The sequence below is a fragment of the Aotus nancymaae genome, unplaced genomic scaffold (genome assembly GCF_030222135.1).
Source record: "Aotus nancymaae isolate 86718 unplaced genomic scaffold, 86718_ANA_hifiasm-v0.15.2.pri h1tg000057l, whole genome shotgun sequence".
NCBI lineage: Eukaryota > Metazoa > Chordata > Mammalia > Primates > Aotidae > Aotus > Aotus nancymaae.
The window spans coordinates 19,368,001-19,438,844 of NW_026988471.1; the positions used below are offsets into that span (position 1 = coordinate 19,368,001).

At 52.2% G+C, this 70,844-nt stretch overlaps 1 protein-coding gene and 1 pseudogene across 1 annotated transcript; both read right to left on the minus strand.

Moving 5' to 3' along the window:
* Positions 1-13,495: 13,495 nt before the first annotated feature.
* LOC105717927 (small ribosomal subunit protein eS25-like) lies at positions 13,496-17,649 on the minus strand (annotated as a pseudogene).
* Positions 17,650-29,185: 11,536 nt separating this feature from the next.
* HS1BP3 (HCLS1 binding protein 3) lies at positions 29,186-60,350 on the minus strand. Its single transcript, XM_064363756.1, has 9 exons — positions 60,300-60,350; positions 59,912-60,016; positions 56,726-56,853; positions 56,363-56,528; positions 52,259-52,466; positions 49,803-50,019; positions 36,222-36,382; positions 34,680-34,815; positions 29,186-29,768 (listed from the first exon to the last, which is right to left on the minus strand). The coding sequence occupies exons 1-9, from the start codon at positions 60,348-60,350 to the stop codon at positions 29,504-29,506; spliced, it is 1,437 nt and encodes a 478-aa protein (XP_064219826.1). The 3' UTR covers positions 29,186-29,503.
* Positions 60,351-70,844: the final 10,494 nt, after the last annotated feature.

The window sequence follows — 70,844 nt, forward strand, 5'->3', positions numbered from 1 at the left end:
CCGGGGGTTAGGATGTGAACATGGCATTTTTGGGAGCAACAGTTCAACCCATGATACCATCTCCCTAAGGAAAATCCCAGGTCATTACTCTGTGCTTCAAGGCCCTTCAGGATCTGGCCTCACCCCTGACCTCCAACCTCCCGCTGTCCACCCCACCAGCCCGACCTCCAGCCCCATCCCCCACTGTCCTCCAGCACACCATGCTGTTCCTGCTTCGGGGCCTTGGCAGGTGCTGGCCTTTCCCACAAGATCCACATGAGTCCTCCATCACCATCGTCAGGTTTAGCTGATCATTTGCTATGACCAGGCCCTCCCTGGCCACGTTGCGTAAACTTGCAACCCTCCCGGAATACTCCCTCTTCCTCGCCTGCCTTCTCTCTTCCCTACCACTCATCACCATCACACGCGCCTGCTTCTCATTTATGTCGCTCATTGACTCCCCTCCCCTAGGCCGCAGGCATGCTGTGTCAGTTGTGTTCACCGCTGTGTCCCAGCGGCTAGAACGCTTGACACTAGTCAGCCTTGGCTGAATAAATGAATGAATGAATGAGCAGGAGTTTGCTCAGGCTGAGTGCTGAGCTGCCAGAAGCCTTTGCAGACACCCCCAGAACATGTGGTCCCACCTCTGAGCTCCTGGTGCACCTCGATTCTCACAAGGCCCCCACACTTTAGCCTCTGGTGATTCTTTTTCAAGCCTGACATGTTGGCTCAGCAAACATTCCCTGAGCCCACATCATGAGTCATCCGAGGCCCTTGACCCTTCCTCCCACATCCTTCCCCCATTGCGCCTGCTCTCGCCCTGTGTGCACAGGGAATTGTGTATGAAGGTCAGGCCTCCCCTGCTGCCCCTGCTGGTCTCTGGGGCTGCCACAGGGATGGAAGACTGGGTCCTTCTGATGCACCCAAGCCTGGGATATGGACCCCCAGGGCAGGCATCGAAGGAATGTACAAGGGCTGCCCCAGGGCCTGCAACACTAGCTGTGAGGGGTCCCCCAAAACATTCCTGATGGAAACCACCAGAGCCTCCATTTCAGAAGAGGGACGCTGGCTTCTTGCCATATCGCTGCTGCTGACAGGTTCTGGCTCTGTGACTTGCAGAAGATCCCTTCTGCTGCTGCTCCCCAATTTTGTCATCTCTAAACCTGGGCATCGATCCCGTCGGGCATGGCTACAATAGGTTGCATCTTACACATTCCAGCTCAGATGGCTCTGGCTGTGGCACTGGGTTGAGAAGGATTCTGAGGTTCAACCCAGGTTTAACAGCAAAGAAGGGCAGCGATCCATTAGTGACATGGGTGCAGGGGAGCCCAAGGGCCCAGGTGTGCTAAGGCTGGGGTAGGTGCTTTGTGAGTGGGCATTGGGCATCACATCCACGTGAGTCTATGGACGCCTGATGCCAGAAAGAAGATCCTAGGGGAGGTGAATGGGTCTGACATAAGTGGCTGGTGGCATCACAAAGCCGTTCTGAGTTTACTTTGGTGCGTCTGAGGCAGCTGGTATGGCCTGCCTGCTGGGAAGGCTTCAGTGACCCAGCGGAGAGATGGCTCCTTCCCTCAGGTGGGCTTGAAGTCACAGGGACGTTAGGCGAGAGCCCTGCTCTGCGTTTTGTCTCTCAGGTGGCCATTGCGCTTGGTGGCAGAGGCTGACCTCTGGCTCAGGATTTACAGCAACAAGGCTGGGCTCTGACTGAACCTAGCCAGGTGCCCTCTGAGACTCGCGGGAAGTGAGGTCCCGTCTCAGTCCTTTCCGGCTGCTACAACACAATACCATGAATGGGGCAGCTTAGAAATGGCAGGCATGTACTTCTCATAGTTCTGGAGGCTGAAAGTCCCAGATCAAGGTGTCAGCAGCTTCTGTGTCTGGGAGGGCCGGCTCTCCGGTTCCTAGATGGGGCTGTCTTGCTGCATCTTCATGTAATGTAAGGGGCAAGGGAGTTTTCTCAGGCCTCTTTGATAAGGGCATTAATTCCAATCAGGAGGGCTCTGCCCCATGCCCTAAGCTCTTCCAAAGCCCCACCTCCCATACCCTCACCTTGCTAGTAAGGATTTCAACATACGTGTTGTCGGGGGTACAGAAACCCTCAGACTGTAGCATCTTCTTGGGACAGACACGGAGCCCGGCGCACCACTTCCCTGAACAGGAGAGACATTCTTGTAGCCCACACAGCTGGATCAGGGAGTGAAAGCCTCAGCAGCCTTGGGAGAAGTCGCCCTAATGTGATATGGGCCTCAGTTTCCCAGCTGTGGGTGGAGATCACAGCAGCTATCTCCTTTTCAGGCTGGACAGATGGCTGTGTCCTGCAGAAACGCCATGGCCCTGGGGCAGAGCTGTGTCTACTCACCGGAAGGGTTTTTTTTTTTTTTTCTAATTTGCATAAAGGTGTCCTGGGGGCTACTAGCAGCCCTGGGATTCCAGGTCATGCATAGAAAACTCCTCGCCAGGCACTCAGCAGGAGCAGAACCCTATCATCACCATCCTCACAGTGGCTCCTGCTCTAACAGAGGCACAGAGGCACAGAAAGAGGGAGACGTTCCCCTGAGGCAGTAGGAGGGCTTCCTGGAGGAGGGAGGGTTTTGCTGGGCCTTGTTGGTCCTGGAGCAACCAATGATTCTGGCCACAACCCATGCATGCCTGCCTGCCTGGCTCCCTGCCTCCAACCCCACAAAGGGACTGCAGCCTGCTCCGTGCTGTGGCCCTTCCTCGACATGGCTGGTTTCTTCCCTAGGTCTATATTTGGTTCCTGCTGATCTTCTGTGACATAATGCAAATGAGACCACAGACAACCAGCTTCAAAGCCAAGGAAGCCACTGGCTGGACTTGCCTCCACAATCCCCTGCTGGGCAGGGAAGTGGGCAGAGGTGATGGTCATGTCCATCCATCATGGCCCATCAGGGGAGGAGGCCTCTTAAGGCCCCTGACACCTCTAAGTGGCCAAAAAAGGTCACGGTCAGGAGGCAGAGCCTGAGGCTAACCGACAGGAGCTTCCCACATGGCTGATGACAGTTTCCCAGGTTCTTTCTTAATCACTCGGACCTTAGTTCAAAGCTGTCCCTGTGTGGGGCCTGGAATTTAAGGCAGAGTGGTACAGGGCTTGCCTTCTGCCCTGAGGCCTTTCCACCAAACCTAGGGCTCCTTAGGGCACAGTAGCTTGAAAAGTGCTGACCCACAGGATGTGACTCAAACTGCTAAAGCTCTCACGAGTCTCCCCTCCTTCCTCCTGACGCAGCTCCCATCCCACCTCTGGCCATACCAGACCCCTCCTGCTCCTGCCTTGGCCCTTTTGTATTTTGATACTAGCTGCTTCGCCAAAACTGTTAGCTACCTTTCAACACCCTAGCTAGGATGCCTCCTCCTCCAGGAAGCTTATTGCTACCATCTGGATATTTGTGCTCCTCCAAGATTCTATTCATCTTCTCAAACCCAAACCCCAAGGCGCTGGTATCAGGAGGTGAGGCCTTAGAGCAGGGATTAGGTCATGAGGGTAAAGCTGCCATGAATAGGATTAGTGACCTTATAAAAGAGGCTCCAGGGAGCCGCCTTGCCACTTTCACCAAGTGAGCACCTGTGAGAAGAGAGCAGTCTGTGAACCAGGCAGCAGGCCCTCACCGGACACCAAATCAACTGATGCCTTGACCTTGGACTTAGCCTCCAGAACTGTGAGCGATCCATTTCTGTTGTTTATAAGTCACCCAGTCTAGAGCAGCTTTTAGCAGCCGGAAAGGACTAAGACAATTACTTTGACCTCTTCCCCCGACCCACATTCATGGGCAGAGTGGTCCCTTCTTTCCCTGTCTGTACTCTGTCCTCCTCCCCGTCAGCCTCCTCCACAGCCTTCCTCCTGCTGTGTCAGAAGCACCCATTTCCCTGTTTGCCCCACTCAGCTCCTTCAGGGCCTGGTGTTTTTCCCCCTCTGCGTTTCCTGGGCTGCATCCCCATAGGTTCCCCATCAGAACCGTTCATTACAGACTGGAGGCAGCCAGCAGGTGCCACGGCTCCCTGGACTCTGTGGGATTTGGGCAACTTGAATGTGTTTAGGATCCAGCCATGGCTCCCATTGAGGCCACATATAAGGGCTGAGCTGGAGTCATCTCTAATTCCCTTTAAAAGGGAGGTCCAGGGAAGACACAGGCCCCCACCCTAGGGCCCCAGGGTCCCCTCGGTCTTTACGACATGGCCTCAGAACACGGGGTTTACAGGCCATGAGCAGCACGAGGCCCTTGGCCACAGCCCCGGCCATCCCCGCGTTGACCCCCTCCCTGAGCCCAGCAGGAAGCAGGACCTCTGTTCCAGGACTTTGGAGCAAAAGGTCACTTCCTGGGCCAGGGTAACCACGGCAACACCATTCCCCTGGCAGCCCTGGACTAGCAAAGTGTCCTCATAAGCTCTGATTGTCTAAATTTATCATTTCAGGCTAAGGAAGGTCTTGTACTGGTTTTAGAGCCTTGGACAGAGCTCCTGGCGACTTGGGCCCTTCTGGTTCTGCTGCTGACCTGCTGGGGGCTTCAGCAAGCCTTCACCTTCCGCCTTGGTGTTCTCAGATGTAAGAAAAGGAAGTTGATTTCCATGGGAGGTGATCAAACAGTGCTGTAGAAACCTCAGCGATTCCACAGAGCATGACAGTATCTCTGCCAAGTAAAATTCTTCACATGGAGAAACCCACCCTCTTACTGATTTTATATGCCATGCATGTCGAAGTTCTGGGGAAGATTTTTTTGCTTGAGGAAAAAAAAAGATTTTTGCTGATTAAAGAAAAACAACCCTGAAAACTGCTGGATATGATGCCTACGCATTTATTATGGAAATCTAAACAGTGTGCACTGAAATCGTAGATGGTTCTCGTAGAACAGGACTAAGAGGATTCAAGGGAAGACTCGCGTCCTGTTTCCCAGCCCGTAAACTCTTGCTGTTGTTTTCATGATTCTTATGATCCTTCCTGGGCTACGACAAGAGGGCCTGGCAGGGGAGCTGGCTGCCTCCTTCTTGGGGACTCCCTGCCCCAATGCCTAGAGCCAGGCTCAGCCCCGGTGAGGAGGGACAGCCCTCCATGGCTAGGTCAGGCAGTTAAAAGTCGGGAGTCAGGTCCCCCACTTCAGTGATCCCCAACCTTTTTGGCACTAGGGAAGACAAAAATTGGAAGACAATTTTTCCACGAACTGGAGATAGAGGGATGGTTTCAGGATGATTCAAGACATTACATTTACGGTGCACTTTATTTCTCTCATTATTACATTGTAATACATAATGAAATAATTACCTAACTCACCATCATGTAGAATCAGTGGGAGCCCTGAGCTTGTTTGCCTGCAGCTAGACGGTCCCACCTTCGGGGGATGGGAGACAGTGACAGATCATCAGGCATTAGATTCTCATAAGGAGCACATGACCAAGATCTCTTGCATGAGCAAGGGATCGCATGCAAAACAGGGCTGGCACCTGGCACTCCTATGAGAATCTAATGCTGCCGCTGATCTGAGAGGCGGTGAAGCAGGGGCAGTAGCGTAGGCAATGGAGGGTGGCTATAAACACAGATGAAGCTTTACTCGCCTACTGATCACCTCCTGCTGCGTGGCCCTGTTCCTAACAGGCCATGGACCAGTACTGATCAGTGGCCCAGGGGTTGGGGACCCCACCCTTCTTGGTATGCCAGGAAAGCCTCTTTCCTCCCCATGACCTGGCATCAATGTCAGAATTTCTACCATGTGAGATTTATTCCTTTGAATATATAATTGTGCTCTTTATATTCTTCTTGTAAACATCCCCCTTTCTTCACCAGGGAGTACTGAGATGGTGAGCTGAGCTTCTTCCTGGCAAGGGGTCCCGGGAGGGAAGGGACAGATGCTAGGGAGGGCGGTCGGGAGTGGTGAGAATGGGGTGAGGTGGGTGGAAACCAGAGACAAGCACAGGAGCCCGCAGCCTCACCACTGCCCCTGGGGGCCTGAGGCCTGCTGGAGAGACTGTTAAACCCTGGTGGAAACATGTCTATTCGTCTTTTCAGACTCCCTGCATCCAATCCAGGCCAGTAGCTCGGTGTGTTGGGATTCTGGAACAGGAATTGGGCAAGAAGATAGAGGAGCTGTCCTGGCCCCAGGGTAAGGACACAGCAGTACCCACAGATCTCACTCTTCCTCCTCCCGCCCCCCACCCTGGAACAGGGAAGTACATCCCATGTTGGCAATCCTGGCAGCCACAGGCAGCTAACGGGTGCCCGCTGTCCCAGCAAGCTGCCTGGGCTCATGCCCAGTTAGGGACATGGCCTATGTCGCCCCAACTGTCCAGGTCACCCAAGTCAGGCAAATGAGCTTTAGGTACTTTAAAACCAGATTTGGATACACACCAAACCAGGATGCTATCTCTGGAGAGAGGCTGGGATTGTGGACAGAGGTCAAAGGGGTGTTGAGCCTTATCTGCCATATTCCATTTTATTTTCAAGGATAATGTATTCATGGACTTCTTGTATAATTAAAAAACCACACACACAACCTTTGTCTTTTGTTGTTTTTTTTTAAGATCTGACTTTTAAAGCTTACAGTAAAAATAACAATTGTTTTACAAGAGACTCCAAACATGTTCTTCTTTGGAGTTGGCAGGTGGGAAGGGAATGCCTGATTAGCGCTGTGCTCCTGATGTGCTGGCATCAGGTCTGGCTCCTTGTGCCTCAGTTTCCCCATCTGTACCAGAGGGAGACAGGCCTGATAATCTCCAAGGTTCTTTCAGCCCTGCCATCAAGTGACAAGAAGCTCCACTCTGTGAAGTCACAGGCAGTCTGTCTGCCTGGGTTCCTTGCAAGCCTTAGTTACAGCAATGGGAGCTGATTCCAGATGCCAGCCCTCAGGGGCCTAAGAGTTGTCCCAGGGGGACCCTTGGGGGCTCTTTGGCCAAGTCAGCTAAGCTTCTTTCCTGGGGAGAGTAATGCCAGGCCTCAGAAAGCTTCAACAGCCCAGCCTCTGTGCAGTCGGACCAAATGCAGGCTTGCAGCCTGTTAGTCCCTTTTCTTGGCACGCTTGAAAATGAACAACCATGATCTACGGTTGTCATTAAGACAGAGATGTTCTGGTTAGGGACACTGGCCCAGTGACCCTGCCCCTGGCACTAATCACTATGACAACAGCTCAATAGGGTCCCAAGGGCCTAAGAATCCTGCTTCCACTGAGGGCGAGGTTGGCTGAGGTCAGACAAAGAGGGATTAATAGAGCCCTGTTCTCATTAAACCACAAAGCTCCATTATCACAAGTTGCAGCAGCCCTAGCAGGAGATGTATCATGCTTTCAAGTCACAGAGAACCCAGCAAACCAAAGAGAATGGTTCCAGCATCAGCCACGAAGTCACCATGGGGCCCAGAATCAGAGGAGGAGCAGAAAAATCTGAAATAACCCAAATGTTCAACAGACGGTTGTGTAACACACAGAACAGCCAGCCATAAAATAGCACTGACTGTGGACATTCAGATGGTGATGTTGATCGTATTTTCTACATTAAAATCCTCATGACATGTGGAAGCAAGTCCACAAAAACTGTAAATCAGCAACATTTTTGTTAAAAAAATCATATACATATGTATAGACAGTGAAAACACAGAAGAAAAAGCTTTCAAAATGTGAGTAGCTATTTTTGAAAAGTGAGATTGTATGTAAGTCTTTTTCTTTGGGTTTATCTGTATTTTCATAATAAATATATATTTCTCTTGTATTTCAAAAATCTTTTATTCTTTTAAAAATCAGTGCAGAGAATTTGAGGGTGGGGTGGTCATTCTTTCCCTCTGGAGTGAGACTTCAGTTAATGAATCCTACGAGAGGGCACTGTTTTGGAGAGCGAAATTTTCTTTTTAACTAATATTTTATTAATTTAAGTACTAATATTTAAATATTTGTTTTACATTAACTAGTGTATAAGAAAATGATTCTAAACAGTACTGCATATTTTCATGCCTCCTTGCAACTGAGTACAATAAAAATAGTTAATCCTTAGCTTTATCATTGTGAAAGGTGCAGATTCTACCATATCGCATAATACGCTGATCTTTAGGGTGATTGGCTAAGCAGAAGGCTTTGTATTTGCACTAATCAGTTTCAGATTATTCCCCTTACTGAGTATCTAGATTTTCTTTTTATAACTTTTCAATTTCATCCATACTAATAAACCATCAGTATCAATATTCTATCTGTAGCAACTCGTTGCCATTTTAATTTGGTGCTTCTAATCAGCTGTCATCTTGGAAAAACACACATGCTTGTTAGAAGTGTGAGTAAACTAAGAGAACACAGATCTGACTGAGGGTTTGAGGGTTTGATATGGTTTGCTGTGACCCCCACCCAAATCTCATCTTGAACTGTAGTTCCCATACTTCCCACATGTTGTGGGTAGGACCCAGTGGGAGGCAATTGAATCATGGGGGCCGTTCTTTCCTGTACCGTTCTCGTGGTAGTAAGTCTCATGAGATCTGATGATTTTATAAATGGAAATTCTGCACAAGCTCACTCTTGCCTGCTGCCATGTAAGACGTCCCTTTGCTCTTCTTTTGTCTTCCGCCATTACTATGAGGCCTCCCCAGGTCTGTGGAACTGGGAGTCCATTAAACCTCTTTCCTTTATAAATGACCCAGTCTCAGGTGTGTCTTAATTAGCAGCATGAGAACAGATTAATATACGGTTTCAAAGTGAAGGCACTGGCAAGCAGGGGTCCGGGGTGGGGAAGTGTCCAAAACCAAGGGCTTCTGTGCTCGGTGGCTCACGCCTGCAATCCCAGTAATTTGGGAGGCTGAGGCGGGTGGATCATGAGGTCAGGAGATTGATACTAGCCTAGCTAACACAGTGAAACCCCGTCTCTACTAAAAATACAAAAAAAGTTAGCCGAGCGTGGTGGCACATGCCTGTAGCCCCGCTACTCGGGAGGCTGAGGCAGGAGAATCACTTGAACCAGGGAGGCAGAGGTTGCAGTGAGCCGAGCTTGCACCACTGTGCTCCAGCCTGGGCAACAGAGTGAGACTCTGTCTCAAAATAAATAAATGAATAAATAAATACTAAATAAGCTATCTTGTAAGTTATGTTGAAGAGTTTGGATTTTATCAGAGAAGCTGGGAGTTACTGAAGAATTTCAAGAAGGGAAGCGAGGTGTTCGTATTTGTGATTTTTGAAATATTACTACAGCAAGGACAATTGCGTGTGTGGGAAAATTGTTAGCAGGAAGACAGACAGATGTGGCTTTGGAAATACAAAAAAAAGGAAATTGGGCTGTGAGAAGATAGGTTATCAGGGACGTCATCCATGTGCTTGAATTTATCACTACAAGAGAGCAAGACCTGCTTTCTTCCAACTGATAAATTCAAACACATTCTCCCTTTAGGAGGGGCCATGGGGGGGGAATTTATTTCTGGCCTCCATGCCAGGAAGAGCAACGCCTCCTCTAAACTATAGATGTGTTTTTATGTCATAAGCCTGCAAATCTCATATTAATAAATAACTGTATTTTCCTCTTTGCCTTGGTCACTAGGAAGCTCTGTGTATGTAATTCTAGGCACTGACTTTACCTTCGGATTCATCTCAAGATGCATACTTTTATTTTGCTCAGAGTTCTTTATTTATGGCATCTTTTTGTCTTATTCAAATTTTCAAAAGTGGCATCAAATTATTTTTGGAATAAAGTGGAGTATAATAAAGAAGTTTTTTAAGTGTGAGCTTGAAAAAAACCCAAACATCAACAGCTCTTTAACAGATTCTCAAGTCCTCATGACCGCTCATTTTGTGTACAGTTTGTGAAATCTGTTGGCTGTTTTGGTGGTCACATTTGTCTATGTTAAATATTGTTTTTAAAAACTGGGAAGTCGATGACACCAAAAGGACAAGCCCATGAGGAAAAACTAGATAAACTGGAGTTCATCAAAATTTAAAACTTTTGTGCTTCAAAGGACACTATCAAGAAAGTGAAAAGACAGCCCGCAGAATGGGAGAAAATATTTGTAAATTATATACCTGATCAGGTTTATCAACAATACTTAAGAAGCTCTTAAAATTCAATAATAAAAAGACAACACAATAGAAAAAGGAGCAAAAGACCTAAATAGACATTTCTCCAAAAAAGATACACAAATGGCTGATAAGCATCAAAAAAGATGCTCAACATCATTAGTCATCAGAGTCAAATCAAAACCACCATGAGCTGTCACTTCACATTCATAAGGATGGCCACCACCAAAAACACAGATATTAACAGTCATTAGGGAGGAGGTGGAGAAATGGAATCTTCATACAATGCCGATGGGAATATCAAATGGTATAATTACTTTGGAAAACTGTCTGGAAGTTCTTCACAAAGTTAAACACAGAATCACCATATAATCCAGTAACTCTACTCTTAGGTATATATCCAAGAGAAAGAGCAACACAGGTTCACACCAAAACTTGTGCATAAATGTTCATAGCAACATTATTCATGATGGCCGAAAGGGGGAAAAAAGCCAAAAGCTTCTTAACTAATGAATGGATAAACAAAATGTGGTAAAGCTATGCTACTAATTGTTATTCAGCCCTAGAAAGGAGTGACCAGGTCTACTGATAACATGCTGCAACATGGATGAACCCTGAAAACAGTATGCTGGGTGAGAGAAGTCAGAATTACCAAAATCCACATAGTATATTATTCCATTTATGTGAAATGTCCAGAATGGGCAAATAGAGAGAGAAAGTAGATTAGTTATTGCTTAAGGTGGGGGGATAGAGAGATTCGGGTGTAATAGCTCAGGTGTATAGGGTTTCTTTTAGAGGTGATGAAAATATAAAATTGATTGTGGTAGCATTTGTACAACTCTGTAAATATAATAAAACTATTGAACTGTACATCTTAAGTGAGTGAATTATATGGTACATGAATTATATCTCCATGAAGCTTTTCTTTTTTCTTTATTTTTTTTTTAGACAGAGTCTCACTCCGTCACCAGGCGTCAGGCTGGAGCGCAGTGGCGCGACCTCGCTCACTGCAACCTCCGCCTCCCGGGTTCAAGCAATTCTCCTGCCTCAGCCTCCTGAGTAGCTGGGATTACAGGCAAGCGGCACCACGCCCAGCTAATTTTTTTTTTGTATTTTTAGTAGAGACGGGGTTTCACCATGTTGGCCAGGATGGTCTCGATCTCTTGACCTCGTGATTCGCCCACCTCGGCCTCCCAAAGTAATGGGATTACAGGCGTGAGCTACCGTTCCTGGCCTCCATAAACCTTTTCTAAAAAAATAATGGGCCGGGCGCGGTGGCTCACGCCTGTAATCCCAGCACTTTGAGAGGCCGAGGCGGGCGAATCACGAGGTCAAGAGATCGAGACCATCCTGGCCAACATGGTGAAACCACGTCTCTACTAAAAATACAAAAAAAAAATTAGCTGGGCATGGTGCCGCTTGCCTATAGTCCCAGCTACTCGGGAGGCTGAGGCAGGAGAATTGCTTCAACCCCGGAGGCGGAGATAGCAGTGAACCGAGATCGCGCCACTGCACTCCAGCCTGGGGACAGAGTGAGACTCTGCCTCAAAAAATAAAATAAAACAACGGAAGCCACCATGCTTGGCCTACTCAGTAGACTGTTAACGGGAACCCAGGTCCTATGTGGCCTTCCAGAGATGGGTTCTAACTCTGGCTCAGCCACTTCCCAGCTATGTAAGCATCTCGCCCAAATCACTTCATCTCCCTAAAATAGAGACAGCTATACATGATGCACAGCGGGTCCACACTGGGTCCCGAAGGTGCTGGAGCTCAGGGGAAACCCAGTCCGCTGCTTCCCAGAAGGCCCTCCAAGACCCCTGCCCTCGAAAGGTCCCCAATATCCCAAATGAGTGGGGCCTGCAGATTCCCTTTATGGAAATTAACTACAAGTGGTCTTGATGATGTTTAAATATTGAAATAACAATTAATCAGACTTTAAGGTCTGAGAAACTCAGGGGAGGTTCTGGAAGGCAGGAGCTGCAGTGTAGCTGAGGATACCTCTTTTGCACATTCCCCATGGAGCCTCGGGGATGGTCAAAGAGGCCGTCTACACTTCAGTGGTCATTCACCCCTCAGCTGCAGAATCAGTAACTTTCTGGTCTGCACACCACATTCTGCTTCTCCCAGCCCCTGTAGAAGCGGCCTGCTCTTAAAGCCTGCCGGGGACAGCCTTGGGTATGGAGTTCTCTGTCAGGAGATTACAGAAAGTTGGCATCCAGCCCTCTCATGTTAGAGACAGATCGACTCAGTTCCAGGGACGGTGGGCCTGGCACAGTGGCCTCTCAGCCCAATTTCCTGGAGGATTCTGGGAGCCCCTCCAGTGAACGAGGCTCTGCTCATGTTTCATGTGAGCGCCTCCCTTAATTGCAACGACAAATGTGGAGCAGACATGGTTTACTCTTTACAGATGAGAGCGCAGAGACTAGCCCAAAGTGACTTAGAGAGTGAGCAAGCTGGGATTCACACCCAGCCTGTCTGACACCAACACCCATGTTCTTTCTTCTGGACCAGTTTCCCCAATTTCTTCATGTCAGAAGCCAAGCAGGTCACAAAGGAGGGGCGATGCTCCCATCCTCATCCCCCGAGAGAGACTATGCCGCAGAGTCTGGGTTTTCAGGATATTCTTGGGCCTCACTTGGTTGCGCTACCTTCCCTCCCATCCCCACCTCGACTCATTTCTCTTCCTAGACGCCAGATTCTCTGCAGCCCAGGCTCCTTGAGGTTGGGAGCATCCGTTTAAAGTCCCATGGGAGAAAAGGAAAAAGAATCATGGATGTTCCCAGTTCCAGCCTGGAGTCTGTCTCTCAGGATGCCTTTTGTTGCCAAGAACGATGAAACAGATGTCTTGGCAATAGCTTCAAATGTTTCCTGCCAAACCAGGGGAGAATTTGTCTTCAGTTTAAATGCAGCCAAGAAAGACAAGTCCCAGCTCATATTATTCACAGGAAATGCACAAACACACACGAGCTTCCCAAGCCTGGGAAGCCTGGCTCCCCAGCTTCTCCTCACCAGGATTTCAGCATCAACTACAGACACAGGTGACACCCCCCACTTGCTTCACGCCTTCCATCCTGCACAGTCTTCAGGCCTCCCATGCTGCCCCCTGCTCCTCATCGTCAATGACTCCATGGCCTCGGCCTGGCAGGCAAGGCCACCTTCTTTGTTTCCATCATGTCCTAGGTAAACTTTGTTTTTGGTAGTGGTGGTGGTAAAATGCACATAACATAAAATTTACCATTTTGACTAGGCACAGTGGCTCATGCCTAATGAATGGATAAGCACTTTGGGAGGCCGGGGTGGGCGAATCACGAGGTCAGGAGTTCAAGACCAGCCTGGCCAACATGGTGAAACCCAGTCTCTACTGAAAATACAAAAAATTAGCTGGGTGTGCTGGCGGGGGCCTGTAATCCCAGCAACTTGGGAGGCTGAGGCAGGAGAATCACTTGAACCTGGGTGGCGGAGATTGCAGTCAGCCAAGACTGTGCCACTGCACTCCAGCCCGGGCGACAGTGTGAGTGAGGCTCCATCTCAAAAAAAAAAAAATTACCATTTTAGCCATTTTAAACTATTTTAAAAAGTACAATTCATTGATGTTCAGTATATTTACAATGTTGTACAACCCTCGTCACTATCGACTTCCAGAACATTTCATCACTCCCAAAGGAACACCTATACCCACCGGTAGTCACGCCTCTCCCCCGACTCCCAGCCCCTGGCAACCGGTTACCTGCCTTCTTCTGTCTCTCTAATTCTACCTCTTCTAGGTATTTCGTATAAATGGCATCCTAAATGTATGGTCTTTTGTGACTGGCTTCTTTCACTCAGCTGAATGTTTTCAAGGTTCATCCATGTCCTAGCGTGTGTCACTACTTCTTGCGCTAATAATACTTTAGGGCTGATCTTTATGACTGAACAACACCCTGTTAGATGGATAGACCACAACTTGTCGATTCGTTCTTCTGTTGATGGATGTTGATGCTGTTTCCACCTTTAAGCTATTGCGAATAGTGCCTCTAGGAGCATTCTTGCATGAGTTTTGTTCGAATCCCTGTCTTCAATTCTTTGGGGCATATACCCAGGAGTGGAATGTTGGGTCATACAGTAATTCCATTTTACTTCTTGAGGAATCATCACATAATTTTCCATAATGACCACACCATTTTATCTTCCTAAGAGCAGGGTATGAAGGTTTCAGTTCCTCAACATCCTCACCAACATTTGTTATTTTTCTTAAAAAAAAAAATCTAGCCATTTGAATGGATTTACATGGGTATCTCGTTGTGGTTTTGATTGGCATATTTCTGACTAATGATTTCATTGGGCATTTTTTTTTACTTTAATAAAGTTTTATTTTCCAAATGTACAGTTGGTTGGACCTGTTCATGCATCTTCACCGGCAGCTGCAGCATCTCCACCCTTGTTATTTCTGGTGTAAATTACTTGAGCACTGTGCTTTGAAACCAGTTTGATAAGTCCTTTACTGAGGATCTCCTGAAGGGCTGCCCTGGCCAGGGAGCCTCGAATCTTCAGTCTCTCAGAAACCATAGCTGGGGTTCAATCCCGTTACTGAGTATATACCCAAATGATTATAAATCGCTCTATTATAAAGACACATGCACAGGTATGTTCATTGCAGTGCTGTTTGCGATAGCAAAGACCTGGAACCAACCCACATGCCCATCAATGATAGACTGGACAAAGAAAATGTGGCACATGTACACCATGGAATACTATGCAGCCATAAAAAGAGATGAGGTCGTGTCCTTTGTAGGGACATAGATGAAACTGGAAACATCATTCTCAGCAAACTGACACAAGAACAGAAAACCAAACACCACATGTTTTCACTCATAGGCAGGTGATGAACAATGAGAACACTTGGGCACAGGGAAGGGAACAACACTCACAGGGCTAGGTTGGGGAAGGAGGGGAGGGACAGCGGGAGGCAGGGCGGGGAGGATGGGGAGGGATAACACTGGGAGAAATGCCTGACGTAGGCGACAGAGGTGGGGGTGGGGGGAACAAATCACCATGGCATGTATGAACCTATGCAACAATCCTGCAGGATGCAGGATATGCACATGCACCCCAGAGCCCAAATATAATTAAAAAAAAAAAGAAAGAAACCATAGCTGGGGTTATAAGTTTGCAGCTGGGAACTTCCTTACAGACTTTTGTGATACGTAGTTTTGTCAAACAAGATTAAGTCATTGAGCTTGTCCCGAGCTTTGTCTTTGGAGCACTTCTTGGCTTTGGCCTTGGCCCCAGGTTTGCTCACCGGGTCTTTGTGTTTCCTGGATGACTTCCCGGTGTCTTTGTTCTTGTTGTTGTCCTTGGGTGGCATTGCGAAGCTCAGAGAGCATCCGTGATTACTGCAGCCTCGCTAAGATGTCGGACAAAAAGACACGGAACATATTTTCATGTGTTTGTTGTCCCTTTGCCTATCTTCTTTGAAGAAATGCCTGTTTAAGTCCTCGGCCAATTTTTAAATTGGATTATTTGTTGTTGAGTCGTAGGAGTTCCTTATATATTCTAGACACTAGATCCTTAAAGGATATGTGGTTTGCAAACATTATCTCCTATTCTGTGTGTTGTCTTTCACCCTCTTGCTGTTGTCCTTTGAAGCACAGAAGTTTTTAGTTTTGATAAATTCATCAATTTATTTTATTTTATTTTTATTTTTGGATGCTTGTGCTCTTAGTGTCATATCTGATAATCCATGGCCAAATCTAAGGTCATGAAGACTAACCCTATATTTTTTATTAAGAGTTTTATAGTAAGAGCTCTTATATTTAGGTCTTTGATTTATGTTAATTTTTGCATATGGTATGAGATAGGGTGCAACTTCATTCTTCTTTTTCTTTTTTTTTTTTTGAGACAAGAGTCTTGCTCCATCACCCAGGCTAGAGTGCAGTTGCATGATCTCAGCTCAGACACCCATGACCATGCCCAGCTAATTTTTGTCTTTTCAGAAGAGGCGGGGCTTCACCATGTTGGCCGGACTGGTCTCAAACTCCTGACCTCAAGTGATCTGCCCACCTCAGCCTCCCCATGTGCTGGGATTACAGGCATGAGCCACCACACCTCGCCTCTGACTTCATTCTTTTACATGTGGATGTCCCCTTCAATACCATTTGTTGGGAGGCTATTCTGTCTGCATAGAATGGTCTTGGCATCCTTGTCATAAATCAAGTGCCACAGGTGTATGAGTTTATATCTGGACTCTTAAGTCCATTTAATTGATCTATATGTCTATCCTTGTGCCAGTACCACACTGTTTTGATTACTGTAACTTCGTAGTGAGTTTTGAAATGGGGAAGTGTAAGTCCTCCAACTTTTCTCTTCTTTTTGAAGATTGCTTTGGCTATTCAGTGTCCCTTGCAATTCCATATAAATTTTAGGATTAGCTTTTCCATTTCTGTAAAAACATCCCATTGGGATTTGGATAAGCCTGGCATTAAATCTGTAGTTCTATTTGGAGATTATTGCCATTTTAACAATATTAAGTCTTCTAATCCATGAACATGGAATGTCTTTTTATTTTCTTAAATTTTATTTAATTTTTTTCAGCAATGTTATTTAGTTTTCAATATTCAAGTCTTCCCCTCCCTCTGTTAAACTCATTTCTAATTATTTTATTGGTTTTGGTGCTATTGTAAATAGAAATATTTTCTTGATTTTCCTTTTGTGCTGTATATAGAAATACAACTGACTTTTGTGTTAACATTGTATCCTTTAACTTTGTCAAATTCATGTATTAGCTATAAGTTTTTTTTATTTTTTATTTTCTAGCTGTAACAGTTTTTTTGTGGATTCTTTAGGATCATCTACATATAAGATCATGTCACCTGCAAACAAAGATGACTCTACTGCTTCTTTTACTGCCTAGCTGTCTTTTTTTCTTTTTTTTCTTGCCTAGTTTCTCTGGCTAGAACTTCCAGTACAATGTTGCATAGAAGCGGCAGAAACGGGCATCTTGTCTTATTCCTGATCTTAGGGCAAAGCTTTCTGTCTTTCACCAAGTGCTTTCTTGACTCTCACTGGCTCATCCTCTACTTTCTCCTGGGTATCCGGCTGTCACCCTTGCTCACTCTGCTGCCCCAAGGAAACCAGTTCTCCAGCCTTTGCCGCACCCACATCCTCTAGTCCCCACCTCTGCCCTCCACTTCCTGATTCAGTGCCCTATCTTTCAAAGCAAGAGTTTTTTGAGGAGTTCCTATGCCTCACTCATGTGGCCCCAACTAGTCATGCATCTCTCCTGCCTGGCCCTCTCCCACAGTCACGAGCATGAAGAGGCCTGAGAATAAATGCTGAGGTCTTGAAAAGCCGAAGAGGTCAGGCTTGCTGAGAAGAGCGTTGTCTGAGCTTGACTGGCTACAGGGAAAACAAACCCCCAAACTTTGCTGGCCTGATTGGCAGGAGCCCAGAGAGAACTGACGCCCATCCAAGAAACACAGGTGTTCCAGGGCCCTGGCTCTGTGGCAGGTGGAGCCTGCTGACAAGCCATCGACACTCCTGTCTGTGGGCAGGGCCTTCTGCTCCTTTCCCTTGCAGCTGGAGGGGAATCCCAGATGCACCCACCTGGTGCCCATGCCCTTGAGGCCAAGCTCTTCCACGAAAGCAATGGCTTAAGACACCAAAAATACCACATTTTAAAAGTGAGTTTGGAGAATAAACCCCGAGACAGAAGCCAGAGACAGCCCAGTCCTGTGAGCAGCACCTTCCTGCTTCCTGCCGGGGCAGCTCCTTTGCCTTATGTGGTGTGACATCCTCCTGGGAGCCTCAGCACCTCTGTAAGGCCAGGACAGAGACTGCTGGGACCCTCACCCAGGACTGGCACCAAACATCCTCCAGAAGAATTTGACAAAACCATCATCAGAGTGGGACACTTTAACATCCTCTCTCAGAAATGACCAGTCAAACAGACTCCGAGTAAGTAAGGATACAGAATCCTGAGAAATACAATCAATAAATTTGAAACTGTATATATTCTCCAAACAGGATACACACACACACACACACACACACACACACACACACACACACACATATATATATAGTATCTATTGAACCAGCTGGGTGCAGTGGCTGATGCCTGTAATCCCAGCACTTTGGGAGGCCAACGCGGGCAGATCACCTGAGGTCAGGAGTTTGAGACCAGCCAGACCAACATGGAGAAACCCTGTCTCTACTAAAAATACAAAAATTAGCCAGGCGTGGTGGCACATGCTTGTAATCTCAGCTACTTGGGAGGCTGAGGCAGGAGAATCGCTTGAACACAGGAGGTGGAGGTTGCAGTGAGCCAAGATTGCGCCAATGCACCTGAGGCTGGGCAACAAGAGCGAAACTCTGTTTCAAGAAACAAAAAAAATCTATTGAACTTTCATACAAATTTGTTATATAGTAGGTTTCAAAGGAAAAATTTTGAGTTATAGAAAGTAGAAGTTGTACAGATTCCTATTCTTAGACCTAATTTAATAAACCAGAAATGAATTACAAGTGGCTAACACTGAAAAAATCTTGAGAACAAAAGCACAAACATACAAACATTACTAGTATTTAAAATAGCCTTTTAGTTGTAAACAGGAAACAAACACTGCAAATTTAGACTTATGAAAACTAATAGAAATCAGAGCAGAACATGATAAAATGTATGAAAAGCAGCCAAATCTGTGCTTAGAGAAAATGTTATAGCCTGACATGTTTTTAAAAATTAAACAAGAAATATAGAAGTAAATAAAAATTGACATTATTTTTTAAAAAGCACTTATTAAAAGAAAAACAAAAAACTAAATGGAGAAAGACCAATCACATATATTTCTCACAAATATAACCAATAAAACAAGAGATTAAAAAAAACTCTAGAAATGAAAACTGGACCAATACTACAAATACAAAGACGATTTTTAACATTATGAGAATAGAATAGATATTTGAACTCTAGATGAAATGGGCACTTGACTATAAAAATATAAACGATCAAAATCAACTTGAAAAGAAGTAGAAAAACATGAGTGTAATATCCATAGGAGAAATGGAGATGATTATTGATGGACTAAGTTTCTCCAAAGACCAGGCCCAGGAAGTCTACTGATGAGTGACAGGCGGGTGAGGATGAGGACAGGATGGGGAGCAGAGGGAAGGCCAGGCCTGGGGACCTGGGCCTTGGAGCTAGTTTATTGCTTTGCATTTTTGCAAAAGTCACTCTGCTGTCTGATTTCCACATGAGCCCGGAGACGCAGTTTTTGGGTTCAGCTGTCAAGCCCTCCCCTCCGCTCCTTAAACTTAGGACCTTTGAGCCTGGGTCTAAAGGGGAATCCTCAAGCTGATCCCCAAAACACCAATGCCAAGAAAAACACAAGTTCAGGAACATGCAGTGGCAATAGCAGGAAACTGCCTCTCACTCAGAAGCAGTAACACCGCCTTAGGCTCTTTGAAAGGGACACAAGATGATGAGATGACAGAGAGAAAGGTCCTAGCTTGTAGCCAGCCTTACATAACCATGGGACAGAACAAAACAAAACAAATGCCTTCCCCTCTCCACCCACGGCTAGCTGCAGGGTGAGTACCGTCCTGCAGGGCAGAGGCTGCCAGGCCCCGCACCAGGATCCCGGCCTGCTGCTCTAATAGTGCCTGTGAGCAGTCAGGTTCTCAGGGCTCTCGTCCTCGCTTTCTCAGCACTGCCTGCATCCCAGCAAAGGACCGTGCACTCCCCAAGCCAAAGGAATCCTGGTGGAGACCTTCAGTAAGACTGCCACTTCCAAGCTCCTCTGGGGCCCAGGTGGACCTCTGAGGTCTCCAGGAAAAGGCCTGTTCCCTTGAAGCCTGTTGTAGGTCAGGCTCCTGGAGCCTTCTCCAGGGAGCACACTAAACAGTTTTCCGAATACTGAGGCTCCTCTTGGCTTCATTCCAGGAATGGGGGAGAGGAGGGAAGGTTGGGCTGAGCCGCTCCGTGGATTTGCTCAGCCGAATCTCAACCCACTCTGCGCCGATAAGTCCCGAGCCACGATGCAATAAATTCTCCCCATTCGCCTGTCCAGGACAACACAGGGTAACTAGAGGAGGAAAAAGAAAAGCTGAAATCACACAAGGAGGAGAGAGATGCTTCCAAGGAACAAAGGCCAGTTGGTGCCAGGACTTCCAGGCCAACTGAGAATTCTGACCCCTCATTGCTCCAGAGGACTCTGAAGGTGTCCTTTCCACCAGAGAGCGTCCCAGCCCCTTAACTGTCTTTCCCATTTACTGGACTTGAAACAAGTCCAGTAAACAGTGAAAGGTTTCCTAAGCCTCACTTGGAGCCCAGGTACCCTGGGGACTGTGGGGGCGATCACCAAAGATGGGGCATGGTCTGGGGGATACCAGCTATCTTGGAGTGGCAGGCATCTTCTAGTTCGTCAGACTCATCTCTGTGGTTCTCTTTTTAAGTAGATTTTTTTAAAGAGCAGTTTTAGGTTCACAACACAAACGAACACCGAGTACAAAGTCCCCACATGCCTCCTGCCCCCACACATGCACAGCCTCCCCCACCACCAACAGTCTGCACCAGAGTGGGGCATTTGCCAGTGAACCTACATGGACACCTCCTTATCCCCTAGAGCCATAGCGTACATTAGGGTTCGCTCTTGGTGCTGTGCATTCTACAGGTTTAAACCAATGAATACTGCCATGGGTCCCCCATGAGAGTATCATACAGATAAGTTTTTGCCCTAAAAATCCTCTGTGCTCCTCCTATTTCCCTTTCTCCCTTCAAACCCCAGGAACCACTGATCTTTTTATGGTCTCCATGGGTTTTGCCTTTTCCAGGTCAGATAGCTGGAATCATACAGTATATATAGCCTTTTCAGATTGCCTTCTTTCACTTACTAATATGCATTTAAGTTTCCTCTGTGGCTTTTCATGGCTTGATAGCATATTTCCTTTTAGCACTGAAGACATGCTCAATGGAATCATCATCTCGATGTACTGCATTCTATACTCATTCACTTACCAAAGGACATCTTGGCTGCTCCCAAGTTTGGGTAATTATGAATAAAGCTGCTATAAGCATCCATGAACAGATTTGTGTGTGGACATAAGTTTTAACTCCTTTGGGTGAATACCAAGGAGCACAAATGCTGGAGAGTATGGTAAGAGCATGAAGCTCAGGCCCCATACTCTTTTGTAGTTTTGTACTGTGGTTTCAAAAGGTATATTGAGATACAATTTGCATACCATCAATTGTTCCCATTTTAAGTGCCCGGTTTGATGAGTCTTGGCGAACGTTTTTAGTCAGGCTCACAGCGTAGCTCACTTCCATCACTCCCAAGAGCTGCCTCATAGCCGGCCCCTTGCGGTCAGCCACTCTTGCCCTGCCCATCCCCAGCCCCTGGCAACCACGGGTCTGCTTTCTGTCCCTACAATTTTGCCTTTTCTAGAGTTTCATATGTGTGGGATCTTACAATATATAGGTTTGGGGTCTGGCTTCTTTCACTTAGCATGTTTGTGACATCCATTGTGTCGTGTCTATTAGAGGGTTTTTTTTTTTTTGAGACGGAGTTTCGCTCTTGTTACCCAGGCTAGAGTGCAATGGCGTGATCTCGGCTCACCACAACCTCCGCCTCCTGGGTTCAGGCAATTCTCCTGCCTCAGCCTCCTGAGTAGCTGGGACTACAGGCTCGCGCCACCGTGCGCAGCTTATTTTTGTATTTTTAGTAGAGACGGGGCTTCACCATGTTGACCAGGATGGTCTCGATCTCTTGACCTCATGATTCGCCCACCTCGGCCTCCCAAAGTGCTGGGATTACAGGCGTGAGCCACCGCGCCCGGCCTAGAGGGTTTTTCCTTTCGATGCTGCACGGCATTGCACTGCATCCATGCACCACAGTTTGCTTGTCCTTTGACCATTTGATGGATATTTGGGTTGTTTCCTTCGGGGGAGAAACCCTTACGAATAAAGTTGCTGTGAACATTCGTGTCTAAGTCTTTGTGTGTGTGGCTTTTTTTCTGAAGGAAGGGGGAATGCTGGCTCTCTCCCACCCAAAGTAGATGAGGGTTGATGAGGAAGTTGGGAAAGCCTGGGGGTAAAGAGAAAGGGGTACAGGCCAGCTTGGCTATGGGCTGCTGGGACTGCTAGAAACCTCTGTCCACCTGACCACATTGTGCTCAAAGGTCAGGGGCCAGGAGAGGGAAACTGATGTGTTTACTTCCTGTCTCCATGGTGCTGGGAGGGCTAGTCTTGCTCTGAGCGTGTGGTGAGCGGGGATGTATTCCCCGCTGCTGCAGCCCTGTTGACATTATCAGTACTCCTTGTCAGAATGGCTCATTTCCAGTTTGTTCCATCTACCCTCCCTCTCATAGACCTCCATGACCCACCGGGACACAGGACTTCTCAATGCCAAGGCCCCTTTATGGGTCTCCAGTGGTTTTGTATGTGCTGATTCCCACGCCCCCACCTCACAGTGAGGCAGCTGAAGCAGGCCGTCATGCTGTCCAGCCACCTGGGGCTCAGAAGCTGAGAGATAGCAGAGGGTGGACAGCCTCCTCCCATACCTACAACCACGCTCCATGGAGAGCAAGTCAACCAGTACCCCTTTCTGTGAAGATGTCTGGCCTTCACTCTCAGATGAAGAGAGGGAAAACTCAAACCCTAGGATTCCTTCTAGCCCAACAGAGAACAGCTCAACAGAATTTCAACAGAATTTTAATTACACACCTATAATGAATACTATGCACCAGGTGTTGTTCAAATATTTTACAAATATTAACTCATTTAGCCTTATACTACTCTAACGAGGCAGGTGAAATTGCTACCTCCCTTTTATAGATGAGGAAACTGGGGCACAGAGAGGTTAAGTAACTGGCCGAGGGTCACACAGCCAGGAGGCCCAAGAGCCAGGAGTTGGCTCACATTTTAAGTCTCTGCACTCTGCTGCCTATGGATTTGTTGGTTTCCTTCTCTTTCCAATTATTAAATTATCCTAACAGTTTTATTGAGATATAACTTATATACTGTAAACATCGCCCCTTTTAAGGGTACAACTGAACAATTTTAGTAGACTGATCAAACTGTGCAATAATCACAACAAGTCAACTTTAGAGCATTTCTATCACCCTAGGACACGTTCTTTGTGCCCTTTTCCAGGCACTGTTGTTTCCAACCCCTGCTTGAAGCAACCACTAATCTTTCCATCTCTATAGATTTGTCCTGGAAATTTCATATAAATAGAATCATACAATAGGTGGTCTTCTGAGTCTAGCTTCTTTCACTTAACATGACGTTTTTGAGGTAGATCCATATTACAGCATGTATCGTTCCATTCATTTTTGTGACCTCATAATATTCCATTGTATGGATTTACTGCATTTAGTTTATCCATTCACCAGCCGATAGGCTCTTCCATTGTGTCTAAGTTTTGGCTGTGATAAACAAAGCTGCTATGGACATCTGTGTACAAGCCTTTGAGTGGACATACACCTCTCTTTCCCTTTAGGTATATGCCTAGGAGTGGAATTGCTGAGTTGTGTGGTACATTTACATTTAATTGTTTTAAAAACTGCTAAATCTATTTCCCGAAGTGCTGCACCATTCTCCGTTCCACACCCATGGATTTTATAGACTGTGAGGTCCTGGTGCAAATCCTAGGGCCACCCACACAAGCAGAGACCAATGTAGGGTCCTGGAACCAGCCTAAGTGTAAAATGAAGCCCTCTGGGGAGAGGGAAACTGAGTCAAGCTCAGCCTTTCTGCAGCTTCTTATGTCTGAGAAACAGGTGGGCATTAAATCAGCTGTTCTACGTTCCAATCCAGAGAAACATTGCCTTCTTGGGCCTAGAGCTCTTGTTAGGAGGAAATCAGCAAAGTGGTAATAACACCAAAAGGAAAAACAGAAACACACTATGGAGACATCAAGGGCGATCTCACCAAAGGAAGAAAACCAGCTTGAGAAGGCAGCGGTAAAGGCAGTTGGCCTGCAGCTCCCATACTCTGGAATCCTTTAGTTCCCACCGCCAGCATCCTCAGAGCCCTTTCAGACTCCCTCGGAGGCCAGTAAGAGGGTAATGGGGTGATGGCAAGAGGGAGCAGGACCCAGCTGCCTGTGGCTCTGAGCAGACGGCACTGGTCCGGCCAGGGAAGGCCTTCTCCAGAGCTGCACTGCCGGAGGAAGGAAAGAAGGGATGCCACTGCCCCCCGGCCAGCTAGGACAGCTCTGAGTGTCACCGACTCTCCAGTTTGTGCCACATGTTATCTGAGGAGTCATTTCACTATTTAATAAAGAGACCCAGCTTTTGATGGAGAGAATTTGACGTGTCTGGCAGCAGCTGCAGAGGACAAAACTTTATGCATGTGGTGGGTGTCTACACACAACTGCCTGCCCTGCTTCCTCCTGACGTGTCCCCTCACGTGGGAATGAAACCGTCACGGCACTGCTGAAACATACAGAGTGCACAGGGATGGCACAGGGACCATGCCTTGCAGGACAGAAAGGGCCTCTGCCCGCTACTGAATGCCACATGCTCAGGATGGGTGGTAACTGTACTAGGTGGAATTGCGTCCCCTGAATTCATGTCCACAAGGACCCTGTGAAGGTGCTCCTATTTGGAAATAGGGCCTTTGCAGGTATATTTAAGGTAAAATGAGGTCATATTAGATTACAGTGGGCCCTAATCCAATGACTGGTATTCTTTCCTGTAAGAGGGAAATTTGGACACAGACACGGAGAAGACACCTTGTAAAGACAGAGACGCAGAGGAGAGAAGCCCATAGGAAAACAAGGGCAGAGGCTGGAGTGATACAGCTATAAACCAAGGGACTCCAAGAGTTGCCAGGAACCCCCAGAAGCCAGGACAAAGCAAAGCAGGATCCTTCCCTAGAGATTCCAGAGGGAGCACGGCCCTGCTGACACCTTGATTTTAGACCTCTGACCTCCAGAACTGTGAGAGAATCATTTCTGTGGTTTAAAGCCACCTAGCTTATGGTGCTTTGCCTCAGCAACTCCAGGAAACTGAACAAAAGCTGAGCCCAGGCTGCAGGCAACAAACTGTCCATGCTGGCAGGTGGCAGAGGGGGAGGGACAGGCAGAGAGGGCCACACGGAGGAGGCACCTCCTTTCGTTGTGCCTGATGTTCGAGCAGAAGGCCCGGAGAACAGAAGTGAAACTAGAGGCTCAGCATGGCTCCTGGTAAAACTGGCTTTCATGGCTCACCTTCTTTCATCTTTGCTTCCTCCAACTTGCCTGGAACAGGTACTGAACACAGTAGGTGCCCATTAAGTGCTTAGTGTTTATGGATGAGCTCTGCATGTTGGGAAACAGACGATGTGATTGGCCAGCTGGGCTGGAGGGAGCTAACCCAGCTTTATTTAAAAAGCCATTCAGAGGCGGCTGCTATGTGCTGAGTTGGCAGAGAAGCATCGGGCCTCTGAAAGTCATCAATAAAGACCCGGCTTACCGAGGCTACGTGCTGAGCCCATAATCCCACTCTAGAAGCTGCGGCTTTAGCCTGAGCGTGACCCATGACATGAAATTGCTTGACTCTCCCCAGCAGCCAGAGCCACAGAGCACAGGAGTGAGAGGCCAGCCACAGAAGAGGGTGGAAATCTGTGTACCGCATGGTATTCTGTGTCACACCACCACGCCTGGCATGGAAGTCAGTGGCCAGCGCTGGGGCTGGGGGCTTGACTGAGCTATTGACAGGTCTGCTGACCACCTGCCCGGTGGCCTGCCACCTCCTGTTAGGAGCTAGCTGGTACTGGGCAGGGAAGGAAGAGCCTCTGTGAAGATCTAGCGTGACCAGTCCACTGAAATCCCTTCAGGCACATAGAAGACTTTATAGTCTCCCTGGCGTCCTCCCAGGACCCAGGGAAGTCTCTTCACTTAGCACTGTGGGGTGAGAGGATGTCACAAGCCAAAGCTGGACCGGAACCCCGGCCTTCTGTGCCCACAGAACCCGGCTGCTTCTTCACAGGATGCTGTGGGCTGCATGAGAACTCAAGGCCAGTCCCCACCGACTCCTCCACTGGCCCTCGGTCAGCTTCCCCCAAGTGCAAGGCCTTAGGGTACTGAGTAGGGAAGGGTTTAGAGCAATCAGAGTTTGTAGTGAGTGGGAACATTCATAGCCTGATGCCCAGAGTTCGGCTGCTTGAGGAAGCTCTGAGCATTGACCATGTTTGCTCTGGGCAGCTGTGAACCCACATGAAGCCAATAGCGGCAGGCAGGGCCACTATCTGGGGACACGCTGGTAGCTCTGGCCCCCTCTCTTTCCCAGGATTGGCTGAGCTGGGCAGCTGGTGAGCTAGAGAACTGGGAGTGACCCTCCACATCAGCCTGACGCCGGGTGCTAAGTCACCGCACCGAGTATGTCAATACAATGCGCAGGTGGCCGCCGGACAGTAAAGCCAGAGGACCCAGAGAGTGGCTGGACTTCACTGTCTGGTCCATATGTCGTGTGAGAGCTCGAGCCCCAGAGGAGCCCACGGGGCACACGGAGGTGAGTTTAGTCCCAGACACTGCATGGACGTGGTCATGGGACACCAGTACTGAACGGGTAGGTGCGCCCCAGTGGAGCCCGTGATACAGGCCTGGCTGGGACGGCCCTAGGGACTTTCCAGGAGAACTGGCCTGAGTTCCCGGCTTCCTGAGAGGAACAATGCTGGGAGGACGGGAACAGTGGGACCCCAGCCATAGACGACGGCACATCCTGTCCACCAGCTCACAACAGGCTTCAAAATAAACAAACGTTGCTGTCCCGAATGAAACTTCTGTTTCCCTTCCACAGGGAGCGCTCAGCTGCAGGCTCCTGGTCTGAGCAGACCTTCTCAGAATGGCCAAACTACCTGTCCTCAGGAGCCAGGACTCCAACTCCATCTTAGCTACAAGATTCCAACCAAAATCTTGGGAGGAAGAGAGGCCACATTCTTTCCCTGCACGAGACCTCTCAGGCTCCCCAGGAGGGAGCTGCATCCAGGGCTGAAGCTGCATCTCAGAACCTGAGCCCAGGCAGGAGTGTGAAGGCCAGGGAAGGTTTGTTGACAGAGGGGCAGGGTCATCTGATGTCAGACCTAAAAGGGCCCCAGGGCCAGTCCAAACCTAGACCGTCTCCACTATAGGGAATGGGGGTAGATCTGGAGACAGAAAGGGGCCCTCTTTCTTTCTACATGGGTCTTGGCTGCACAGTTACTGGCCCGATGACCCACCCTGGGCCTGGGCCTCTAAGCCCTCCTCCACCTCAGTTGGCAATGTGAGGAGTGACCAGAATCCTCCCCTTCCCCTACCCTAAGCAGCAGCCTGGATGGCTGGGGCAGGGCAGCTTCCTTGGCTGAGTCCACTCTTTTAAAGGACAGTCCTCTTCCCATTCCGCTCCCCAGTGGTCTGCCATCAGCCCAGGCACAGAAAAGAACATCACTAACAAAGGCTGGAATGGGTCACAGGCACAGGCTTTAACAGACGACAAGGATCATTGGTTGGCCATGAGTCACAGTCCTGTGGGTGAACAAGCCAGGGCTGGAGCATCAATATCTGGGAAACGCAGATCTTTGTGGTGGTGTCCAGAGTCCAGACCACTGAGGAGGCGGGGCCCATGTGGATGAATCCATAACCGGCAGGCCAGGTTCTGCCATGACCCCAAGCAGAGCACCAGCCCCTGTGGCCGCCTGCCCCACTGTACTCTCTGCTTGTATGTCACATGACCCAAAGCAGGTGGGGAGCGGGGACAGGGAGTGGGCATCAGGGTGCAGAAAGGGCAGGGAGGGGACAGAGCCCGAGGGAAAGCTGGGGCCACCTCTGAGGAAGACCTGGCCCCATCCCCTTCCCACTCCTACTGAGACCTTCCTCTGCAGGCGGCAGAGGGTGCAGGGCCTGGGGCTGAGTGCTGGGAAGGAGGGGCGGGTGTGAAAGGGGAAGGCAAATGGGTGGAGCCAGGGCTGGAGCTGGCTCAGAGCCCTGGGGAGGGAGCGGACCCTCCCGGCCTGGGTTAAGGCAGAGAGGGAGGAAGTCAGCTCTCAACCCCAGAATCACCTGCTTCCTCTCACTCTAGCACCAGTGGAGGGGAGGCTGCTCAGGACAGGGTGGCACAGCTGGTGAGGGACATGGTCAGATGCAGGACAGAGCAGACTGGTCCTGGCACAGGCCAGGAGCTGGAGACACTCGACAGTGATGACTGGCAAACCACCCGCACCATCAACTGGGGCTCCCTCAGGGCCGGGCTTGGTGTCTATCAGAAAAGGGTCTGGGATTCTTGTCCCACCCGCCTAATGCCTCTACCAGGCAGGATAGGGCCAAGGAACAATAGTGGTTGCATTTCATTTAAAACTACTGCTTCATTCAAAACAAAAACAAAACAAAAAAACACAAAAATCCAGCTTTGAACATGAAGCATTATATCCAAGAAAGACACCTTGACATTTTTTGCTTTATTAAACATCATTCACTGGAATTTCCAAAGCACTGTGTGGTGCCCAGACCTGTGTGCCAGGGCTCTGGGGATCGGGAGAAGTCTAAGGCACAGGCCCTGCCCTGGCGCACGGCTCCTTCTCCCTGGGAAGGCAGCTCCACGGGTGAAAGGCCACTGAGCAAGTCCAGACCCTGAGGACAGCGAAGGCCCCAGGGCCGAAGCCTGAGAGCATCACGCTGCACTGGCAGTGGGGGGCGGTGCAGGCTGGGAGCCCTCCCCAGGCCCAGGCTGAGCTGTGGGGTGTGCTATGACCCAGTTTGCGGAGAGCTGCAATGAAGAACGCTGGCTCTGTGCCCAGAGGCCCAAGAAGACCATGGACTGGGCTGGCCTTTCCTGGGAAAGGAAGAGGGAGGAAGAGCTGGGGCCTGGCAGGGCCATCTCTACCCTGGAGAGGTGGGGCTGGGCCTGACTGCTCCCTTTAGAGCTCGCAACAAGAGGAGGCTCAGGAGAGACTTGCATCAGAACATGCCAGACAGCCGGTCTCCCGCTCAGTATCCCCCTCATGGGAGACCCACCCAGACCCTGCAGGCCCCCACGGGCCACAAGGAGCAGAGACCCTGGAGTAATGTGGCTTGGGGACCCCCCTGACCCCAGGCCCAGGCCAGTCAGTCACCCAGGCTGCTGCTTAGGGAAGGGGAAGGGGAAGGGGAGGATTCTGGTCACTCCTTCTTACTATGCCAACCGAGGCAGAGGAGGGCTATAGGCCCAGGCCCAGTTTGGGTCTGTGCTGGGGCTGGCAGAACCTGTGGGCAGGAAGTTTCCCTGCTCCATGTGACACCTCACTCGGGCCCCACGTGTCCTGCTCCATCCTTGGGGCTGGCAAGGCATCCTGGTTGGCAAGGCATCTCCATACCCTCCCTCCCCTCCATGTCCATGGAGAACAGGACAATTGGGCTCCACTTCCTAGGGTGAGAGCCACTCCTGCAGCCTGCAGGGTTCTACTGTGGTCCCACAGCCCAGGAGAAAATGAACAATGCAATTCTGGGTGCTGTGACCCTGGCTTCCACCTGGCCTTCCTTGGGGGTGGGGAGGTTCTGACCCTGCAGGGCACGGTCCCCTCCCTTCACACAGATGTCCCCACAGGCAGGTCTGCCGGGCCAGGGGCCAGCATGGAAGGATCAGAAGAGGCTGGGGGTGGCCTGGGCCGGTGCAGCATGCTCCCGGATGTACTGCAAGATGTCCATCTCGTCCATGGCTTGGATCTGCTCCTGCGGCTTCTGCTGCCCAGCCACAGCTTCGGATGGGCCCGCTTTGGGGGGAAGAGCTGGTTTTCTGGGTATTGCCGGCTTAGCTGCCACTGGTGGCTTGGGCTTGGGCTGGGGCTGGGGCTTGGCTTTGGACTCAGCCCCCAGGTTCAGAATCTGGTCCAAGTCCTCTTCAACTCTAGGGAACCACAGGGAGGAACCCTGAGCATAACACTGCACCCCGCGAAAGGAACAAGACCCCAGGCAAAGCCACTGCCCACACAGGGCTGGGCAGCAGCAGGGAGCCCAGCCTGGGTCTAGGCAAGGCCCCACCCCACCCCATCCCACTCCGGCCCATCCACCCATTCTGCCCAGAGGAGACACGGAAGGCCAGGGCTCTCCTTCCCTCCAACCCACAGCAAAGCAGACACAGGGCAGGCCCCGTGCAGCCTCCTGAGAGTTGCTCTTCAGGTGACCCCACCTGACATATGCTGGCTTCTGTAGGGGGCTTTCCTTCCAACCCCTTTAGAAATAACCACCAGCTACCATGTACAGAGTTCCTGCTGTGTGCCAAGCACATCAGACAAGTTATCACATTTCATCCTCAAAACACCACTCTGGGGAAGCACGACTGCGTTTCCATCCTGCAGGCGAGGACACTGGAGTCCCAGGAGGCTACGTGACCCCAAGAGGACAGCATGTGACAGTGCCTTTGTTGGAAGGAACAGGACATCGGCCCTCAGAGGCTGAGCCCTCATCCAAAGCAAGTTCAACCAGATAAAGAATCACCAGGGGCGCTGAGCCATGGTGGCACAGGGTTGGCCCACCCGCAGTGCCCCTCTGTGGGCCACGTGGGTGCTAGACAGAGCCCAGCGAGAGCAGAGGATGGCCTCAGCCAGGGCCCATCAAGACTCTGCCATGGCCCCAGACCTCTGATCTCCCACTGGTAGGCGGGAAAAAAGCCCTGGCAGTGTTACCGCTACTCAGGACCACCCCTGGTTACTGATGGCCAGAAAAAGGCCAGGCCACTGATTCTCCCGAACTTGATTTCTGGAGACCAGGAGCACAGTGGAAGACTCATTCAATCCATTCCACCCACAGCACTGCACTGAACACCTATGAGGGCCAGAGATTTCCACATTCACTGATCCATGTAATAATCTCCAAACACTGTGTGGTGGCAGAGATTAGCCCTGTTTTACAGATGTGAAAACTGAGGTGCAGAGAGGTGAGGGGCCTTGCCCCGAGACCCGCAGGTAGTGTGAGGATGATCATACATGGCCTGCATGTGGCTGGTCCTCTGGGGTGTGTTCACCTGCCTCGGGCACCGGGGCTCCAGTGCCGGGGGAGGCTTCCCCTTGTGCTAGCGAGCATCTCTGTGTGTATTGCTCAGCCATGCTGCAGCCAGGTGAGGGAGGGCACAGGCACTGAAGGCCGAAGACCTGGCGCCCACTTGGCCTCTACAAGCTTCGGCTTCCTCAACTACGAGCAGGAGTAACAGTGTCAGCTGGCAGTGCTGCACGGAGCCGTGCACAGAAGCACAGCACTGCGGAGAACTGGCTTCCGCTCCTCACCCTGCAGCTCCTCCATCAGGCGGCTCAGGCCACTCCTCCCTGCTCCTCAGTCTCTTCGTCTATAAAGTGGGATTGTACTTGCTCTATCACCCTCACAGGGATTCTTACAAGGATCAAATAAGACAACACAAGGAAAGTAGTTTCCAAACGTACAGGAAGGCTGCATGTACTGGGGTCTACTGACAGCCCCAGGGGCTGAGCAAGCGGGAATAAGACACAGAAAAGCAGTGCCTCAATCCACAATGCAGGGCACCCCCAGCCCCATCAGGCAGGGGCCATGCGATTGCAAAGGCCTGGAAAGAAGGTGGTGAAATCCAGAGAAGGGAGTGAGCCCTTGGGCCAGAGCAAGCTGGGAAGGCTTCCTGAGAAGGTGGGCCTTTTCAGAAGGGTGAGCCTGGCATGAATAGGGGAGAGAGTTCTGGAGAAGGGAGCAGAGAGCAGAGGTGTGGAGGTGGGAATGAAAACGAACAGGAAGAACCAGGCAGGCTCACAAGCAGAGGCTTCCTGCCCTGGTGGTGTATCCCGATGGCGGGGATGTCAGCAGGGCCAGGCAGGGGCAGGGATAGAGAGATGCCTCTGATCAGGACAACTCCTGGCACTACCAGGCCTGGCAGAGCCTGAGTGAGTATGGAGGTGCCCAGCGCAGCATCCCCAGGGGTGGGTGCCTGCCTGGAGCCAGCTGTGGAAGGAGCTCCAGACATCCTGCCTGCTTCCTGGGTTGACCTCCTGTGATAGGGCACAAACCCCAGAGACAATTCAGAGTCTGCTTGGATGGCAGAGAAATGAATAAAAGGTGTCCTTCTTGAACAAACCCAGAGGGACTGGCCCAAGCTGGGCCTTCATAGACAGATCAGCTGCCTTGGGGTAGAGGCGATTTCAGGAGGTGTCACTCATGGCCAGGCTGCTCCTGGTCACCTAAGGTCAGAAGTGCCAGAGCCCCCTCCAAGTGGCGGCCCTTCCTTGACTCCCCGGGGCAGGTGCCAGCTCCACTGGCATGAGGAAGCCCCTACTGAAGGCTGAGGGTACCTGGGAAGAGCTCAAAGGGACTGAATTATCCTCAAATAGAGGCCTTTTGGAAAATAAAGCAGCTGCTAGAAGCTTATGTCAGATTTCAGAATTATCCTGCTGGGCAAAGCAGTGACTCTTCGGAACTAATCAGTGGCTGGACTTGCTCCCAGGTGGGAGGTATACATGGGTGGTCAGCCACGGTGGGAGGTGGCGTAGCTGCTCTCGGGATACAGGTGGCTGCAAGGTACCCCTTTTCCAAGCACCCTATTTCTGAGTCATGACTAGGACTAGCTCTCACTGGTGCAAAGTCATGCTGGTGTGGGGTCAACCAGTGAGGGGTAAGGGAGCTCTAAGACCCCGGCCCCCTCCTTCTCCCTGGGTCCCTGCGAAGACAAGACTCGCCTAAAGGTCTAGACTACAGGCCTTGCCTAGTGTGGCTGCACAGCCAGAAGGAACTAAGGCCTCTCAGCCTCCACCTGCTCAGTGTATACCCCACGCTGCCTCAGGGCGGCTGAGGTGAGTGACAGAATGAACAAAGGGGTGAAAGCAGGAATGAATGAATGACTATCAGAACGTTCTCTATTATGAGGAGGCCCAATTACTCCCTGGATAGTCACAGTGCAGACAAAAAGAATGTATGTGGTTCCTGCTCTCAAGAAGCTAATTCTAGTGATATAGCTCTTTTAGAATTGGTCTGAATTTAAAAGAAGAAAAGCGGCTAATCCTTTCATTAGCAGATGTCTGCTAAAGTGAAGGTGGGGGTGCGGGACCCACACTCTTTGAGCAGGGATTTCCAAAGCGCTCTGCCAGAGCTGAGAGGCACCCTAGGGGAGGGGCCCAGGGATGAGGAAGAATTTGGGAGGCCGAGGCAGGCTGATCACAAGGTCAGGAGTTCAAGACCAGCCTGGCCAATATGGCAAAACCCCATCTCTACTATAAACACAAAAATTATCTGGGTGTGGTGGTGGGTGCCTGTAATCCCAGCTACTTGGGAGGCTGAGGCAGGAGAATTGCTTGAACCTGGGAGGCGGAGGTTACAGTGGGCCGAGATCTTGCCACTACACTACAACCTGGGGGATAAGAATGAGACTGTCTCAAAAAAAAAAAAAAAAAGATCATGAAGTGCTGTGGGTGCGGGTCTGCGTGCTATGAGCCTGCAGGAACCCTGCTTCATGTGGCCATTTCCCCAGCTCATCAGGCCACAGAACCCCTTTGAAGGTAGCCTTTTACCACCCCATGGTACCATGTTCTGCAGAACACAGGTTGGGAAGTAACGGATTTAGAATAACCTAGACCAGAAAAGTCCCATGAGAGCCACCCCACTGGGACACATGGACTCCTAGACATGCTCAGTCTGGCCCTGCCGCTCCCCAGGCAGACTCCACTATTCCATTTCCCTGTGCCTCAGTTTCCCTCTAACAAAATAACAACAATCCTGGTTTCTCCCAGGCCGCTGGGATGTCAGCAGCAAGGACGTAGGACGAGAGTGAACAGATGCCAGGGGCCTTGGGGACAAGTAAATACCAGAAGCCGTCACGGTGACTCAGGCTTGGTGGGCACTTGGAGGGCTATGTAATAGCCAGAGGCTGCTAATGAGGGGTGCAGATGACAGCCTCCAGGGCCTGCATGCACTGGTGTCACATGAGCAGCTCCTGGAAAGAGGCGGCCTGGCTTCCTGTGAATCCCAGGCACAGCCCTGTGTCCTGGAGCGCAGAGGAGGAGCTGGAGACACACACGACACTGAGCCTGCTGAGAATGTGGCCAGTGCAGGCAAAGGCCTGGGGAGAACTGGGGGGCTGGTGGGGAGGCGGATCACCCAGCCGAGAGCTCAGACAGTCCCTGATGAAGTGGAGGGGCCAGGACAGGGGCAGAGCAAAGCTGTGGCCTTAGGCAGGTGGCCTCCCACACTCGATTTCTTATAATACGGAGAAAATAGCATCTACCTTAGGGGGCCGTTGTGAGGATTACATAAGAGAGCGTGTAAGGAGTCTGGCTTACTGTGTACACAGCAAGGGCTCGGGAAATAGGAGCTGCCACTTGCACAGGTTCTGCCAATTGACCTCCATGCGACAGCTTCTGTCAAAGCCTCTGATGGGACCCTCCCGGCAGAGGCCATCACCAGGACACCTGCACTTTGCTCCCTCTCTGGGTGGGCTGCATGCTGCCATGAGTCAGTTTCATTTGTTCCCAAAGCTGCTTATGCCAGTTACACCTGCTCTTGCAATTATGTAATTATTCTTTACATAAACCGTTAAAATATGATTGTGAAAAGAAAGACTGGCTGTGCACACAAAGTTCTCTCTTTCTGGAACTGGCTGAGCAGCCCTGGACTGCGGATCCTCCCCACAAGCCCCCTTTGCCACCTCTTGCCCAGTGTGCACCCACGGGTTTCTACTTTCCACAGCCCTGGGGTTCTCCCCACAGAGGAGGCTGGGGCCGAGGCTGGGCAATGCCCCGCAGGAGCCGGGCCCTTGGCTCTGTCCAGGACACTCTCAGAGCTGCCAAGCGCCACTGGGGACAGGTGGTACCTGAACAGTTCCTCGGAGGTGTCCCTGTGGCCGAGGCTGGGCGTGGGCCCTCCACTCTCACAGGCGGCCGGCAGCAGGAGGGAGTCACCCAGGGGGACAGCCCCGCCGAGGTCAGGATCTTCAAACAGCTTCAGGGCTGTGGGAAGGCGGCAGCAGGTTGGTCAGAAGAAGTCCTGGCCTGTCATCAGCTACCCAAGGTACAAGGTAGAGAAGGCCTGGCCCAGCCTCCCGGGGCACCCAGGAGAGTGAGCAAGGGATAAGACAGAAAACCAGAGAAATGGGCCAGGTAGGGGCAGGAGGAGGGTGAGGACAGGAGCTCACAGAGGCTTGGGACAGCTGTCTGCCTTGGCCTCTGCTGCCCGGCACCTGGGCCAAAGCTGGCCGACAGCATCACTCCAGTTTGAAGTCCTTATGGGCTTCCTGCTGCTCTTAGGAGGTTATAGCCTCTTGGGCTCACTGCGCCAGGGACCTCGTCATCCAGTCCAGCTGATCTTAGTGCGCCCGCTCACTGCACCCGGCCTTCAACAAGCATTTACTGAGTACCACCCACCGGCTTGGGCCACTCTCTCTCTCTGCTGGGGTGCCATGGCCACTCTCTCTGCTGGGGTGCCATGGCATGTGGCTGCTACCTTCAGGAAGCCTGGGTCTCCTCCCCACACCCTCTTGCATGTGAACTGATCGGGGCTGCCCTTGGAGAATGCCGATCATAGCTGCTGTACCTGGGGTCCCCTGCTTCAGCCAGCCTGGCAGACTCATGGAAAACCTTCCAGGATCCAGCTCAAGGAGGGCCTCCACCCCACCCCAGGAGGTCTTCCGGGGAGCCCCACAGGAACTGGTGCTTCTGCTCAGCCTGTCATAGACTCGTGCTGTTCTGCAACTGTCAGGTGATGACCTGTCTCCTCACAGGACCCCTCAGGCTAGGGACTGGGTCTCACTCCTCAGCATGTTCTTAGGCCTGGCCCTGGGTGAGGGCTCACCAAGTGTGGACTGAATTAGTGGGTGGCATCAATTCCCCCAACTAGAGGATGACCTGGGCATGTGAGGAAAGGGACCCAGGGATGAGGGGAGATGTCCCAAGGCCGCTGGATTCTCCCTGTGCCAACTCTGCACACAGCCCTCCAGGGAATCCATGCCGGCGACACAGAATCCCATTAAATCCAAACCTACAGTCACACACATGCCCCAGGCAGGCCCTATCACTTTTCACACAAATGGTGCCTGGAAGCCCAGGGCCCACATCTGCCCACAGATGTCACGAAAGCACTTCTCAAAGCAGCAAAGAAAAACCATCCTCCTCTTCTGCGGGATGTTTAGAAGAGACCCACGGCCTGGGAATGTTCCACCCTGTGGGGAAGCACGTGTGAGGCTTAATTCCTCCAGCAGGAGAGCTCCCTCCAAAGCTGAATCTATATCGCGTCTAGACAGGAAAGGGGAGATATGGGTCCTATTCACGCTGGGTGAGTCCAGACCCTGCCTGGTGACCAGGCTGGGCACAGAGAGGACACCAGGAGCAAAGGGAGCACACCCTGGGGCTCTACTTACAGTCTGTGGATGATGCGTCCTCTGAGAGGCCCTGCGGGGACACCTTCGTGCCTGAGCCAAAGAGCCCCTTGCTGGGGTCCATCTCCTCATCGAAGATGGTGAGCCGGGGCGAGGGCTTGGCTTTCACAGCCACTTTGGGATGTTTCTTGGGCTTCTTGGAGCTGGAGAATCACAGACAAAGCACAAGGTGAGGACTTTCCATGAGCCTCCTGGTGGCCTGGTCAGACCCACACAGGCCTGGGCCCTGCTGGGGCGTGGCTGGATGCCATGGGCCAGAAAAGACCAGGCCAGAGGGACCAGGGAAGGCCTGGAGTGGGCCACCCAGAGCCGTCAGGCGGGTGGCACTGGGGTCACTCTGAAATCTCAAACAGTCACATGGCCAAGGGAAGGACAGGTCCTCCATCCCAGGGGAGAAAAGCAGGCCAGCGACGGTGGCTGAGGAGCAGGTTTTCCCAATGACAGAGTAGTGAGGCCCGTGCGACTATGGGCAGCTGTGCCCTGTGCTCAAGAAATGACCACTGTTGGGAGGAGCAGGTGGCTGCCAGGACTGGACACTGGCTGCCAGACAACCCCACACTCAGACTCCTTCAGGCCTCGGGTCTGCCATGAGGTCACAGGACAGAGATCACGCTCCCGTTCCAAAGGTGGAGACAGCTGCCTGGTCTCAGGGTCTCAGCACCTGGGGGCCAGGCTCAAAGAACCGCACTCCACAGCCACTCAGAAATGGGGGTGGACCCAGTCTTGAGCCACGAATCTCAGGGCTGGGCCAAGGAGGGCAGAAAGCAGCCTTGGGAAGTGCCCTATTGCTTCCTTTTCCTGGTGAAAACACCGTTGTTCTAGTTAACCCTTGGGTTCCACGGGGCAGCCCCGCTCCTTCAGGAAGCCTCTCAGACTTGGCACCCCCCTCGGCTCTGCCACCCCAGGTCCCATTATGGTGCACTTGCCAACTGGCTGAGGAGGTCCTGCTCTGGGCCAGACCCACTGTGAGAAACCAGGACGGCGCAGGAGGGAAGCTTCTAGGGTACAGGAGTACTTTAGTTTTGACCCAGGCATTGCTTACGGGGTGGATCTGCAGACACGCAGAGAGTGGAATGCTCAGGATCTGTGTACATCACCGTCAGTGATACTGCCAGTAAGTAAACACACTTGAGTTTACTTCAACAAGTTACTTTAACAGGCATCCAATCCCTGCTGACGCCTGTTAGCCATTTTCAGGTTCCTAAAAATAATGAGAATATGCTCTTTACTGGAAACTGAAATTCCATGTGCCTGTCCGCCTGGCGGGCAGTTCCACCGGACTGAGGTCACTTGGTGAGGTCACCATCTGAGCTCATGTTGGTAACACTCTGCGGCAAAACTGCAGCGAGAGGCTGCCTACACAATGATACAGACTAACCAGTGGCAGATAAAAATAGCGGAGTGGCCCTGGGTGCTGGCGGGGCAGGGCCCTCCAAGGTGACCATTCCCACAGTCTGGAGTCTGAGGCTGGCAGAATCCCAGGCACCCAGAGGAGGCGAGGAGAAACTGTGAGGGCCAGGAAGGCTCCCTGCTGGAAGGCTGCGAGACGGAGCACCCCTCTGAGCTCAGGGCCCAGTCCCAGGGGAAGGATTTCTGCAGGGCTCGTGTGCTGAATGAGGAAACAGTGGTCCAGAGAAGCTGAGTGTCTGCCCAAGGCCACACAGCAGGTGAGGGACAGGCAGGCATACTGAGGATAGTCATGCTCGTGGTCCTATCCTCTTGTACCCTCTGAATGTCCCATGAGGAAGGTGATACAGGATGCGGCAGGGATAACAGGATTGATCCTGTTGTTCTCTGGGGAGAAAGTGGCATGTTTCAAGGGTAGTGATGGGGAGCAGAGACGCAGCAGCAGAAACTGTGCCAGGAAAGCCCATCTGCCTGGTCCTGTGCTTTCTCCACCCAGCTCAGGGAACCAGGGACCCCCTCTGGTGTGCACCACCCTCAGGCCCTGCCTGTGGTGCTGGAGGCCACGTGGAGGGAGCCTGGATTCTCCGCCCTAAGGACAAGTGCTTTCCAGAAACCTTCAGCTTCTGCTCCTCTCAGAGCTGGAGGAGCCAGGGCTCACCCGCTCTTACTCAGACATTCTCTCCTTCATTCTCACCAATCAGGCAGAGCCAACTCAGCTCTCATGACTCCTAGTAAGTGGGTACCAAACAGGGGCCATGGCTTCCTGGGGCAGACAGCAGAGCTGACCCCAGCCAAGACCCACCGTGTCGGAAACCCCAAGCAGGCCCAGGAGGCTGTTTAGTCTCCCGTGGAATTCCACAGTCAGCCAGGCTTCCAGCCGCTGTTCTGCCCTGATGCTTCTCTCTACTTCGTTCCCCATCTCCACTGCCCTTTGTGTGGCCCTTGCTCCCGGACCCAGCAGGCACTGCGGTGGGGAAGGGTGGAGAGCTGCCCTGACCCCTACCCAGGTGGCAGCTCCCAGGGAGGGCAGGCCCGAGGCTGCTCTGCAGCTACCCCAGCAGCAGCTCCATGCCACACCCCTCACTGTCCCCTCAGAAACAAGCAGGCCCTCCCTGGCTCCTGGGGACCAAAGTTTCGTCATACCCAGCCACAGGCCCCTCGGGGCAGGGAGAGAGCAAGCAGCTTCGCGTTGATCAGAAATCAGAGGGCACACGGAAGGAAGCAAGCCATTTGAAGAACAAAGGAAGCGAGAGAGAACAGGCCCGATGAGGTCTCGAGAAGCCGTGGTGCCCCTTCCTGCGCCTGCACCTGGTCCTGACAGCACACGAGGCCTGACTTTCCTTCCATGTGAGTTTCTCCTCCAACTGGATCAAGTCCTTGTTTTTCTCCCTAAAGACATGTTTGCCCTTTTGTTGTCTTGAACTGAAAGAAAGTGGATCCACAGCACACGCGGGCGGCTCGGGTAGGCATGGTCTGTATCCTACCCCCACCCCACCCATGCCGCCTGGGCTGCCCTCTCCACCTCCCCAGCTCTCCAGACCCATCTCAAGGGGAATCAAGGAAGAAGGAGGAAATAAGGAGTTTTGGTGCCTAAAAGCTCCAGGGTCCTGTCCTGAGCTGCCCAAAACTGTCAGGCTCTAGGGACTTAGTAACGTGCCTGGTCTGGAACAGATGCCTTGATAAACTCTGCATGAGAGGATGGGTGACAGATGGCAGGGAGGAGGGAAGGAAGGATACACAGGTGGAGGGCAGGTAGGCAGGCAGCAGGGTGCCAGCATATCTCCATCTCAGGATTCTGTTGACCTACTCCCCAAGGTGGGAGGAGCAAGGAGGGAAGAGGGACGGGCTCCCAGCCCCAGTCTCAGACAGCGTCCCCTGTGGGGAAGCCCCTCCACCGCACCGTCCCCCCTCAAAGATCTCCTGGTCGACTCCCCTGGCCTTGCCGCCAGGCCCTCAGCCACTCCACGAGCAACTCATTCCTTCCCTCGTGAGCAGCTTCGGTGGCCAGCACTCATAGAGAATCTCCCACCTGCAAGAACCTGTGCTGGGAACAAGGGACCCAAGATGAGGATGACCTGCTGCTGTCCCCAGAAACTCATGGCAGAGCAGGGTCACAAAGACACTGATCGTTATGGCCAGGAGAGGTGGGTCACGCCTCCCAGCACTTTGGGGGCTGAGGCGAGTAAATTTAAGAATAAAATAAGAAAAGTGCTTTAGTTTAAAGTAGAAAGTTTGCAGGAGGCCAGGAGTTTGAGACAAGCCTGGCAAAGATGATTAAATCCCATTTCTACTAAAAATATACAAATTAGCCCAGCATGGCAGCACACGCCTGTAATCCCAGCTATTTGGGAGGCTGAGGCATGAAAATCTCTTGAACCTGGGGGACGTAGGTTGCAGTGAGCTCAGATCGCACCACTGCACTCCAGTCTGGGCGACAAAACGAGACTTTGTCTTGAATAAGAAAAAAGAAAGAGAAAAAAAAGGAAACTGTTCATTAGCACACAGCGTGTCCCACTCTGGTCACGGCAGAGCAAAGAGGAAAGAACCAAGCAAGCCCGAGGGCTCAGGGAGGGCTTCTTGGAGGAGGTGATATGGAGACCGGAAGTGAACTTGGTGGAATGAGAGCTAAACAGTGTCTCAGGTAGAGGACCTGCAAGTCACAGTGTGAGGGTCTGCAGGGGGTGTGACTAGGACATAACTGAGAACCCAGATTCCTCTTGGTGAAAAGGGACCCCTCAGGTTTGCAGCAGAGGTAGTGCCATGAGGGGACAGGCTGAGAGCCAGATCTCTCCAGGGAAGCTTTGCTCATGGTCCATAGAGGAAACGAAGCCAGGATGGGGAGAGCAGCGGTGGTGAGAGGGGAAGACAGGCCAGGGAGAACTTCAGAAAGCAAACGTGCTTATGAATCTGGACAGGTGATCAGCCGGCAGAAGGGAATCGTCTAGGGTGATGACAGGTTTCTGATCTCAGAGAGGGGGTCAGTAATTCATATAAGAGGTGTGTCACTCAGCCTCTGAGCCGTTTCTTCACCCTGCTCCTAGCACAAACACCTCAGGGTTGTCATGAGCACGGAGTTGGTTCAGGTCACACACACGGGCTATCACTCCAGGGGCCCCCTCAATCTTCCCCTCCCTGATCCTCCTCCTCCACTCCTGTATCAGCATCCACCCAGCTGTTGGCCGGCACAGCGCCTGGCTCTGCAGCGCCCGCCCTCTAGCCCACCCTCTGCACTGACAGGAGACAAAGCCTCTCACTGATGTGGATGATGGGTGCCCTCATCTCCCTTCACTGAAAGAACAGCTGGTCATGATTAGAATCTTGTCACCAGGGATGGGGCAACAGAGGCTTCAAAGAGAGGTCTGCAGGGAGTAGGACTGGAACCGCAGGTCCTGGCTTCCTGGTGAGCATGGTGTCATCTGAGCTAGTGCAGGTCATGAGGGCCACCAAAACATGTGTTAGGTCCACAGAGGTTGCATGAGGTGGGTGGGGTGCTCCTGCATGGGTGCAAGTATGTGCTGGCATGTTCTTGTTCAAGCACATCTGTGCACAGACAGACACCCGAATTCCCGCTGTGTGTCCCTGACGGCAGACAGACGCGCAAACCAGGCCATGTTCTGCAGGCAGGCGTGCAGCATACGGGGTGAGAGGCGGCAGCTGCCTCAGCTGACAGTTCCAACACTCTGACAAGCTGAGCAGCAGCCGGGCTCCCTGTGGCTCAGGCAGTTCTAGTGACAGTGATTGACACATGAGAGCATCTACCACTCTGGCCACCCAGGGGGCCTGTGGCACCATTCCCAGATGTGCCCACCCACACAGCAGACCACCAATGGGCACCAACTGCCCAGGACTAGGGTGTGCATGCATGGCAGAGGCATCTCCTAGAGACAGCCAGCTTAGTTGGGTCTGAACGGAAGACTGATGATCCTTCCACAACCGCGATACACGGACAGCATGGCCATCACTTTCAAAGCCAGGGTGTGGCTTAACCAAATACGGAAACCCACCTCCTTTCCAATGATGCAAACTTCCTGCTGTAAACTAAAGCACTTTTCATACTTTATTCTTAAATTCAGCTGTTTGGTGTCTTTTTTTTTTTTTTTTTTTTTGAGATGGGGTTTTTCTCTGTCACCTAGGCTGGGGTGCAGTGTCATGATCACAGCTCACTGTAGCTTCAACCTTCCAGGCTCAAGTGATCCTCTCACCTCAGCCACCCCAGTAGTTGGGACACAGGCACACACCATCATATCTGGCTAATTTTTATTTATTTATTTATTTATTTATTTGTCGAGATGGAGTCTTGCTATGTTGCCCAGGCTGGTCTCAAGCTCCTGGGCTCAAGTGGTCCTCCCGCCTTGGCCTCCCAAAGTCCTGGGATTATAGGTATGAGCCACTGTGCCTGGCTGGTTTTATTTTTTCAATGAGAAGATTCTCAGAGTGCCCATAAATGGACTTCTGAAATTCACACCAGGACAGTGTTATTTGTAACAGCATTGGGCTTCCTTGGAGAAGCAATCACAGGAGTGAGATTCACCTGAGGACAGGCGCTGACCCTGGGAGTCCAAGCTACCCTACTTGGACAGAGGCTTCAGAGAAGGACAGGATGGAAAAACAGGCAGAGTCACAAGAGCTGTGCTCCAGGCAGAGAGAAAAGCCCTGTGAGAACGCCAAAGTGTGCAGAGCCTGGCACAGTGAAAATGCCCAACAGCTGGACAGCAGGCACATGGAGGGTCCGTGGGGATCCTGGCCACCTCTAGAGGGGCTGGGGAGATTCCAGCCTTTGCTGAGAGAGGAGCAGCAGAGGCGGATGTGGGAGAACTTGTATGGGACCTGGACCAGTCACTCAGCTTCTCCAACCATGTTTCCTTACTGGGGGTAAATGGGAAGAAGGAGGCAACTGACACAGAAATGCTTTGGAAGCTGCCAAGCGGGTCCTGTATGCAAGTCAGCGCAGGGCCACGGCAGAGGCCTGGGGTCCCGGTAGCTGCGTGGTGATGTCTAGGCTCACTTACGCTTTCTACTCAGCAGACTTCACGCTGGGCCTTAAAAAGCAAATGGGGCCATGCCAGGCACAGTGGCTCATGCCTGTGATCCCAGCACTTTGGGAAGCCGAAGCAGGAGGATCACTTGAGCCCAGGAGTTCAAGACCACCCTGGGAAACATAGTGAAACCTCATCTCTACAAAAAATAAACAAAAGTAGCCAAGCACAGTAGTATGCGCCTATAGTTTCAGCTATTTGGGAGGCTGAGGTGGGAGGATCACTTAAGTCTGGGAGGTTGAGGCTGTACTTAGCTGAGATCACACACCACAGTACTCCAGCTAACAGAGTGAGACCTGTCTCAAAAAAATAAATAAATAAAATAAAACAAAATAAAAATGGGGCAGTCTGGGTGGTCACCATGAATGGTTTATCATTTGCTGTGGTCCCCAGAGTCACATTCCAAGGACCTGTTTCTCAACAGCCAGAGCCCACTTTCCAGGCCACTGAGCCCTATCTTGAGGGATCATAACTCAGTGAACCGCAGCAGAGGTTGTGGGTGATGCCATTTATCCTTCTCTACCACGGGGCCAGAGACTGCCCCTCACCCATTCTGGCTCCAGCACCACCAGGGAACCACATAGGTCCGAGCTGCGGGTCTCTGCAGCCCAAGTTCTACAAGCACCCAGTCGCTCCAAGAGCCTAAATCCACAAAGGGATAGTGGCCAGGCCACATGTCAAGATGGAACTGACCTATAGCCTGCAGTAACCTGCCCAGGAAGCCAGACCACAGCCTCTGCAGCAGTCAGCCCCAGATGACCGAGATTTGATCAATAACTGCCAGCTTTCCTAAATGTCACCCCATTTCAGTTTAGTAGGACCATCCAGCAAACGCCAAACATGCCCTACTTCCCGCTCACAGAGGACACAGGGCGCCCACTTCTCATGGGCTGCCTCTGGATTCCCCATGCCAACAACCTCCAATCAGCGCATCTGAGCCTTCCCTTTCATCTGCTTCCAAGTGTCCCACTCCCCTGCCTGCTTTTGCATCTTTCCAAGTACAGGTGATGGTGGCCGATACCTCCCTGGCTGCAGTAAGCTCTCAGCAAAGAGCCGTTGCTGGTTCTCACGAGGGCGCTCCTATGCCCCTGACCCACTCCAAATGCTGACACGACCAGCAGGCAGCCAGCTGTCCTTGCAGTGGAGAATGCCATTACCCATTTCATCAAAAACTGAGAGTGAACAGGTACAGGCTGAGAAGTCAGTTCCCTGGCACAGGTGGTGGACACAGACTGGAGACGAGGGGAGGAGTCCTGGGCCAACAGTCAGGAGACCCCCAGCTCTTGCTCTCGTGCCCTCCTGTGTGCTCCTGGGAAGGTTCCTCAGTTGTAACAACAGGGCCTGGATCTGATCTGCAGTCCTCATAGTATAAAGGTTCTGTCTTCCTAAGAGTGTTGCCACTTGCCAGAACTTCCCACAAAGGGTCCTGGGCAGCCTGAGGCAGGAGAATGGCAAGTATGCCCTCCCAGATTTCTGTCTCTCAAGGAACCAAGCAACCACTGAATTCCACTAAGGACTCAGATAAGCAGGCTCCTTCCTCTAGGGCCATAGGCTGCCCGACCTCCAGAATCGCCTTCTCTAGGAAGCTGTAACAGGTGGCAGGTGTACTGGCGCTCCTGGAGGGAGGTAAAGTCATAGCGTGCACAACACAGGGTGCTGATATTTGCTAACTATAGGAAGCAGAAAAGCTGCCTTTTATATTTATATTTCAACTGTTGTTTAAACACACAAAACCTCTTTAGAGCAAAGTAAATCTGAAACAGTGACAGCATTTTACAAAGGAACGTTCCTGTAGTACTTCATTTCATTTTATCCTTTCAGCCCTGGGCCTCTGCTTTGCCCCCACTCTACAAAGGAAGCAACACAGCCTCCGAGAAGTCCACCAGCTAGTAAGTGGCAGAAAGGGGATTTGAATCCGGCACTGCCCATGTCCAACCCTGCTCTGGGGGTAGCCACACATCCTGGGGGTTGCCAGCTGTCCCACTCACTGTCAAACCATACTCTAAGGGGCCCCTGCCTTCTACAAAGCTGCCCAGGACTACCTCAGACAGTGGCGCTCAGGCTGGAGGGACAGAGATCCAATTCCCACTCGTCCCAACCAGGCAAATCCTACTTCAGTCTGTTTCATGCATTGGGGTTCTGGATGAGATTTCTCTTGAGCCATAGGTTTTGCTACTGAATTTAAAAGGCAGAAACCACTGGTACATCATTGCTCCTAACAGCCCATTCATTCAAGCAGGACTTTGTGCAGAAATCTGTGTTTTTGTTTGTTTTTGTTTTGTTTTGTTTCTGGGACGGAGTCTCACTGTGTTGCCCAGGCTGGAGTGCAATGGCATAATCCTGGCTCACTACAACCTCCACCTACCGGGTTCTGGCAATTCTCCTACCTCAGCCTCCTGAGTAGCTGGGATTACAGGTGTGCCCCACCACACCCAGCTAATTTTTGTATTTTTAGTAGAGACAGGGTTTCATAATGTTGGCCAGGCTGGTTTTGAACTCCTGACCTCAAGTAATCTCGGCTTTCCAAAGTTCTAGGATTACAGGTGTGAGCCACAGCACCCAGCCAGGGCAGTTACCTGGAGGGGGAAATGCAGTTGGCATGCACACTGTGCTACTGTGATCACTGTGACAGCCTGGGTGGAGTGCCACCTGCATGATGCTGCAAGGTGGCTGTGGCACCTGCCTCCTCCTTTCCTTTGGGTCCCCAGCCAGGTCAGGGCTAAGTGCTGCACAGGTTCAGGGTGAGGTTGGGCTCAGCCAACCTGGCTCATGGCCCCCACACGAACCCCAGGATGGCACAGCAGGGAACTCCTCCAGCAGGGGGGCCAGCAGGAGAGGGAGAGCCCCACCCCGAGCAGGAGTAGCTGGGGAGCAGAGAGTAAGGGAGGGCCTTCCTGTCGCCCCTGTCCTCAGCTCCCTGTGGGCGGCAGATTGTGATGGTGGCTGACCTGCCACTCTCCGCACCTGTTTCCTTTCTGGTATCTGCAAGATTTTAATGGAGTTTTGTTTTAGGGAATTCTCAAACAGGAGCTTGCAGAAGAACCAACTCGAGAGCTTGTTAAAACACAGATTCTGGAGGCCCTACTAGGTCTGGGAGGCCTGGAACCTCTATCTCTGCCAAGCTTTTGGCGGCCCAGAATCCCTAGGTGGTCTCTGCTGCATTGGTGGTGTCAGGAGAGCCCTGGGTGCCCAGGCTCAGGTTAGAATGAATAAAGAGATGCCAAGCCCATGTGCAGTGGCCAGGATATTTAGCAAGAGGCACCCCTGGAGAAGCAGCTCTGGGGCACCTCAGGAGGTGGGGCTGAGGCCATGCTGTCCCGACAGAGGCCCCCTCCACAGCTCACCTTAGGGACCATCTTGCTGCTAAATCTTTGGTTAGCAAATCTGGGAGCACCTGGCTACGTGCCGGGAACATTCAAAACCACACGATCATCCCAGAGAAGCGATCTCATCCAAATACAGAGGAGAAGATATTATTTTTACACTAAAATACATGTGGTTGTTTTATGGAAGATGAAGCAAAATCCATATTAAAAAAATTACCATAAAACATGGCATTCCAGAGAAACATCCAGCTTCACCACGGAGGCCACAGCACAGGGCTCCAGATGCCACTCCCCCTTCAAGGGAGTCTGGGAAGCCCAGCCTCCCAGGCAGGTGCATTCGTTCATACAGGAGCCAGCCTGTCCCACGGGAAGCTGCGAGTCCTTGGGACCCAGGGCATGCAGGGGGTCCCTGTGTGCAGCAGACGTGAGCAAAAGAAAAGACGAGAGGAGTGGGTCTTTAGGGTGGGGGTGGGCAGGGCTTAGAAAAGCAGAGGGACCCTCCCAACAGAGGGCTTCAGCCCTTAGAGAACCCTTTACTGGAATGGCACCCCAAAGCCCCCAGAAGCAGCTTCAGGGACCTTGCTCTGAGGCACGTATATAGTGGAAGCCTCCATAGAATAAAAGCTTTGCATATGTAGAAGTTCCTCAAGTTATTTCCTGTGACAGCAAAAACCTCCAGAAAACTCCACGACGTCCACAAGCAGGGGCCTGCTAATGCCACTTCCGGCACATTGAGTTGAGAAACCAACAGAGGAAGGAGGGGAAAGCGCAGCTATTGATCTGGAAGGTCCTAGTACATGCAAACTGAAAAAAAGCGAATTCCAGAATGGCACATAAGACAATCTCATTTTGGTAGTGAGATGTGAATATTCAAAGATGCATTCAAAACTCACGGGGACAGGACTCTTAGCTGTGTTTGCAATTTTTCTGTACTAACTGTGTATTATTTAAGTCACAATGAAAAATGTTTCTGGCAGAGGTTTTCCAGCATAGGGCAGAACTATTAGGACAGAATGTCATTTTCTCAGCACCGTGACATCTCTAACATAGAAAGTTAAAGACAAAATGGGGCGACATGGAGCGGCAATCCCAACAGACCGACAGACCATAGAGTGAAGATGCAGGGTCTGAAAGGGCACGAGCCCTGTGCCTGCAGTTTTATGGATAGCGCTGGGACAGGGTGAGACGAGAGCCCCGGCAGATGGGGAGAGCGGTGGTGTTGGGACAGGCCAGCGTGAGGGTTTTTCTATCTTTAAGCGCTCTCTAATGGTGTAATAACTCTCTCTTGTCCCTAATCAAAACCAGGTTCAAAAGACAAAGAAAAGCGAGGCTGGCCTGGGCTCCGGCTTTGTGTTGGCGACTCTCACCCTCCCAGCAGCCCTGTAGCAGAGCAGCAGCGCCTCGCCGTGGCCACAGCGGGGAAGGACCAAGCCTGGCTGCCTGGAAACAGTGGCTGCTCCGGGAGAGCCCACAGCTAGGCCCAGACATGGCAGGGCACAGCTGGGAAACTGGGGCTGCTGCATCTGCAGATAAACCAGGGGCACAGGATGGGGACGGGTGCACAGCCTCCCGAGTACAGAATGTCCCCCACCAAAGGGCAGGTGGGTGGCACCACGCGAGATCAACAAGCCCACCTGGGTGTCTGTGAAAGGCCGAGGTGGAAACGCAACTTTAAGGCACAGCTCGGCCACACCCAGGACTCTGGCCAAGATCCTGCTCAACCCCTTCCTCGATTTTGCCATCTGTGAAAGGGGGTTAATCCTGGGGCCTTGCCCACCTCCCAGACTGAGGAAGACTGGACTGGAGATGGGGTGGAGTCCTGGCTCTGCCGCCTGCAGGCTACAGGAACGTGGATGAACCACCTGACTCTGAAGGTTTCCCACCACACAGAAGCGGCTGATGCTAGTGCAGGCCTCCAGGGCTCCGACTCTTGACCTGTTCCCACAGCGGATCCTGAAAGCAGTTTGGCGAGTCATGACCTTTCCAAACGTTGAAATATCCGAGTACAACATACTTAGTGAGGTTTTGTATGAGTTCCGGGAACTTCTGCTTCAGTTTTATGTGAGGCTTATACATGTGTGTCCTGGGTCATGGCGTACCATATGGTTTTTTACTGTGGGTTATAGCAAGTAGTTTCAGAAATGCCGTCTAACAGATACAATGAGATCTTGCAAGTAAATGCTAACTTAGTTCCTAGAATTTCATAAACTCTCAAAAAATGCTACTTATTATTCCTGCCAGAGGTGGTAACGCCCACTCATCAGCATCTTGTCACAGGGGTACTTAAAAGAAAGCCCAGCAGGAGAGGGTCTTAAGCCAGTGGGATTACTCTTAGGTGCTAAGCTTTCCCAGGATTCAGGGGCTAGGACCCGAGAGTACAGAGCTGGGGAGGGGGCTGCGGCCCCCATTCCAAGGGGTCCCAGGACAGCTGACCCCATCCCCTGACAATCTGCTAATGAAGTAAGTAGGAAGTTCAAGGCCGCACTTGCCAAGCCCGAAGAGCATTTTCCTACCCAAAAAAGGAGCCGCTCTGCTAAGTGTGTTCTTCAGCCAGAGGCTGGCACAGACCACCAAAGTCCATCTCGGTTTGGCACTTCACGTGGTTACTCAGAACAACAGAGAATGTAGTTCAAACAAAGCCTCGCTCTTACCAAAATAAAGCCCAAGAAAGGCCTGCAGGCTTGGGCCAGGCTGATAAGAAGTGACTATTACAGGCTTGTCCCCACATCACCCGCCACTCTGGCTGCCTCTTCCTCAGGGCCGCTGACCGTACTCCAGGACAAGGCCAGCCACGGAGGGCCAGGAGGGGCCACTGCAGGGCACTTGATGTGCCCAAGTGCCGCAGGACCCCGGCTCCCAGGCCTGTTTTTGCTGCAGCTCCCCAGGCGCCCTGCACCCTTTCCCAGTGCGAATCCTCAGCCCTGGATGCTGGTCTCATGCCCACCCTGCAGCCCATCCTCCCATAACCCTCCCCAAGAAGAAGGCCTTTCCAGAGCGGGTTGTGATCTTAGGACAGAATTCTGCATGCTGATTAAGCTGAACTTGTCTCTGCCTAATTTTTAATGGGCTCTATTTCCTTTCTGGGAAAGAGAAGACTCACTCATCTAGCGCCCAAGGACTTCAGTAACAGTGAAGAGACATTCGTTGTGGTAGACGGCGGGGAGAACAGCACTGTGGCCTGGTCTGATTCCACTGAAAGACGAGGCCGTGATGACAGCTGACTGCTGAATTTACATAACTCAGTTCATCTTCACGGGAGCGCTAAGAGGTCGGTACCACCATGAGCCCATTTTCACCGAGGAAAACCAAAGACAAGAAGTAAACGGCCAGAAATGTATGGCTGGCGAACAGCCCTGTCTGGAGGCGGGGCCAAGGTGAATGCTCCTGCTGGGCACATGACGCAGGCTCAGAGAGCCGCAGCCGCCTCTGTGAGTCCCGCAGCTGGAAGGAGCACCCAGGCCTCCTGCACTAGCCGTACAGGTCAGCAGCCTGCACTACTGAGCTGTCACGGGGGCCTCTGCCAAGCCTCAGTGCAGAGCCACAGGCAGTGGACACCCTGTGACCTGGGAAGGGGGGCAATACCTAAGCCCAGTCCCAGAGACGCAGATACCACCAAGGGCACACAGAGAGCTAGTTCCCTCAAGCACACCAGGCCAGGGCCTCGTGGCCCAGACCCCTGCAAGCGGGGAGACCTGGGATGCTCAGGGCTTTTCTCAGATTCCAGGAAAGGGGGCTGTCATCTCCAGAAAGCCTGGAATACACCAAAGGGGCCCTCTCGACAACAGGAGACCAACCGCATAATGCCCAGAGGGTCCAGCGCCTCCTCCTCTTCCAAGGACTCCTCAGCATCCTCGTCCTTCAGGCCCTGGATGGGCAGACCCTCATCTGCCACTTGGTCTTGCTGCTCAAAAAAGTCAAAAGCCTCTTCATCATTCCCTGTCCGGCTGTCTGTGCCATCCAGAACAGAGGAATCTCTGCTGGAGAGCCCAGCAGCCCCTGGGGATCTGGTCCCTGTGGAGGAAGACAGAAAAGAAGGGACTTGGTAACCACTCCAGTGGTGGGGGAAGCACCTTGCCACACTGCACCCTCCCATGCCAGGATCAGAGGCCGGGGGCTCCCTGCAGCTTCCTGGGACCAGACTTGGCCCCGAGCAGGATGGCGAGTCTGGGAGGATGGGAGGTGACTTCTGTTTTGGGGGCAGCCAAGTGCTTGCTGCAGTCCCACTAAGGGCTGACGGGAACCAGGGAAGCCTGGAGTGGAGGGGTCACAAGTGGAGGCTTCAGAGTGGACAGAGGCAGCGGTTCCTGAACCCAAGGCCTAGAGCCTGTGTGCGCCACAGGGATGGCTGCGCCCTCCTCCTGGGTGGGCAGTGGGATAAACCAGCCAGGGCACAGGGTGATTCAAAAAGAACCAGGGCTTCCAGGACCATTTATGGTCAAGGGCACGGCAAGGAGCTCTGCAGACAGAGAGACCTGCTCTGAGAGGCTGGGTACCTGGACTATGGACTGGATGGGTGCCCAGGGTAAGCATGTGGAAAATTCCAGAACAAACGGTGATCACTCCACTACAAACTGGCTTAGATCAATGCTTCTCAAAGTGTGGTCTGCAGATGGAGAATGCCCCTTGTGTGACCACAATGAGGTAAGTACAGAAAGGGAGAGCAAGCATCCAGAAACTTCCACAGCAGGCTGGCATCATCACAATATCTGAGCGTGCGATTCTGTGTTTGTGAAAGTATCCATCTGTGACAGGCTGGGAATAAAAGAGCTGGCCCTCCCCCACAGATAGTTTGAGAAGCGTGGGCTCAGACTATTTGTTCATCTCTATCCAAGTGGTTACTGGGTAGTTTATCTTTAAAACCACTGACTTTTTAAAAAAAAATGACTTTGTAAAGAACTTAGAGAGTGTCTGGCATACAGGACGCACTGAGTGATAATGATGGCATTGTGTTATGTGATGCTCTGTTATTTTACTCGGACAAATGTGAAAAAGTCATTCAAAATCTCCCAAACCTTCAATTTCATGTCATAAGCATCTTACATTTAAATATTGCAAAAGCCCTATGAGAGAGATCCCAACTGTACATCCATCTTGCAAATGAGCAAAGTGAGGCAAAGAGCAGCTTGCGTTTCTATGTTGCCTCTCCAGAGGAGAGAGGCTAGGACATCCTCAGCGTCTCTTCCAGTTGTGGCTGAGCTGGAACCTCCTGTCTACCCAGCCCCAGAGACAGGCACAGAAGGAAGGGTTGTGACCTTGGAACAAACAAGGGCAGAAGAGAACCCAGACCCGTGTGAGGCACACAGACGTGGCCACAGGACGCCTGCGCTGTGCAGCTTGTCCAGTCCGAGGCCTGTGCACTCACCAGTTTTGCTTCTCTTCCTCACCTTTCAGTTTTTAAAATTTGTTTTATTTATGGTCACCTTTCTTTTGAAAACTTCCTTTCTGTTTTGTGGAACTAGGAGATCCACGGTAGCTGGGAAAGAGTTAAGCAGACAGATGTAAAGAGGGGAGAAGTCAGGGGTGAGAGGCCCTGGGGGCGTCTGTGTGAGAGCAGGGCCTGCCCCACGGGGCTTCTGGGTTGACAGAGCTGTAGCCACCATTTACTGTGTGGTTGTCTCTTTCCTAAGCACTTTGCATGTGTTAGCTCAGCAAATTCTCATAACAGCCTTTACAGATGAGAAAACTGAGGTAGGAAGAGGGCCAGGACACGGATGGGAAGGGCTTGCCGTCTCCACCACGGGGGCAGTGGTGCTGGATCAATTCCTCAGCCTGGAGCCGTCCCCATGACCTCTCCATGGGGGCACAGGTGAGAGGCACATGTCCCCAGGGGCAGGAAACCAGCCTGGCTGTGAGAACACAGCTTTCCCGGGACACTGCAGGCCCCCAGGGCTGGCTGGCAGGAGGTAGAGGGGTGTGTGGGGTGTGTGTAAGGGGTTGTATGTTTGTGTGTGGGGGGGGTGTCAGGGAAGCTCTATGAATGGAGTCAGACAAGAAGGCCATGGATGGGGTCACATGATGGAGAATGCCCGCTGTGTGAGCCCCCACCTGACACCCAGGCGTCAGTCCCTCCAGGGCAGGTCTCCTGCTGCCCACCATCCAGTCGAGGATGTCAGTGAGGCCACCTGCCTCACAAGCCTGGCTGAAGCTTCCAGGCTGGAGGCACTGTGCACACACTCCCACTGGGCCAGGGCAGCGGGGCCTAGTTCTGGGCTGGGGAGTCCTGAGGGACGTAGGGCAGAGCCTCGGGTACCTAAGAACTCTAGCAGCTCTGGGCTGCCTGCCAACTCGGCATCTTTGGAGACACAGCGCAGGATCTCATTGAACACGGCTCTCCTCTCCCGGATGTCAGACTCTCCAACAAACAGGACCTTCCTGGGGAGCGGGGGGAGGCTGGCTGCTGCGTAACGACTGCTCAGTTTCTGGTAAAACTCCTCAATCTCGCTGTACTTTCTGGAGACCTGGAATGAGACGAGCATGTGGTTTCCTGAGTGAAGAGTGGCAGGGAGTGCTCCTTTCTCACCCCGACCAGGGGTCCCCGAGGCCCGGTGGCCATAGGAAGTGTGTCAAGCAAGCCCGCCTGCTGCCCCTCTGCCTGTCCCCAGCCTCAGGCTCCAGTCCTCAACACTCCTGGCCGATAGGAGATTCACTAAAAACAGCTAGTGGCCCAAAGGAAAGATGCAGTACGATGCCATTCTGGGCACTGTCACAGGTCCAGGTAAAAAGATTTGATACAGGCACCCCTGCCCAGCCTGCAGCTGACCACGGCCACTGCCTTCATTCCGGCTTTCTGCGCATCAGGAGGGTGATCTCACCAGCTGGCAGGTCATCTTCCTGCAACACCGTGAACCAGTGCAGCCTTCGGTGGGCCAGCCCATACAAGCAGTGGAGGCAGGTATTTCTAAGGCTGGCTCTCTGCCATGCGTCAGCCAGAACCTCTCTGTACACAAGCACAGGGGTGAAGCAGGCCAAGACTCCTGCTGTCGTCAAAAGGTGGCCTTGAGCACCATCTGACTCAGAGAGGGCAGCACTCAGCTTCCCGTGGGGCCAGCGACTGACTCCCGCCTCCTCAGCCTCTCCTCGTAGCTCCCCGGCAGCAAAAGCTTCCCTCCTTCACTCACAGAGCTCTTGCTGCGTGTTTACTCTGTATAGGGACACCCCATATGGGTGCACAGAGAAGTCACCTGCTGTATGCACACACCAAGGGCCAGCCATCTATCCTCACTCCTAGCTCCTCTGTGCTTTCCCGTAGACTGGGCCCGTCTCCCCTGACGGAAGTGTGGGTCACTCGGTCTTATGCTCCCAGGCCTGGGCTGTGCCCGCCGTGTGCCACTGAAGTGCTGGCGTGCAGCGGCTGCGGGCGTCTGACCCTCTGGCTCGGGGAGACCCCTTGGCACAGGGTGCATCTGGAGCACACACCCTTGGCTCCAGCAACACCACCCAGAATCCCCCGCCTGCAAAGGGTCTAGATACCAGGGGGCAGCTGGGGCCACTTCAGAAGCCCCCAGTGGGGAGTCTTCTGGGACAAGGAGCTGCTGCTTGCAGTTGTCAGCACAAAAGCCTGGCTCCAGACTTTCCCAAGAACAGCCCTCAGGGAAAGGCAAAGAATCCCTTCGTAGAGGGATTGCTAACACAGGCTCCAACACAGGAGAGCAGGCCACAGTGGGAGCCTGGCGCCCCCTGCTGGCCCAACTGCTGCTCTCAGGCTCAGCCCACAGACCCAGCAAACCTGGAAGCCTCCATCTCCAGGGCACTGGCAGCGTGAGTACCCTGGAGCTGTAGCCCTGGGTTCCCACCCCACTCAGAGCTCACGTCCATCAGGGATTCAGCCAGGGCTTCTCGGGTGGGCACCTGTGCCAGCAATAAGAGGAGGCCAAGTAAGAGGCCCTGAGCAGAGGAAGCTCGAGGTTGAGAACTCACATTTATCAGTGTCCTGCGTGCCAGGCACTGCTGAGCACAGTGCAGACAGCCCTGTAACCTAAGCCTGTGGGTGTCTGCACCGCTAGCACAGCCAGGATCCCGCACAACCTCCACTGCGGCGCCCTTTCCTGGGAGCTGCTTCCACTCCATGGTCAGCTAATCAGTACATGTTTATATTAAAACACATATGCCCTTTTAAGTAGATACAAAATGCTCATTAATTCTCTGAGTTAAATCATGAAACATCAGAGAGACTTCAGGCTTGGGGCATGTGACTTTGGGCTATATCCTGAGGTCCCATGGGGAGTAGAGGAGCTCTTTGCCCTTGCAGGTACTTTCAAATGTCTGACGAGCCCCTGCACACGCACACACTCCACAGGGAGTGGGCGTCATTGACTAGGAAAGTGGCACTAGCATGATGCACAGAGGTGTTCAAACATCCTCATGTACACCTCGCACGTGAGGCCGGCCCCTGCACAGGACCAAGTGGGCTGGGCTGAAGCCCGAGTTTCCCAGAATGCTCCCTCCTTCATGCCCGGCAGCACCAAGCACAAATACTCTCCTCTTCTGCTCTTGCCCTGAAAATGAGGGTACACTGCACTCCATCCTAGGTCAAGTCAGGTTACCAGGCGCTGCAAAGTGCCCTGCAGAGCAAAGCCAGTCTCAGAGCAGTGCAGGCCCCAAAGCACCCCTGATGGCACACCTTGCTTCTCGCCAAAAGTCGGCCACAGGAGCAATCAAATGAAAAACAGCATTGCTATTCTAGATGCTTCCCATGACATTGTTGGATGTCCCTTAAAATTGTGTGGCTGGACGTGGGGTTCATGCCGGTAGTCCCAGCACTTTGGGAGGTTGAGGCAGGACAGGCATTTGAGACCAGCCTGGACAACATAACGAGACACTATGTCTATGAAAAAATTAAAAAACAAAAAGCTGGGCATGGTGGTGTATGCCTGTAGTCCTAGCTACTTAAAAGGCTGAGGCAGGAGGATGGCTCAAGCCCAGGAGGTCCAGGCTGCAGTGAGCTATGATCACGCCACTACACTCGAGTCTGGGTAACAGAGTGAGATCCCATCTCTTAAAAAAAAGAAAGATTTGTGCCGTAAACTTCTCTTAACATGTGATGTCTCTTTCAACAGGTCACCAGGAAGATGCAACTCATCATTTTCCTTTTTATCTTGGCTGCCAGGAGACTCCCAGCCAGCCTGTGTCACTCCCTGCTGTACTGCGGGGTCTAGTTCATTTCACCTTTGTCCTAACAATCCTGTACCTACGTCTCTTGGTCCCCAACTCCAGGTCCTTTTCACAAGAGGCCAAACGGTAAATAATAAGCCAACGAGTGTGTGATCTCAACCCTCTTGAAACTCTCTCTTCCCTTAGCTCCTGTGACTCCACAGACACCCAGTTCACTCTTCTGTCTCGACTGCAGACTCCTCCTTATCCCTGAGAGTCCCTGAACCCCTGGCGTCCTCAGGATTTCCTCCTTGCCCTTCTCTCTGCCTTCTACATCTGTTCTCTAGGCAACTTCATCCACTCCTAGATTTTTTATACCACTTACAAGTTGACGCCTCCCAAGCCTCCATCTCAGGCCTGAGCCCATCCCGAGCTCCAGCCTCATATATCCATCCACAGGCGGACCCTTCACATGCCACATGCCCCCTGGATCTGCTCCTCCATCAGATTGTTTATTTCAGTTGGTGGCAACAGTCAGCAAATGCAGTGCATGTTACCCCATAAACATTTTCAACTCTCCCTTTCCCTTATATACCAACTGCTACTGGCCTGCTCCAAGCCCTTGCTTTGGGAATAACCATATTGGCCATGCATCTGGGCTCCCTGAGACCTGTTTTGTTCCTTCCAATCCAACTCCATGCTCCCAGCAGACTAGCTAGCTAAAGGTAAAAGGGCCCATGTCACGCCCCTGCTTAAAATTCTCCTTGGCTGCAGGGTAAGTCCAGGATCCCACATGCTCTCCACAATCAGGGTCCTGCCTGTCACTCACCTTCACCTTCCCCACTTCCTCCCAGGACCACACTCAACTGCACAGAGTTCCCCACTCAATGTCCTGTTTCTAGCCTCTGTGCCTTTGCTCAGTGTGTGTCATCCACCCAGGACACCCTTCTTGCCTCTCCCACCTGCCCCTCAAAACACAGCTCAGCCACCAGCTCTTTCAAGAAATTTCCCCAGGGTGAGTTAGGTGCCCCTTCTCTATTCCCCCAGAGCCCCCATGTGCTCCTGTCCCCATCTGTATCTGTCTCTCTACAGATCTGCCTCTCCATGGACTGAGAGCATCTGATTCACTCTGTGTCCCTTCTGTCTAGCATGGTCTGGCACTCCAGGCCCTAAGCAAGCAACAGACAGAGAAGCACCTGCTCCGGATGCTACTTGAACCCTGGTGGGCACCCTCACAGCATCCTGGCCGGAGCCTCCGGCTCACCAAGAACTGGACGACATCCTCGGGCTTGTGCTTAGCCGACTTGAAGGCAGCCAGGCGGGTCACCACCAGGATCTGGTACTCCACGTGTCCAGACATCATCTTGCCCCGCACCTCCTGGTGCTGGGGCACAGTCAGGTCGAGGCCAGTGTGGGCATTCTGAAGTCGCCTGCCAGAGGAAAAGAAGGCAGGTGGAGTTCAGGGTCAAGGCAGCAGGCTTCCCGAGCAAAGTGCAGGCAGGGTCTCCGGGTGCCTGGAGAGCCTGGGTGCCAGGCGACTCTGCTGGTCGTCCTCAGGGGTCACTGCTCCGGGCCACCCATCCCGCCACACCAGCCCCTCATAAGCCTGGTTTCCCTGGCCTCAGACCTGGTCCTGCCTTTGGGTTGCTCAGGGACAAAGATCTGCTCCCTGCAGGAAAACAGGGAAGGAGGGGGCTTGTTGAAAGGGATCGACACAAACTCTGCAGAGTGGGTGGGAGCAGCATCCCAGGGGCTCTATCAGACCAAGGAAGGTGCCTGGGGCTGCAGGGACAGCATGGGATTGAAATCCCACCTGGAGAGATGAAGCTCTCTGTGGCTAATTAAAGGGCAGGAGGAGCCAGGCGCAGTGGCTCACACCTGTAATCCCAGCACTTTGGGAGGCTGAGGTGGGCAGATCATGAAGTCAAGAGATCGAGACCATCCTGGCCAACATGGTGAAACTCTGTCTCTACTAAAAATACAAAAATTAACTTTGGGAGGCCAAGGTGGGTGGATCACGAGGTCGAGAGATTGAGACCATCCTGGTCAACATTGTGAAACCCCGTCTCTACTAATACAAAAAAATTAGCTGGGTATGGTGGCGCGTGCCTGTAATCCCAGCTACTCAGGAGGCTGAGGCAGGAGAATTGCCTGAACCCAGGAGGCGGAGGTTGCGGCGAGCCGAGATCGCGCCATTGCACTCCAGCCTGGGTAATGAGAGCGAAACTCCGTCTCAAAAAAAAAAAAAAAAAAAAAATTATTAGCTGGGCGTGATGGCAGGAGTCTGTAGTCCCAGCTACTTGGGAGGCTGAGGCAGGAGAATCGCTTGAACCTGGGAGGTGGAGGTTACAGTGCGCCAAGATTGTGCCACTGTACTTCAGACTGATGACAGAGTGAGACTCCGTCTCAAAAAAAAAAAAAAGAAGGGCAAGAGGGCTGCTATAGGCCCCCTGAGGGGGGACACGGGATGGGCAATGGGGGCAGGGCCCTTGTGACCCCCCGTGGCCCACAGAGGCACTGACCAGCCAGTTCCTTATCTGGGCAGTCAATACTGCCCCTTGGGGTGTAGACAGGATGCCTCAGCAAAACATCACCGCTCTTGGAGACTTTTAAAATGTGATTCTAATATACTGAACTGTATGGCGAGCAACGAAGTGATGAGACATTTTCCATGAAGTAGAAAAAGTTATTAAAAACATCCCTCACCCTACATAAGGTGAGACACAGACCCGTGCAGACTAACGGCCCTCACGCAAACGCCTCTGGCAGGACAGGCTGGGCACCCTCTGACCAGCTCTGCCCATTGAGGTGTGATCTCCTGGGTACCGCACAGGACCTTGAAAACACAGGAGGGGCTTCTGGAGCTTCGCCTGTGCCTGGGCAAGGTCCCTTCCTCTTTGGAATTATACCCCAATCCATCAAATCTCCCTGCCCCATGCTTCTCCCACCCAGACCCCTCACATCCCACGCTAGGCCACGCTGTCACCAGCACAGTGCTGATGTCACCAAATGGTGAGGCCTACGGTGACGAGTCTCCTTGCCGTGTGTGATACGCAATGACTGCACACGCTGTACACACAAGGAATGTCCTCCCGTGGTGTAAGGCAGCCCAGGCAACCTGCCTTCAGGTGGTGAAAAGTGCAGCCAGGGCCGAATGGGCGCGGGGAGGTGGACACACAGCCAGCCTTCTCTCACCAGGAACCAATGGCACCAAGATCACGTGGTGTGCACTCGCGGCCTGGAGTCAGGAGGTGGACACACACAGCCAGCCTTCTCTCACCAGGAGCCAATGGCACCAAGTTCACGTGGTGTGCACTCGCGGCCTGGTGTTGGGAGGTGGACACACACAGCCAGCCTTCTCTCACCAGGAACCAATGGCACCAAGATCACGTGGTGTGCACTCGCGGCCTGGAGTCAGGAGGTGGACACACACAGCCAGCCTTCTCTCACCAGGAGCCAATGGCACCAAGTTCACGTGGTGTGCACTCGCGGCCTGGTGTCGGGAGGTGGACACACACAGCCAGCCTTCTCTCACCAGGAGCCAATGGCACCAAGTTCACGTGGTGTGCACTCGCGGCCTGGTGTCGGGAGGTGGACACACACAGCCAGCCTTCTCTCACCAGGAACCAATGGCACCAAGTTCACGTGGTGTGCACTCGCGGCCTGGTGTCGGGAGGTGGACACACACAGCCAGCCTTCTCTCACCAGGAACCAATGGCACCAAGTTCACGTGGTGTGCACTCGCAGCCTGGTGTCGCCCACAGTGTCACTGTCACCAGTGCGGAGACTGGATGCTGAGGGGAGACGCGCTGGGCTCTGGGGACTGCACCTGTGCGAAGTCACTTCCACCTCCTGGAAGCCTTGAGAAGGAATCTGCTACTCAGACCCGCTTAAAAGACAGGAAAACGGGCCCTACAGGGAAAGTGCCTGCCCAGGTCTCACCGGCATGAGGTGGAGCTGCGTTCAATCCCAGGCAGCCTCTTGCGGGGCAGGCATGAGAAGGAAGCCAGGCATCATTTCTTTGGGATCATGATGAAAACAAGGCACAGGTGGGTGAAAGTGACAAGAGGGGAGGTGCCGGAGATGGGGCGGGGGCGGGGGGGGGAGGTCCTCTCAGGGTGGGAAGGGGATGGAGCAGACTACGATCCAGCTCCCTCACAGCACCCCACATACAACGGTTCTCTGACCATGCTAGACCCACAATCCATAACCCCAGAGTCCCATTCCATTGCTGGAATCCCTCTGCCTCAGGCCCCGGCTCCCCTGACTCCTCACTCAGGGCTGAGCTGGCCTGGTCAAAGTCCACTCTTCCAGTTCTCTGCTTCCTTCACCCTATGCCCAGGTGGCTCAGTGTGACTGGGGACACGGCGCAAACATGCAGCCTGCGTCCCACTGAAATTCACGGCTGCAGACTTGAAGGCACCGCACCACACCGCACCAGGCTTGGCAACCCTACCTTGCCCTAGCTGTGTGGTTCTCAGAGTGGTCCCTGGATCAGGATCAGCATCACCTGGGAACTAGTAAGAAAGTCATGCTCGGGCCTGGGGTGGCTGGCCATCTTGTTTTCTTGGTGAGCCCTCCAGCAAGTCTGAGGCACCTGGGCTACTCCAGTCACCCTCCCATTTCCCTGAACCCCTAGGAAATCTTTATCCGTACAGGGCCAGATAGTAAATATTTCAGGCTGCGCAGGGTATCTGGTCTCTGCTGCAGCTGCTACGGAGAATACATATGCAAAGGGGGTTGTGGTGGGCAGGATTTGGCCCACACCTGTGCCCTAGACCAAGCTTCTCCAACTGGAGTGTGCATGCGATACCCTGGTGATCTTGGTGATATGCAGATTCTGGTTCTGCAGGTCCGGGGTGGGCCTGAGAGTCCGCATCTCTAGTAAGTTCCCAGGTGATGCAGACACTGTTGTGTGCTGCCGGAGACCACCGGAGAATCCTGGGCTTCACTGTCACATCTACCCATCAGCCTGCAGCTGCTCCTGATAGCTGCCCTCTCCTGGGACTGTAGACAAACTGACTGGCTGCTCCTAACACCAACCCCTCCACCAGGGCAGCCAGGGACACCGCTGCTGCAGCTCACCCCTCCTTTCAGCAACATCCAACTTCCTTCCTTACTGGCCCGCGCTCACTAGCATGCAACCAGGCTCTGAACGCTCATGTAACAAAAGCTGTGCTTTGACCTCACATTCCCCTCACTCCGTTTCCCTCCTGCCCTTTCCAGCAGAACTCCTCACCAGAGGGCCCCATATTCACGGGTTCCCCTCCTATTTGGTCTTGAACTCATTCCAGCCAGACTTTGGTCCTCTTCATGCAAGCAACTGCCCAGACCCAGGTCACCTGTGACCTCAGTGTTGTTAAATCCAAAGGTGAGTCCTCACGTCTCCACTGGTGTGACTTGTCAGCAGCAGTAGGCACAGTCAGCCACTCCCCTCCTTCAAGCTCTGCCTTCACTGGTGGCTGGGGCACCCCTCTCCCTCTTGGTTCTTCTCTGCCCTCCCCAGCCACTCTTGCTCAAGCAGGAGGAGAGGAACTGCTTTGGATGGTTCCCCTTGATGGCACCCAGAGCACCCACCTTAGACCTTCTCCCTCTCACTGCACCCTTACCCAGGTGATCTCATCCAGGCTCCAGGCTCTAAATACCCCGTGCAGGCCAATGGCTCCCCAACAACCATCTTTAGCCCCCTCTCTGCTCACATTCTCTCCTTCCAGCTGCCTGCCTGCCACCCGCACTGGGCTGTCAGTGAGCTTCTCAAAACTCACCTGTCTACATGAATGCTGCTCCCACCTCGCCCCAAGCCTGCTAAATGGCAGCCTCATTCTTCTAGCATCTTAGACTGAGAGACTTGCAGTTAGTCTTGACTTCTCTTTCTTGTTCTCACACCCTATATCCAAGCATCAGCAAAGCCGAAAGCTCAATCTTCAAAATATATCCGCAACCAAAACATTTCTCGCCCTCTCGGCTGCCATCACCCAGGGCCAAGTCACCATCAGCTCTACAGGGAATCCTACAAGCCCGTCCAGAATGCTCTGCTCAGCCACTGCCCCCATGCTCAACACAGTGGCCAAAGGATCTCTATAAACCAGAAGCTGGGTCTTATTGCACTTAAAATAAAATCTGATGGCCCCTCCACAGCCTTCAAGGCCTTTCCTGATCATCCCTCACTCCCAAGCTTACCCCTTCACCGAATCACCTAACGCCCTCCCCCGCAACCCCGCTCCCTTCACTCCAGCCCTACCAGCCTCAGGACCTTGGCTCCTGCTGTCCTGTCCTCCAAGAACACACGTTTCCAAGATGGCTTTTTCATGGCTCTCTCCCTCAGGGAGTCTGTCGGGGTCTGCCTAGGGGCCACTCCATCAGAAAGACGACCCTTGACCACACCACAGAAAACAGCATGCACTCTGCCAACCACTCTGCTGCCCCTACTGATCTTTCCTTCCCAGCATTTATCAGCCCTGACACATTATAGATTTGCCTGCTGTGCGTGTGCCCCATTAAAGCTCTAAGAAAGGGACGTGTGTGGTTCAGCGCCGTCTCCTAGAACCTGAACCAGTACCCGGTACAGAGAAGACTCTCAATAAACACCTGCTGGCTGAATTCAAGCCTGAGTGCACGTGGCAATGACAGGCGGGAAGAGGTCAGGCTGGAAAGAGGAGCTGGGGCACGACTGGGAAGGGCCAGCCTTGCTGCTGGGCTAAGGTGTTTGGACTCACCCCGCAGGCAAGATCCTGAGGTGTGCTGGTGCCCTCAGCAAGAAATGAGCATGACTCATGCGGTCTTACCACCGCCAACCCCCCGCGCCTGTTAACAAGCCACATCCAGGCTGGGCAGGTGGGCAGGGAGCGAAGCCACCCACCCCTTCCCAAGCACCCAGCACCAAAATCACACCCCAACCATCTGCACGTGGCTGAGGGGCGTATACTACCGACGCTGCTCATGCCTGCCAATCTCGGACCTCCAATTCACAGAAGGAAAATGAGGCTCGGCAGGAGGAGGGGATGTAAGTGGCAGTAGGGAAACCTCTTCTGTCCATGAAGATACAAGCGTCATTGATCACGCAAGATCAAGCAGGCTCTGACATCAGGGTTTACAAAAAGAATCATATCTTTCTAGCCCTGGAGTCACAGGGAAACCCTGATTACAACTGTTAGATCTACAGTTGGCTACATAACACGTTCATTTATGTAAGAAAGTGGCACCTTAGCCTAAGACTTTGTGTAGGGGGAGCAAGGGTGGAGAGTATGAAAATACTTGAAGTAAGTCACTTTACAGCGTTTCAAAGGGGGAAGAAGTAAAGGCACATCCCTCCCAGCCTTGTCAGGATCCATCCTGGGCTGGGTCCTCCAGGGCCGGATCAGGCCGACCCACTCTGCACCCTCCACCTGGACCCCTCCGAGGCCTTTGCTGTAACTCTTCTGAGCTACCTATGGAGCAGCAGCCACCTCTCCCTGGTCTCACATCAAACTCGTCCTCCCAGAAGCCGGGTTCCTGCCCTGCACTGCGTTCCCATGGCAACCTGAGCTTACTGCCGGCTGCTGGCATCACCCCCTCCCCACCGCAGCCCCCTGCAGGGCAGGTCTGTCGGATTCTCCCCAGTTCCCAGTGCCCAGCACCGGGCCTGGGACGCAGGGAGCGCTGAAAGGATGGAGAACTATATCTTCGGGCCCAAAAGAGAAGAACCCAAGGCGATAGGCAAGGAGAGCAGAGTGCCCACTGCGCCCGCCTGCACGGAACCAAGTCAGTCCCAGGCCTCCCGCTGTCCTTGGTGAGTTCTCTACCCTCCAGAGGGCCTCGGTTTTCTCATCTGTAAATCGGGAGCGCCACCTCTTCTGCAGGGCGGTGCAGGGGGCCCAGCCGGGATAAGCCACCGAGGGCGCTGGGGAGACCCGCCCCGGGTTCCAGGCCTGGGAGGCGGCCGCCTCCGCCTGCTCCTCTGCCGAGGCGCCCCGGACTGCGAGCTGCGCCGCGTGGGGCGCGGGGGGTCGGGCTCCCCTGGAGGTGACGAGCACCGCCGGGGACTGCATGACGGCGGTGGCGGCAGCGGCTCCGGGCGGGGCGCACAGTCACGGGATCCGGCGTTGGCCGCGTCTCCGCCCCGCCTCCCGCCGCCCTGGCCCGCCCCCTGGCGGCCGCGCCGCGCCGCGCAGTTGGCCCCTGTGACCCGCGCCGGGGGGGGGGGCGGGAGCGCGCCGGGGGGGGGCGGGAGCGCGCCGGGGGGGGCGGGAGCGCGCCGGGGGGGGCGGGAGCGCGCCGGGGGGGCGGGAGCGCGCCGGGGGGGCGGGAGCGCGCCGGGGGGGCGGGAGCGCGCCGGGGGGGGCGGGCCCCGCTGGCTCGCAGTCCGCCTGCGCTGCTCTGCGGTCCCGGAGTACCCGGGCCGAGCCGCGCCCGCCGCAACTACCAATAAGAAGCCCAGCCTGGCCCTGGCACGCGGTGAACCTTAATCGGTGTGCCTATGTTGCGCTAAGGTTTAGCCGCTAGAGGGAGGGGACTCTGCTGTTTCAGCAGCCTGTCCCATTACAAAACCACTACCCCTCTCCCCTACGGCCATTTCATTCATCCGATCAGTCAACAAATACTAAGTTGGAGCTCTGTCCAGGCCTCGTGGGGTCTTGAAGCTGCACAGTGAAAGCCACGCCGCAGCCCCAGCCTCCTGCTCTCAGGGTGCGCCCTTGAGCTTGCTGCCTCCAACTAGCTCTCCTCTTTCCTTCCTGCTGCCGGCCCGCTCCATAACTGGCGGGCACTCTCCCGACAGAGGATCTTCAGAGAGCCACCCCTGCTGCTTGACAGAGCCCTGGGTGGAGGCCTCCCGGGGCCGGGCCTGCCTGGGGTTGGCTGCACTTGGGTCCTCAGCTGGAGCAGGGCAGTGGGGTCCAGGAACCAGTTCCCCTCTGAAGAGGAACATACAGACATGCAGACCCTAACAGACCCTCTCAGTTTAGATTCACCTCTCTCTGGGGTGAGAAACAAAAAGATCATATCACCTGCCAACATAGCCCAGGGAAAGAAAAGCTGAGTCTGCAAACGGGGCCCGCCGGAAAAAGGCGCAAACTGCTGCCCTACTCTATTACTCTCTCCACCTACAGCCCCAATGACAAAAAGCAACAGAAGCTGGGATTAACCAAACCAGAATTCATGGCAGGGCAATGTCAGCCGTGTTTCCTGAGCCTACCAACCACTGCCAGCAGCATCACCAGTAATATCTACCTGTATTCACAGATTTTAGTGAAGAAATCCTACAGTAAAAGATTCTGCAAAATGACTTTTCCCAATGTATTTCTTGAATAAATACGGACATTCATATGCCTTGTTATTTGTTTCAAATGTATTTATAGGCAAGAGGAGCAATCATGAATGAAGTAGGACAATGAATGAAAGTTCTGAGGCTGGGAACTTGAAGAGCTGGGATTATGGGGGAACCCCTGTCTGCTCTGCTGCTCATCCTCCTGTCCATCTGCAGGGCAGTGTTCATGGCTGCAAATGGTCCTCTGTGTTTTGTTGAAGTCGGCATGCCCCACTTTAGAGAAAGGGAGTTCAGGGTCTGGACAGAACACAGGGTAGGCTTCAGCAGTCCAGGAGTCAGTGTAGTGCCAGGCAGTCGAGCAGTCACCATTGCACTCACATTTATCCAACAGACAGAAATAGTGAGTAAGACGCTTTAGCTGCCTTCAATGGATTTCTTTGCCTTTATATGTGGGGAGTGGGTGGGTGTCAGGAAAGGCTTTTTAAAGGAACTGAAGTCTAAGGTAAAACCTGAAGAAATATGGATAAACTAGAGTAGGAGGAATGTCACGTGCAAAGCCCATGAGAGGAGCACCAGGGAACAGGGGACAAGGCCAGCAGGATCCAGGATGTGGACAGCCTGGTGCACCGAGGCCAGGGCTTTGCCTGATTCTGAGGCCAACACGGCAGCATCAGAGGGTCAGGGGCATAGGAGCGGCCGGGCCAGCTAGGCCATGGACAGGGGTTCGGAGCATGTGATGCTGAAGATGTGAAGATGAGCAGGACTACAGAACAATCCAGAGAGCACACAATGGTGCCATGAACTCGGTGATGGCCACGCAGGTGGAGAAGAGGGGACAGGTGTGAGGGTCTTAGGAGGAGTTGGTCAAGACTTGGAAATCCAATGGGTGTGGGCGGGAGGAGTTAAGATGCTGCTCTGGTTTGCTCTTGAGAGTGGCTGGACATTGGTATCATTCTCTGTGGCAGGGCACCTGGAGATGGAGCATAATTTTTGGTGGGATGATGGGTTCTGTTTTGGACAGGTAGTGTTTGAGGGCCTGGGTATATTGATGTGATGGGATCTATGGCCCTGGGCCTCAGGAAGCAGACCTGGGCTGGAGACTGGTGTCGGAGTCCTGGTGGAAAGGAGGCCGCTGAGCCTGAGAGTTGGGGTGAGCCTATAGAGGAGGGTCAAAGATACAGAGATATGCAGAGGTGGGGGTGCTGCAGAGAAGGGGACTCCCCATCATTGTGGAGCTGGCAGCATGTCTGTCACCAACGCCTCGTAAGCAAATGACAAGGCCTCACCCGTACCTCTGGAGTTGCTAAGCGTGCACCTCAGGAACACTCAGCCCACCTGTCAAGAGTGCAACTGATTTCTCAAGAACGACCCCGTTCCCGACAGCAATCCTATTTTCTGCCTCTGTGGGTCCCACGTGCCCCTCTATGGCTCCAGCGCATAATTGTATACAATGCATGGAATGTGGGATCTAAATCTGATATTTTCTGCTTCCTGTTTGATTCAAGGAGCCCTTCCATGGCTGATGCTGCGGTAACACAAACCACCTTGCGAAGGATTTTCTGTTTCTCTTTTTCCCACTTCCCTAGGAGGAACACTCTCTGGGCCTCAGGACACTGGGGTCAGTGAGAGACACCTGCAGCCTGCAGGGGGCGCTCTGAGCTCTGGACTTGCCCCGCACCAGCATTTCCCATGGTAGCGCGGGTCTTCAGGGACCTTCTAATTTGTCTCTGTCCCCTAATGTGATACTCCACATTAGAGCTCCAGGGTCTGGGCACCTCCACATGGAGGAGGGCCACCATCTTGCTTGTCACTCAGCAAACACTCATGGGCACAGCTCCAGGTCTGTTACCTCCCCAGGCCTGGGGGCTGCAGAGCCTTATCCTGTGGGGCTCATAGACCAGTATAGGGGCTCACAGACCACTCTAGGACAGTTGGAGATTTTAACAAGGTTGCACGCCTAGGGTGCTATGGGTGCTATTGGTGCAGAGAGGAGGACACATAACTAACTCAGTCTGGGGTTGGGCATACAAAGAGTTCTACCAGGAGGAGGTGATGGGGGAGATGGTGGCAGACCTGGGTGGTAAAAAGTAGGTATTATCTTTTTGAGACTTGATTTTCTCACTGGTGAAATGGACATAACAGAAACCTTTAAATCACAACATTGCTTTGAATTACGAGGTAAAATGAGACCGAAACAAGATGGAATGTATGGAGCTAACCAGAAGCCATTCACAACCCCCTTCTTCCTGGTTTTCATTACCATAGAGGATGGAGAAGTAAAACACACACATTCCCTTTCAGTGAGAAGGGGCCAGGTGACATAACTCTGACCATATCTACATAAGTCCATGTGGAGGATTTCTCTTGCTAGGAGAAAACTCTCTGCCCCTCCCTTCCTTGTCTTCTACCTGGAAAGGGGATACAGTGCTGGAGACACAACAGCCATCATGCGAGTGGGAGGCACAGATGTGAGTTTGGAGCCTACCATGCTAGGGAGGAACGAGCCTGGGTAGCTGATGGCATATGAACTTGCGCACCAACCCTGGGCTTTTTCTACAAAGTTCTCCTTGTACAAATGTCTAACCTACTCTAAGTGGGCTTTCTGCAGTGGATTTCTGGTTGGTATAGTTGTAAAGTACTTACATAACACCTGACAAAAAAGCTGCTCCATCAGAGATGCAGGGATGATTGAGGAGGCGGAAGAGAAGAGGTAAAGTGTGTACTAGGCAGCACACTCAAAGGCAGTGTCTCTTTTTCTTTTTTCTTTTTTTTTGAGACAGGGTCTCACTCTGTCGCAGTGGCACGATCATGGCTCACTGTAGCCTCAACCTCCTTGGGCTCAGGTGATCCTCCCACCTCAGCCTCCCGAGTAGCTTGGACCACAGGCGTGTGCCACCATGTCCAGCTGATTTTTGTGTTTTTTGTAGAGGTGGGGTTTCCCTATGTTGCCTAGACTGGCCTTGAACTCCTGGGCTCAAACAATCTTCCCGCCTTGGCCTCCCAAAGTGCTGGGATTACAGGCGTGAGCCACCGTGCTTAGCCTCACATGTCTTGATAGAACCAGAGCATATTTGAGGAGCTGGTGAGAAGAACATGTGGAGGGATTGTGGGGGAGGAGGCAGCAGAGGCCGGGAGGAGCATGTGTTCCCACAGCGTAGAGGGCCTTGTGTGCTATGCAAAGGAGCTCACATCTTATCCTGAAGAAGGAGGGAGTGGGCTCACAGAATAAAGGGAAAAGAATATTTCAGGAAGAAACTGGGGTGTGTTCAGCAATGCCAAACACTGCTGAACGTCCAGGAAGATAAGGAGGTGTTCAAGAAAAAAAAAAAAGAATTGAACAGTAATTAAAGTGGTAAAAGCAGATTTTATTTAGGACTGCTGCAATAGGGGTAAGAGACCTCAGTATAGAACTGGGCTAAATTCCGCATGCAGCATGGGAAAGTGGGAATTTATAGCCAAAGAACAGAGTGGGAGCGGTGGCTGGAACATTCCTAAGAGGATATGGGGGACTCGCTATGCCGACCTAACAGCATTCTTGCTGAAGATGAGCCGGGGATGGTAGAGGAGGAGGAACCCAGTTAGATGTCGAGGGTGATCAGACAGGCAGGGTGGGAGGTTGTTGGTAACCTGACTTAGCTGGGTTCTTCCTAAAACTGGATTTTACAAGGAAGTGCATGCATAGGTCTAAGAGAACCTTCAGGTGCTTGAACCTTGGTTTGGTCAAGAAGAGAATCTTTGTCAGAGAGAAAAGTCTTCTCTGACCTCGAGGAGGGCAGGGTCCCAGTGAGCAGAGGAGGGGACAGGAGGTGGGAAGGGGAGAAGGGAGTGGGGCCCCCTCTTCCAGAAGCTGGATTCTGAAGCAGAGAGGGCACGCAGATGATTTTTAGAAAGCATTCTATAGAAATAATTCATGTGCATGGTAGAAAATCTGAAAACTAGGGATAGTAAAATAAAAAAATTAAAATCGCCTCTTATTCTATACCAGATATGACAATTGTACTAATTTTTTGTTCCTTCTCTCCTGACATTTCTTCCTATGTCTATATACATAAATCTCTTATTTTAAATAATACAGAATCTTAATGGGTATACTATTTTGTAACTTGCTTTTTCATTTACCATCCTGTAAATACCTCGCCATGTAAAATTACCTCCAAAATCTTAATTTTAAATGCTCCTTAGAATACCATGTGCAGAGGCAGATGTAGATGTAGGTCAGATCACTAGGAAGAAGGCTTGGGAGAAAAGTGCTAACTTGTTTGGGCAACTTGTTTCTTGAATCTCAGTGTGCATTGGTATTGTGGAACAGCAGAGACTGGAAGACTGGGAGAAAGGAGAGACAGAGCTTCATGGCTTTGCATTATAAAGAAATTTGGGAGGCATTGTCTGCCTACAGCTCCCGAGCTCTGGGAGGTGGTTGGGCTTGTGGAGGAAGCACAGGGCCCAGCCGCCTGGAGGAGGCCCAGGGTGGGCGGGTAAAGGCTGCAGACCTTGGTGGGCGGCATTTAGTGGCTCCCCTGAGTCCTGCTCTGCTCTGTCCACCTCAACCCTTCAGGACCTGTTATGCACCCAGGTCTCAGGGAAATGGCCTCTAGCACACAGAGCACCACAGTCCTGGAAGTGGCTTGTCGACAGGAATCAGGAAACTTGGACTGACTGTGGAAGCACAGGCTCTGGGGGTCCTCAGGAATCTTTGCCTGAGGCACAGCAAACCCAGCTATTTTGTCTGGATGCCGTAGAAAGCCCCAGAACTTGGGAGCACAGAGACATGATGCATTAGATGGGTTTATAGCTGCACTCTACTAAACTGTGCTCACTCTACTCACCTGTGCTTCAGGTAAGCTGAATGCGGCACGTCTTCCCCCAACCTTGCCAGCCCTCATTCATTTTCTTAACATCCTCTCGGGTGTCGGAAACAGAAATGCTCTTTCTTGTTTAAGCACATTTATCCGATCACAGGTGAGGTTCAGCATCTTTTACCTGTTTGTTGGTCTTCTTTATCTTTGTGACTGTCCTGTTTATTTCCTTTGCACCTCAGAAAAAAAATGCTCCATTTGTCTTTTTCTTGTTGATTTGTAAGAATGCTTTGTACACTAAAGATACTAACCCTGTGTGATAAATGGTTTGTCTTTTAGCTATATTTCCCCCAAATTTTTATTTTGAGAATGTTTCAAAGGCACAGAAATGTTGAAGGGTTCATGATCACATCTGTGAACGCTTCACCTAGTCTCACAGGTGGGATTCTGGCTCAGATGGAGACTGGTGATGGGCAGGAAGATTTTAGGCATTACCTGGGCAGAAAGTGCTTGATGCAATGGCAGAGGCCCAAGCCCTTCGCAGGGGGAGCTCTGGAGCTGGGATGGCCCTGCCAGGTTGTCCTGAATTGGGAGGAGTTGGGGGTGGGGCTTTTACACTCCACCTCGACCAGTCACTGGATGTCAGCTACCTGACCTTGGGTGCTACACCACCCTTCAGCTAGCCTGTCTTCAGAGAGGGCAAGCAGGGCTGCAGGCTGCCAGCTTTCTCAACAGCTGCAGAGTAAGCACTTAGTTTCAGAGCACCCCAGAGGTTTCATTGACTCACAGTTTGGTATGGCTGGGGAGGCCTCAGGAAACTTACAGTCATGGCAGAAAGTGAAAGGGAAGCAAGGCACCTTCTTCACAGGCAGAAGGAAGAAGTGCTGAGAGAAGGGGAAGAGCTCCTTACAAAACCTCAGCCCAGAGGGCAGCGGGGCTGAGCACCGCAGATGCCCCGCACAACTGTGAACATTCTGCCCTCTCTGTTTCACCCTCTCTCTCTTTGTTTCTGTGTTGTTTCCTTGAAACATTTAAGAATTCATTGTAGGTATCATGACCCTTCATTCTGAATACGTCAGCATGTACCTCCTGAGAATGAGAGCATTCTTCTACTGTATTAGGCCGTTTTCACACTGTTATAAAGACACACCAGAGACTAAGTAATTTATAAAGGAAAGAGGTTTAATTGACTCACAGTTTGGCATGGCTGGGGAGGTCTCAGGAAACTTACTTGTGGCAGAAGGTGAAAGGGAAGCAGGCACCTTCTTTACAAAGCAGCAGGAGGGAGAAGTGCCGAGAGAAGGGGGAAGAGCCCCCTACAAAACCATCAGATCTCATGAGAACTCACTCACTCTCATGAGAACAGCATGGAGGAAACTGCCTCCTGATTCAGTTACCTCCACCTGGTCTCTCCCTTGACACGTGGGGATTACGAGGATTACAATTCAAGATGAGATTTGGGTGGGACACAAAGCCTAACCGTGTCACCTCCATAACCACCATGCAATGATCATGCTCAGGAAACAACACTCTAATATGCAATCCATGTTCCAATTTCTCCAATTGTCCAGACAATATCTTTACTAACAACTGGTCCCTGTACCTTCCCAGCCTCACATCCCATCCCCAGTGAAGACTCTAACTGAAAATTCTGCATTGTGTTTAATTATCACATCCTTTAAGTCTCCTTTGTTCTAAGATGGGCT

Excerpts from the sequence above, each read along its gene's own strand:
- HS1BP3 (XM_064363756.1), bottom strand. The coding sequence starts at position 60,350 with ATGGGGCCCTCTGGTGAGGAGTTCTGCTGGAAAGGGCAGGAGGGAAAC. Across the intron at positions 52,467-56,362 it reads AGGATGTCGTCCAGTTCTTG|GTCTCCAGAAAGTACAGCGA; the intron begins GTGAGCCGGAGG and ends GTCTCATTCCAG. Across the intron at positions 36,383-49,802 it reads GACCCTCTGGGCATTATGCG|CTCCAAGAAGCCCAAGAAAC; the intron begins GTTGGTCTCCTG and ends GTGATTCTCCAG.